We start from the raw sequence: 60,948 nt of genomic DNA, 5'->3' as shown, positions 1-60,948 counted from the left end.
CTGTAGCAGGAAGCCTTCTCCTAAACCGCACTTGGAGCCATTGCAGACAGTATTTTGTACTGATTATGCTGTTGCAAAGCATGAGGATGAAATGAGAATATGACCATGCCCTACACAAGGCATAAATTTCTTAACAGCTTGCTACTGCGAGCTACTGAATCTGAGCACCTGCTTGTCTTTCCTAACTGAAAAGGATGAATTTTAGCCCATACCCAAGTCTGAGAGGCTATTGTGGTCAGCAGACTTGCAGCATAATACAGCAAACCCACAACTACAGTGTCCAGAGCATGCTTGATCCTATATGCGAAGCAGTTCAGTGTGGAAACGAGTACCCATGCTAACTGGCCAGAAGCTTTCTGTAGACACTCATCTAGCTGGAAAGCAAATGCAGCATGGCATGTGTTACCCTAGTGGATGTTCTTGCTCCTGCTCACCAAGTGTTGTGCAGATATTGCCATTTCACTACCCTAATACATCTTCTTCCCACATCACCTATATACACTATCTAGGCCCAGCTTGGGCTTCTTTGCCCTAAATTCAGCCTCACAAGGAAGAGAAGAAAGAACGAAAAAAAAAGAAGCACACGGATCAGATAGAAATTAGCACTGTCTGAGAGATAAAACCAAGCACAAGTATTCAAAACCCAAAGTGCCCTGTGAATACTTAAGTGATGGACTATTTTAAAGGGGTCTTCATGGGGAATGTAACAAGCATAGCCACATTTGGATTCATACTGGCTGCACAGTTTAGGCTTTAATGAAGCAAAATATATATATATATATATATTTATGTTAGCCTTAAGCCTTCATATAGAACTCCCCAGGCTAATATGAGGCACCGGAAACAATCTTTCCATTATTTATTTATTTATTGAGAATATCTAACTGCAAACTTCGGTACACATCCAAGTTAGGCCTCAAACAACCAGGCAGTTTGAAGGAAAAAAAAAGGAAGGTGTAAGAAAAAGGGTTCCTTTACATGAGGCATCAGCTACATTCCTATAGAGTATTGCAGCAGGGCTTCTATTTTTTTTTTTTTCTCCTGGGAGATGAAAAATAATTGGTATCTGACACAGGACTAGAAAGAGCCTGTTCAATCTAACAGATTCAGTGCAAGCTCTGTTGTGAGACACTGTATTGTAAAGCAAGATAGACACTAAAATCCAGAAGGAGCAAGAGAAGTGAACTCTTACCTTCAAAGTCTGTCTGAAGGACAGAAGTTAAGAAAAACAAGACAAAGTTAAAACGTTTTTCTTAAATTACCCAAACTAACTAGAGCAAGTACCCATCAGGAAAATCAAGGCTTCACACTTGTCAGTTCAATAACTTGCCCAGTTAAATATTAGAACAGATTCTCTTAATCGTCTATATACTTTTGAATAGCAATGCTACTGTTGCACAAGTCATTTAGCATCCAGACCACATAGATTAAGGAATCTTTTAAAAAATACTTTGCAGATGACTAAGTTTTTTATTTTTTTAGAAAAACAAATCTCAAAGAGGTAAGATACACTGCTGTCAGATTAGCATTCAGTAATGGTCATGTTAATTGGACCTACGCTGTTCACCCATTTCCAGATGTGACACTAATAGATACATTCTATAGTCCTGCAGAGAACATATCTGCAAGTGTCATGCAAATGATGTTCTTTCTGCTATTACTTTAACTACTATATAGTGCAACAAGGATTTCACTTCAAACCTACGTGTTTCATTTCTGACCATGCCTGTTCATCTTCTTGCATGATGATCACTCTAGAGGAATGAAATTTTTAAAAAGTAAAATAGTTCTGAATGTGAATTTCAGCCCCGTTGGCAATAACAGAGGCTCTTCAGTGAGTTAAGATGCAATAAATTACCCCCCTCCTCCAACTCCCTCTCGAGCTGTGTTCATCTCAAAACCTGGCATTTCTAAATGTAAGGTCCCTTTTCATCATTTTACAGAAGTGGTACACAAGTCACATTAAAACCAAATATATAAAAGAAACAACACATCAGGATTCAAGGAAAAAAATTTATTTTAGGGCTAACAAGTTGATAATAAATAAAGGAATATAATAATGTAGTAACAGATGTTCTCATGCACTTAACACATACAATAACGCTGGCTTACACTGCTGTCTGGACAAATTGAGAAGAGGTATTTGGCAATATAAGTTTGAATAGTTTAGAGATTATAGAACAAGAAATTCTGCTGTGTTTCTTTTTTTACAGTTCTTTTATACAAATTCAAATAAATATTAATACATCTATTTTTCCTTGGATTGTGTTCACTTTTAACATGCCTGATAACTAAGCCACAGTAATATACAACTGCCAAGAAATAGTATTTATGAGTTATACTTATTAACATTCCCAGAAATGTATCATATTATGTCACATTGTGCAAGCTCCTTAGGTAAGATCGGATTTTAGGAAAAACTGCAGAAGGTTTAAACTCATTTAAACATATCCAGTGCAAAGGCCAGTCTAGTCCACACATTATGGTACTGTAATGTAAGCCAATATAATTTAAATAATAAAACATGCCTATATGATTCAGAAGCTGAATATGTCTTGTGTTTTAAAGATCAGACATCGAATATGCAGATTCTGCAATATCAGACATTTTTCAAATCTTTATGAGATGGCAAAATAATGTTAAGACTTTATAAGTAGTTTTTATTTTCTTTTTTTTAAGGGTAACTCACATTAACAGTACTACAGTGGCCAAAAAAAGACAAACTATTATAATAGAAATCAATCTGATTAAAAAATTAAATATTCCAATTAACACTGAAAAAGTGTTCATATTCATTATTTACAATTCATCAATGATACCAGTGTATAACTTCACACAGTCAAAGCATACCACTTTCCGAGCAAATACCAATTCGTCTATCCCCATTCAAGCATCCGATAGTAGCATGTTGTTTACACGTTTCATTCAGTTTAAAGAAGGAGATCGATCTGTGGTCCACAGTAATTCTATATATGGCCATTTGGTTTGCAAGCAGCGCTTTACAGGAGTGTCATCAGTCTGTAGCATTGGTTCTTCAAAGCCCATAACAACTGCTGTGCCTTCTACATACATGACCTGTCAAAACAAATCCAAATATGTCAGCTTATGTTTGTTCAAAACTTTTTTTTTTTCCTAAAAAAAGAATCAGATCCATGAAGATCTTTTTATTATTTATTTTTATTTTTAAATGAGATGAGGTATGAAATCTCTACTCAAAAAGCACAGCTGAAGAGCTGCAGTCCAGCCAACCTATTCACTATACTGTCTACAGTATGATCGTAAGCACAAAGCAGTTTCTGATTACAAATATATCCTTTTACAAGAAAAATCAATACTTTTGACAAAGCCAGTTTGAAGTACAAGTATTTTGTCTGCCACTACAGAGACAGGGAGTCAATTTTGCAACCTAATTGTTATTAGGACTAGACTTATGTTTCTTATATCTTACCTTTTCATTATAGTTGGATTGTTTCAGTCCGTTGTAATGGTAAACAGTGAATGACTCTGAAACCCTGGAGTCCTGGTAGAAAGAAAATAGTTCATTTAATGTAATATATACACTGTGCCTTAATAGTGTCTTTTCTTTACAACCAGACAGAAGCATTTAAACAGGAATGCTCAAGGAGTCTGCAGGAGTGTGCCATTTCTATTTTTCTTTCTCTTTCAGGTGATATATTGAAGATTTTGTTCACCTTGCTTTCCTCATCACAAATTATTAAAAGATGTCATTAAATTAACAGTTAAACTCCTCTAACACCCCCCAAACATTTTCAAGAGCTGCTCATGATCTCCTGTGTTCATGCAGACACTTTAAATCACACCTTCAGTACTCAGCATGTAGAAACTGTCCTACTCTTTAAAGTTAAGACACGTTAAGTAGTAGCCACAGTTGTGTGTATCTGTAACTGTTTGGATACTACTAAGTTAACTATTTACTAAGGACCAGATCCAGCCTCCAACCCTCCACGTGAAATCCAAAGAGAAATTTCTATTTCACATGCCTGCCTACCTGCAAACTAATTCTGAGGACACCTGTTCAGCTGATGCCTAACAGATGGACTGCAGTTGTCAACCTTTACCACTCCAGGTGTTTAAGTGCTTTAGTCCTAAAAGGACTGAAACGTTTTGCATGTAACTGAATTAGGAAATGCAAATTAGGTGTAACTTCATCTCTTTCATACCTACTGGACCGGGCTACAAACGAAAGCTTTTCCCATTTTAAAATATACAGCAATAAAGGCTGGAACGAGGACAGATCTGCTCAGGTTACAGCACATTCATCAGTGTACAGAAAGCCCCCATTCGTTTTCCTCCTCCAGAAGGATTCAGAAACTGTGCCATGCCATGGGTATCACGCAGCTAGGCTAGGCAGTAAAGGGAGGCTGGAGAAGAGAACTTACTGAAGGTGCTTCACAGAGACAAATAAAACTACGTTTTGCTGGGAAGGGAAGAGGGCACATTCTTTTCCCTGATAAAAGGAGAAGGGATGAAGGAAGAGATGTGCTGGTTCCCAGTTCCTGTCCCACAGATGTTTTTAATTTTTTTAATGAATTTTAATGAATTTTTTTAATGAGTTTAATGAATTTTGTACAGTAATTGTTTCCCAAATAAAGGGCATATTGGAGAGTTCAAGAACTCCCCTCTCCAAGCGACTACCTAACACCAAAGAGTCATGCTTGCACTCTCAGTCTAAATGATTTTTGAATATTTTTCTACGTCAACAGCTTTGAAAAGGAAAGCTGAGACCCCTTCTTCCTCCTGAGGTGGAGTTTAGTTCTCTCGGAGAGTAAGAATGAGAATCCCTTCTCAGGAAAGGAATTGATCTGATCTCCTGAGCACTGAGTGTTCAAATATTATGTAAAGGGGAGTATCAACAATTCCAACCATCACCGGCATCTGCTATTTTCTCATGGTATTTTAAAACAAGATATTAACATTAACTTCTGAAGAATTTCACTTTAAGAAATAATTCTGAACTAGCATGGGGAAGGGTTCCTGCTATTTAATCCAGAGACATTACAGAGTATGTACTTTGGCTTTCTAAACTCTAAACTAGAGGTGCCACTCTAGATATCTGAGACCGAAAAAATAAGTACTGGAATCTTCCAGATTAAATAGGATTAAATTGTATTCATTTTATAAGATATTTCCACTTCTGGAAGAACAAATGATAGTAAGAAGAAACAGCTGGGAAATACATAATGTATATTTAATTCTGTAAATCCCACGAAAATGAGCACTAACTCCTCTTTTTTCTTCTAGACCTGAATCATCTCTTAATGATGCATTCAGTCACTACCATCTTTGGCAGGGCATTCTTCTGAATGACCATCTCGTTTCAGACTGCGGTACTGTTTGGGTGTAATACTCTGTGCAACTCTAACAAAAAGAGTCTTCCTGAAGGTATTTTAAAAATACTAGTTTCATGTTACCTTGGTTGTAAAAATTAAGCCGCAGTTTCAATTATATGTTAAACCACAAAAGCCTCCAAAGGATTACTCCTCTCAGCCCTTCTCTTGCCTCCACCATTGCATCTTTCCATCCCTGGGAAATCCCACTCTCTTCTGCTGTCACAAACGTTTGAGACTGCTCTCGTCTGGACCAGCTGCCTGCTCTGGTTTAACATACATCTGTACAGAGATGTTCCTCGTGGCAGGAGGAAGGCAGCATGACAGCAGGAGAATGTGACCCAGGCCAAAGAGAGAAGCGGAGAGCAGCACTAGGTTAACACGTGCTTCAGAGCAGTGGTGCAATCTTAATGAATCTATGGAAAATTACTTTCGAGCTCTCAATCTGTTTCATTACCCTGGCAGATACCGACTTCTACGCATACTAAACATAAATCTGTAATGACTTCTGCTTATACTGTTTACATGATTAGAGATGCATGGTTTTACATATGTTGCAATCTTTTCCTATTTGTAGCAATTATAGCAGACATTTGTAATATTGATAGAAACAGACTGACATTTCATTCTGAGAAAAAACAAACTCAGATGAACTTCCTTTTCTGGCTAGGGAAGTGGTTCAATTTCATATGCGACATAATTATACATTTCCAGAACATACGTTTTGAAATTGTCACTACAAGGGAGCTTCCTTCCAGTGTAAAGCTGACAAAAATCACAGATACGTTACACAAAATGGAAGTCTACAGTTTGTTATGCAATGCAAGAAGTTATTTACTGGTCATACGTGTCCATACAATACTTATTATTGAAAATACCTTTATGATATTGATCAAAGTGCTTCATGACCCTCAAAGACAAGTTAAAGAGACAGTGCTCTGCAGCAATGAAGCTATATTGATTACCTGCTCAGGGAAGAATTCTTGCAGAAAGGGACCCAGTAAGATGATGCCCAGCCCTTCTGGGTCTAATTTGGTCTTCATGAGGTTTACACTACGACAAAAACATCGGATATAAAAGTATGAGTAAGACGTCTTTACTCCTGCACTACTAAATTACGCTCTGCTACCACAGTACTGGCTGCCAAGGATATCAATACTATTCTATTTTTAATCCTGAGTGACAAAATGCACCAGAATGGCATGCCAGTTGCCAAAACACAGTTATTTTTAAGTAAAAATAATCTCTTATTTTAAATTAAATAAGTGATAATTCTGAAGGACCACCATATTTGGTAAAGTAATTTGAAACCCATATAATCTAAAACTAGGTTTATAGCCCAAAAGGCACTCTGCTGTCTTGTATGCATTCTTCAGCTATACATAAAACAGTCATCTCTCAAACGCAGCTCTGTAACTGCCAAAGAACCTGCTCTGAAACAGAGACCTGAAAAGCCTCCAGGATGTACTAAGCACATTGAAATAAAAGTAAACTTAACATTTCATGTATACATTGTGCCACTGATAACAAAGAAGCCAAAAAAAATTAATGCATTTATTAACAGTACACTGGAATAATCTGAAAGCCTTTCTGCATGAATATGATGTAATTTTGCGTCACTACAAACAAATGTCAATTATACCTTTATGATTCTACTTGAACATCATAGTCTACAGACATCAGATTGTCTAAACATTTATTTATCCTGTCCTTTTGTCTAAATTGCAAGCTGTACCATGCAGGAGAATGTCCTCACTGGAGACTGCCTCGCCCTGTGTACTGTTTCCAACGCTGTTCAGTAGTGGATGCTTACAACAGAGTACAAGAGGGCAAGAATACAGTGATACTCTTAGTTTACCCTCCCTGTTTCCAGCAGTCTGCTGCTTGAAGACATCTTCAGTGAGAGGCTATATCTAAACACACAGATGTATATTCTTTTTCTTTCCATGCATATGCCTGATTGGCTTTGAACCCATATACACTTGATGCATTTAATCAACTCCACTCAAATTAAATATAAGATACTGTAAATAAGCATCCAATGTTTTGCAACTGCTACCTGCTAATCCAGTTTGATGACACCTTGTTCTTGTACAGTGAGTAACAATGAACATAATTCTGTATTGATTTTTATGAAAATCCTGATTTTAGAAACCTCTCACATGCCACTGATTGTCTTTCGTTACTCATCTTGAGATTCCGAAAAGCTTAAAGCATTAGATAAGATGATCACAACCAAACTTTTTAGTTCTCAAACTAAAAAGTGCAAATACCACTCTTGGAAGCAATGCCTTTAATTTTACTTTAACAACAAAAACAGAACAGAAAGGTCTGTACGTAATTTGAAATGTGTTATTTATACCTTTGTTCCACATTAAATGGACAGGGCAACTAGAAACAAAATAGAATAGGTCCTCAAGACAGTAACGTTAGACAAAATTTGTATTTAAGAAGAGATATTTCAAGACAAAATATTCCATGGTTTGATCTCCAGTGAGGTCTTTCCCATATAGCAGGCTGTCTGACTGTCATCCTACATCAGTTTATGTTTAATGTGCTAAGCACAATAACATAGGCCAGGGTTATGCCACAGATGCCCTGAAGGCCAAACAGCCGAATGAAAAAACTCCTCGATGCAGAAAGGGTATTTCTGCAGACTTATTGATGCAACAGAACAAAAGGCCAAAACAAAGTTTCTCAGACCTTTTAAATTAAGCCTTTTTTTCCCTTAAAAAAAAAAAAAACACAAACAAACAAACAAAACTTTTGCAAATTTCACCATTTACTAACATGACACAAATATTAGTATCTTTGTCTTGTCTTTCCCGGGTGTCTCTTGATTCCAGTTTTCACCCTTCCTCCCCAGCTCAGTAAACTTCGCTATAGCTTGTAACATTTGGAAGACAGAAAATGACATCAATACATTTCATGTCTGTGGTAAGTACACTTGCAGCCTCAACAGCCATTGTACAGGAATGACTGATTTAGACTGCAATAGGCTAGAACATGCTCATGAAAGAGCAGAACCATCTTTGAAGATGTTAAAAAAAAATCAAGCACATAGCTCTCCTTTCTTGGTTAAACATTTAGTGTTAAGACATAATTAGAAGGTAAGCTTTGACACTGAAGATTATCTGCTGTCACTGAATATTAGTCCCATCAGTCCATATAACATCTAAAGTAAGTAAGTGAAACCTTTTTCACTTAGTAGTTTTGACTCTAATCCTAGAAATGTGTCATTTCTGGAAATAAATATCAGTTATAAACAGAAGGCACCACATGCTGCTGGAACAAAAATGCAGGTGAAGCAGTTTCAGCTTTAAACTCTGTATATAAATCAATGTTAAACTGCCTACATGTACCTTAGTGATTTATCTTTTTAGTCAGTTTCACCCTAGTCAACATATAGGAATATATTCACAATGACCATCTCCTCAACACATAGTACTGACGGTAGTGTGTTTTTTTTTGGCTTCTAGTTATCACTATCAAAGCTAGAGAGATTTTAATTCTAATTCATCCCCCCTTCCAATTCACTGAAAGCTAACTTAGGCACTTCAAAATAACATCCTGTGCTCAGAGTACAGGCTAGAAAAAAAAATCCAGAAAAAAACAGTAATTAATATGTGGCTAACTGATACTTCTGTATTCTGAAATTTCATTATACTTACTATTCAGGATCTGAAACAAGGTCCAGAGCCTTCATTACATCTTCTAGGAGAGTGTCAGGTATAAAGCCATTATCTAAAGCAGTAACAAAGCTCATTAGGAAAAGAAACAAAATGCTTTCCAGGAACACAGAATTTACTCAAAAATACAAATAGTGCACATCTTTATCTCTAAAACTTCAAAACACATGGTGGGGTTCTAGAAGGCACAGTTCTCAAGCACTTCTCTATCACTTTAAAAGAATGCAATACAAAAACTGTAGGTTTATCATTTATATGCTTAACAACTTAATACTTGCTAACAATTCAATCTCTATAGTAATCTCCACTTGATACATAGGGTAATAACTGTTATTTTTTTTTCGGTTTTGAACAGTTAAAATAATGACTGAATGTTACACAATTTGTTTTCCAAAACCTAAGAAAGTTTTCAGTTTCTGCCATATACGTTTAAAAACAATTTCATGACGAATGCAATCATAACAAATATTTTATGAAAGATTAATATAAGAGAAATCAAATTATATGTAAGCCTTCTGTTAATTAGAAACATGAGGTTAATTAGAAAATTATGAGGTTAAAAAGCATATGCTCTAAGAACTCTAACTCCTGTTACACTATGTTGTACTCAATTCCCTTTGCTACAAAAAGTTTTCAAAAATTTGTTTCACTTATAGATTGAATGCTGTATTAAAAATTTCTTAAGTACTAAGTACTTAATTTGTCTATTAATCAGTCTGGGAATAAACAGTGTATTACCCTGACATAGAAAGCGCAATGGATTTGAAAGTGCAGTATTTAGAACAAATTTTATAAAATAATAATCCTGTTTATTTTTAAGAGATACTCCACAGAATGCAGCATTCATTACTTCTTGAAATATGTCTCTACCGAATGAATGCACTTCAATCCAAAAATCACACTTCAGCAAGACATACAGCCCTTACCCTCAGGGTCATATGTTTGGAAGACCCTCCTAGCTTGTTCTGAAGGCGCTTCAGGAGCAACAAGGGCCATATCCTTTGGAGAAAAAAAAAAAAAAAAGAAAGAAAGAAAACTTTCAGGATATTCTTAATTCAGATACAGATTACTAAGGAAAAATTTACCTATACTACACAGCTTTGGACCTTAAATGAATGCAAATTAAATACAAGAGAAGAATAACTGTAAGTACTTTGAAAACAGTGACTTAAAGCTATCAAGAACTATGTTGCAGACTATTAAACTTCCAGACAAAGCTTACGTAATTTTTAATGCAGATGTCATGGCACAGAAAAACTACTTGGAGTCTGTGCATTATATAGAGATTTAAATTTATAGTATTATTCTTCATATCCGAAAACACAAACAAGTAGCAGAGGAGTTTAGTGAGTGTACTATGCATGCATGCATTACAAACAGATAAGAATTATTTAGATAGAAAGCTGCAAGACAATGTTTTGAAGTCTATTTCACAGGCTGCCAGAACACAAACTTGTTAGTTGCATGAAAAAAATATGGTTCCAATAGTAGCTGTTGTAATGCTTTTATTTATGGGCTTTTCATCTCAAACACAGTTTTGTTTTCCAAAACTCATATACAGGAGACATTTTCTCTACTATTGTAAAACGGCAAAAAGCATATTCCTCTGGTTTTGTGCCAAAAACATTATGAAAAAAAGTAAAACTGGTAAGCTATTCATGAGAAACAAAAGGCGATAAAAAGGGTAAGAAATGCACCGTACTCAGCACACCCTTTAGCTTAAAAAGGTACCAAAACCTGAGATTAAAATGGAACATAAAACACCAAATAACTGCTCACTAGGAGTACTTGAAGCCCTCATCTCCTCTTAAAAGTTACAACCATGTATGTTATTTTTCACACAGAAAGGGAAATGAAAAACTAAAACTTACAAAGGAAACACTGCATTTGACTATGCCCCCCTATAGTTTTGCTTTCTGTCAAAGTAGAAATGTAATGGTACCTGCTCTGCTATGGACAGGAAAACAAACAAAAAGTTGGCTTTCCTCTAAACAACAGTAAACATCAAAAATGTTTCTTCATATTGTATGAAGTAATTTTTATTTTTTACAAATCAGTGTTTTAAAAAGCATACAACCTTTTAAATTCCAGTTTCAGCTCAACTTCACTTTCTGCAGATGACATTTTTTTAGAAGAGAAAATCACCATATCCACTCATTATACCTCTATGTGCAACAGTTAATCAGAGAAATGTAGAATTCAAAAATGCACAGGGGCTTACTGCTCTTTGAACAGATTAAGAAAACCACTTCAGGGAAAGAACAGAGGCAAACCATAGATTTTACCAGAACTCCACTCTTATCCATTTTCTCTTAATAGCTGACTCCAAATCAGCCAAGAACTTTAAGTATACACCTAACAGTATCCAGCATGCGCTTAGAAAACTTCCCTGAGTGAAAGCCAGCTGCCTAGAACACACAAAAAGGGGTAACATGCGACACATTTAAAAATATCAAGCAAGTTTTATTTTGCAGACATGAGAGATGCAGCTCTTACTGGCATCAGGTGCATACAATCATGGGTTAGAGTTCCCCTAATTTCTGCACATGGGACAGCCAATATTTGGTCTTAAGAAGGATTGTATTTAGAAGTTAGGAGGAAGTATCTGAGCTGCCAGCCCATCACTACTAGAACACCAGCCCATTATACTTTCTCTCCTAAGGGCTGCTCTACTGCTGCATGACACCACGCAAAAATCTACATTACGGAGCAGTGTGGCGCCTGTATGGAAGGATCAGGGTTCAATCTGCTGTGATCTATTTAGATCTATCCATATTGCAACTTAAGTGGTAATAAAGTTTGGGCCAAACGCCAGCCCTAGATGCACACTGTGCAGAAGCAAAGCCAGCTGCTCGTGTCCACCCCTCTCTGAAAAGCAGCATCCCAGCGCGCAACTTCAGCACGGGCTCCACAGCTAGAGAAAGCTTTCCGCACATCTGTTGGACACTTGATTGCATGCAGCAGGATTTAAAGGATCAATGCAGTGGGAATTTTCCCCTCAAAGAAAGCTCTGAAACATTCTAAGTCCCTAATACACATTAATCCAATGAATCACGTCTGCTGGAAGCCTCCTAGTTCTTAAGACGTGAAAAGCCCTTACCAGGACCAAGCCAATTCCTGGCCCTCTTGCAGCACAAGTACCACATCTCACTGTGACTGGACTTCTGAACCCATCTTCATTTATACCAGAAGTAGGTTGGCCTGCAGAGAAACTAGGACTGTACATCTCCCTGAGCTATACGCAACTTCTCCATCACCTTCTGAGTACTCCATCTCCATCATCCATCTCCAAGGCAGAAAGCCTACAGAAGACACTAGTTCAGAAGAAGTCCCTTCATGCTTTTAGTCTCTCCTGGTGAGAGCAACTTCTACAGTACTTGCTTAACGGACTGGAAAAATAAAAGCTAAATTGTTATATTGATCCAGTAGCATCAAAATGAAATTTTAAGGGTCTAAACACGACTGATTTGGAACAAAAACAGCAATGCAAAATATTAGTGATTGTGTGAATGAATGACAACTACAGCACTTACAGAAAATCAATACTTTAACAGTGTATCTTCATAGTTGCCTACGTTTAAACTTTTTTTTAAGCAGGTAAGAGACTTAGGAAGCAAAAAGATTAGAAAAAAATCTTATGTTTGTAAAACCCTACAAAAGATTAAAATTTATTCTTTAAAAAAGGAAAAAGTAAATAAAATATATCCATAGGGAGTGTGGAACCCCAAACTGTTCTAACCTCTGAGACTTTAAAAAATTTTTTTAATTGTTTTTATTAAAAAAAATAATAAACAATTAAAATTTTAAGATTTTATCCATGTATATACAAATCTAATGCATCCTTTAACTTAGAAAATACATGTATATCCACTATCCATGGTCCATACGTTTTTATCTAGCCAACGCCCCTCTCGCTCCCCCCAAAACAAACCCGTACCTCCCTCGAGCAGCAAAATTGAAAACGTGACAAACACTTAATGAAAACATATTTCAGCTGCCCAAGCTGATACTCCATCAGCTGTGCCAAAACACGCCCCCAGCCTTACGAATTGTATTTTGATGTATCCCATGCATTAGAAGTTCCATATAAGGCAATTCCATCAACAGTTAATTATAATAATTATTTGCAATATTAAGTACAACATGTCCCAAAAATCACATTTTGCTTGTTGGCTCCTATGATTCACAAACAAGGCATGTTATATTACTTTGAAAAGTTGTTCTCATCAGCGGTACCAGTTATTTTAAGATCCCGTGTTTACCCTCAGAGGCAAAAAATACTCTTCTTAAGTTTTAATGAAAACATTCCAGAAGTTTTCATTTTACAAATCAAAACCAGAACATAATGAATAAGCCACACTGACATCCTGGCTATGAATTTTTACAAAGACCCCTTGCTGAAAGACCTGCTGCCCCTGAAAATGAAATGTTTGCGTATGGCCCACTTCACAGTTCCACACATGCCACAGTTGAGTGATACATGGAAGAATTACATACTATAGCACTAATTCTTTTCTTGAAAAATTGCTTGAAAACAATACAGAAATGCTTGTAATTTATTAACTATTTAATCAGATCTGCAAGAACCAGGATTATTTTGTATCTTGTATTTTGGAATCTTGTATTACAGACAAAACAGTGTCTTTTTCAATGCTGTAATCATTGGCTTTCAAGACAGCAACTTTTCCAAAATAGTTTCCTAAGAAAACAAGGCTGATGGGATCTGAAAACAATTCCCGTATCTCTGGTTGACTTCTGGATGCATTGCTCAACTTCAATTTTATTTGACAGAAGGGCTGGAGTCTCAAGACTGGTTGTTGAAACTGGAGGCCAGGCAGCGAGGAATTGCACAAGTTTGTGCTCTCAGCAGGACAGAAGGCAGACACTGCTGTTAATGACTGCGTTTGGCAGAAGGTGGACAACTGCCAACTACTGCAGGCACAAGCTCAGACTTCTGACTTGTGAATCCACGCCTGGCTCTCCTCACATGCACTCGTGCAGGAGATTAAGTGGTGGGTTACCATAACGTGTCTGGGTGCATGGAGACATAGAAAGAGAGGTGCAAGAGAGAGAAGGAAAGGGAAAGAAGAAAAAAAACATTTAAGAAATGGTCTAGGAGACACACCTGCTGAAAGACGGGCTTTGTCTGGTTTGCTCTTCCACAGCGTGCCTTGGCTTGGAAGCCCATTCACCCTCTAGCAAAATCTGACAAAACGTTCATTGCATACTACTTTCTTTCCATCAAAGATAAAATGAAATGCATTTTCCAGAAAGTTAGGCCATGGTATCTTGGGAGTTCTTTTGGACAACAAATTGTCTATCAGTCAGCAGCACATCCTTGCGTCAATGACGGCTGCATTAGCAGGAAGGTTGTAAGTCGCTGGAGGAAAGTGATTCTTCCTCGATACCTCTGAGATTTCACCTGAGATATAAGGGACAGGGCTGGGTTCCTGACCACACGATGTTGACATACTGGAGCTGTCCAAGGAAGGGCAACCAAAACTACTGGCGCAGGTAAAGAATGTAATATAGGAGAAGGGGCTGAGGGAACTGGATTTCTCAAGCCTTAGAAAAGGTTAGCAATAATCATTGCTATCTTCAATTACCTACTAGGACAATAGGGAAGACAGGGCCAGACTTCGCTGTGATGCATAGAGAGGGCAAGCGCCAATGGGTACAAGTCACAACACAGGAGATTTAGATTAGATATTATAATTCAGATTTTTTTTTCCTCATGATGAAGGAAGCTGAACATTGGAACAGGCTGCCCAGGAAGGCCGTAGAGATATTCAAAACACAACTGGGCAAGGCCCTCAGCAACCTGCTCTGGGCAAGACCTGCTCTGAGCAGGGAGCTTGCTTAATCCTAAAATGTCTAGCAGGTCTTTCCAATCCAGTTTATAATTCTAACAAGTTCTAGATTTACTGTTCTCATCTTACAATTTCAGCTGGTCTTAATGAGACACTGAACATGTACTTAGAGATGTGTAACAATCTTATTGTATTGTATAAATTACCTTTTCAGAGCGGTCACTGTTCCCTCTTAATTTTAATCCAATGGCTTCAAGTTGAAGGTTTCCATAACTGATTCAAATATAAAAATACAATTCCCTGACAAATGACAACTGTTATTTGAACTTAGGTACTAAGCTTGAAAGTTCTTATCCAAAGACAGCTATCCACATGCCAGTGTTGCGAAAACAGAGTGTGAATGCATCTGGTAGTTTAATTGCTGGTTTTGGTCCACATGCAATGGTTGGGACTCCAAACTGAGATCCCAATAACAAAACTATCCCAACCACATCAAAAAACACTAGGGTCCTGTCCTGTTTTTATTCTGGGTAGGACTCCAGAGACAAGTTAAACTGGATAAAATCCAATATCTGTCTGTTCAACCCAGCATGCCCTTGGAAACACAAAAAAGTAGTAGATTTTAACAGTATGGGAAGCAGAAAGAAAGTCAGACCTATTCTAATACTGTGAGACTATAAAGGCACCTGATGCATGGTATAGAGGAAGAATCTCACTCAATCTCACTGTGGAGATGGTTCAGAAAGAAATCTGATTTTAATTGTCTTTAAACTTCTCTCAGATTATCTTTTGAAAAAGAAAAGAAATTTCATGTGATCCTACTAATGTACTCTGTATTACCATTTGGATGCATAGGTCTTTCACAGATGACCAGAATACATTTCAAATGAGGCAGTGCTCCAAAGTAAGAATGAGAAGCTTCAGTTCCTCAACATGTTCAACAACTTCCCAAGAAGGCTACAAGTGAACTGCTGCCACATTAAAAAAAAAAGGGAGGGTAGGAGGTGGAAAGGGGGCAGGAAATTCATGTTCCTTGTTTTGAAGCATGTATTGTAAGAGATTACCATAAAACAATGAAGATTGGTTATGTAGTGTTCACTTTTATTTATTTCAATTGCCAACTTTTTTCACTATCACAGAACAAAGTCTTTGTTTTGAGAGCAAAAGTGTGTTACTGGAATTACAGAACAGGAATGGATAAGTTTTAGTTTCCTGGAATTCTTATTTACTTACTAAATTAAATATTACCCCCACCTTCCCAAGTTTAATCAAAAAGGGCAGCTTTTCCATACTTTTTGTTATTTAACAGTATCATATTCTGTCCTCAACAACATCAAAAATTAATCTTTATTCCTAAGAGGAACTAAAGTGGAAGTGGTCAAGTTTCATGGTTGACAACATGCAAAAACTTCACAACAAAGTTTACTCAAAATGAATTGTAGTTTTTATTATCATGCTAGCTGTCAACTTTTAAAAAAAACTTATGAAATAGTATTTCTGTATATAGTATCATTTCAGGCTGTAGACATGAAGCACTTGTAATACAACCCCTGGTGAGCATTAATATACTAACTCCGTGTGAAAATTGCACTAAGTAGGTGGGAAGTGAAGAGGTATGACAGGACCATGTAATGGCACAGTTCAAAGATACATGTATACCTCAGAAATTCAGTTCTTCCTAAATACTTGGAAGTACTGAGAGCCTCACTTCATGTTAGAAACCTGTTTCAGGTGTTCAGTTCACCATTTAAACTATGTAATTCAAGCTTGGGAAGATGAAAATGCCCCGCTTTGCTTCAACCCAGAACCATGAAATGTTTTTGAAAGTGGGTGAGATTGTGACATTGATTATTTTGTAACTCAAGTATGACAAGAATTTTTCTAAAGGACGATTATTAACTTGGCAAATTATTGCAAGTAAGATCTTATGGCTTTACATGTGAACAGTATGAGCTTTAGAAGTACTTAAGGAAACCGTGTATTAAGAATGTCAAGTGACCACTGGTATTTTGTGCTGCTAAGCAGTATTTTAGGGAATCTCCATGTACACATACAGAAAATGCAGGGACTGTTATTTCTTCACTGTTATTTTCTTTTTAAAAACAGTATTGCCTTTTATGTTCATATTGCAATTTGGCGTTTCAGGTAGCTAAATCTGTAATAGCAGAGTACAACAATTACCTCACACGAAAGGCAGTATGTTTATTTCTTTAATACAAAACTTGTGTTATTTTCCTCCTTAAAGCTGTGTTACACAATAAAGCCCATTTCATTTAACACCAATTACATCAGTTTTCTTAATTATGCATAGGAAATTACAGAACTTTATTTCTGAATACACCCATACTGTCTCAATATTCCTGTAGCAAAGTATCTTTAACTTATTTCATGTCTTAGACTGGCACCTTTGGCACCTCTCTATAACATAAAACTGCTCTTTTCAGAAAGTCTATATAAATATACACAGACATACGAAGATTCCCTGAACTATGAAGCAGTAGACCCAAATGGGTATAATTCAAACTCAAATGAGGAAATATCAATGTTTCATACCCTTCTCATGTAAAACAAATCAACAATGGGGGAAAAAAAGCATTTAAAAACTGAAAGGAGGTTATTTTAAAATTTAGAAACAAACATGTTACTCAGTTATAAAAATACGACTTCTGATGCTATGATGCTACATATGGGAGAAATAAAGATAGAAAATTAAAGTAGTATGTTAAATAACTGCTTCAACTCAGCTAGAAAAAGTTAAAAGCTTCTTCCACCATAACTGGTTTGCCCCACATCTTTCTTCATATTTTTTCCTTCCTTCCTTCCTCATTTAGACTTTTAATTTATTCATTCACATATTTCTAACCTGAAAGTAGAGCTGCTTTATCAAAGGAGGTTGTTATCAGTATGAAAGGAGATGACCAAGGAATGTAAATCTCATTTCTGAATGCTTCTCAGAAAGTGTTTAGAAATGGACTTCGAGGGTATTCGTGATTGTACTTGTGAAGGATGAAATTAGATGCTGTATATGGGTTCACTCTGATGTTCCCAGGGATTCAACAGCTGTCACATGCATTAAGGTTCTGTGAATCAGGCAATACCTAAAATCCAAGTTGATTTCAATCAGGTTCCTGCTGGTTATAAAATTACTTAAGGTCTCCTGGAAACATGCAGATTTTTTATGCCAGTTCAGTCTGTCATGTTACATGTTTATTAGGCAGCCGGGGAGTTTTGTGAAACATGAAGTTTGGCCTGAAATTTCACAACAAGACTACAACTGCTACTATTTTAAAGAATATTTTTTACTATTGACGCATATGTTGTCATGTTGGCATCTTGTTTAGTGTTTTCAGCTCCCTGCATCTAGCCTAGTGTGGTCTGGGAACATGGGAATAAAGCAGGCTGAGCAGAGATGAGAATTAAAAAGAAAACGTCATCTTCCCAAATCTTCCCAAGGATATAGGACATCTTGCTCAGAAAGAACCAAACATCTGTCTTCAGACTTTTTTGGGGGAAGGAGAAAATGGACACAAATTTATTTCCTTGTTGTTTAGCCCAAAACCACTTCACAAGCTTTCAATAACTATACTTAAAACTCCCTATTTCATAAGCTATGTAATACATCTATGACTTCATGATAAAGAAGAAAAATTCTATGGGGAAGAAAGAATATGAAGAATCAATCTAGAACATGTACTTATAGATTAACAGCCATTCACACTCACTGATTTTTGCTAACCGTGGATGGCACAACAGCCATACCACCAGTTCTTACACTAATTCTGCCACTATTTGGTAATGTAGTGAGCACCAAATTTTCATTTCCATGTTTCACTAAAAATGGTAAAATAATATTCCTAACATCATTATCTGCTAAACAATTCCTTCAGTTAGTAAGCTGTAACTAGAAAATAATAAAAAGGAAGTCTGTGGAACAACAAATGGATGGGACAGGCTTGGCATTTTCAGAGTTTATTATTTCTATATATAGATCTTGTATAAGAATATATAGAAAATGGAGAGAAGTTAGTTGTTATGCTTGACGTATCCTGTCTTTATCCTGATCTTTGCAATACTACATTACTATGGGTATTAAATTCCGTATTTTGGAAGGCAGTAGGTTAGATTTTAGGACTCTGGGAAAAAAATCATTCTGTGTTGAAACTGCTAAATAAAATCTCTTACGATTCTCTTTCTGGAATGATTCCATTAAAGAAAATCACCGACTCTGATTCTGCCACTTGCTGACATAAAGTGCCTTATTTACTGACCTGCGTTAGTTTAGAAACTTTGACAATCATGTATATACTTGTTGAAAAGGCATGGAAATTAAACCCAGCTTCTATCCCTTCCATTTGCTGAGACAGCATCGAATGACTAAAACAGTACCTTTTACCTCTGTTTTATCTCCTTCTAACGTACGTCATGCCAAAACCTGACATGAACACTGCAACAGACCACTGCACTAAGTTCATATACTTTCTGGAAAGGAGTATTCTACAGTATCAAACTAAATCCCTTCTTTCCATTCCTCACTTGCTGTCAGCTTAGCTATTAAGAAAGCTACTATTTTCTTACATATTACTCAATGATTTGTAAACCAGAAAGATATGAAAGGACACTGTATTTATTAAGTCACAGCTTTTGGGCTAAGACTTTAAAAAGCCTTTAAGGGAATAAGTTTATGCCTCTCCCCTCCATCTACTCACAAATACTGGATAAACTACAAATTGGTTAGGGTGTAATGATACCTGCTCCATTATTAACAGAGTTCAAATAAAAATAGTAGTATTATTCAGGGGGAATTTGAAAAAAATAAATATATGCAGGATGCTGAAGTATAAAATCATTTCAAAAATTAAAAAGCCAAACCTTAAATTTCCAAATGAGAAGAGGACTTTTGAAGTAGTTGTGTTTTTCAGGCCAAGATCTATTGCGAGCTAAACATAGAAGTACGCACAACAACTCAGCAGCTGTCAGATACATGAAGGATTCTAAGCTGTTTCATATAATATTCAGTGACAACTATCAGAAAGAAAGGGTCAGCCAACCAAAAGACGTAAGTATAAATGCCTAGTTTCTAAACATTACCTGCAGACTGGAACAGCTGCAAACATATCACTTGCCAAATGCAGAATTAAGACCACAGCTGGTAAATGCTAATGCATTGAGTGAGGTGGATGTGCTTTGTGACCAGCAGGAAAAAAACAAAAACAAACCAACAACAAAAAACCAACAAAACCAGTAATACAATCTATGAGAGAACATTATATTAAAAGAGGTGTGGATATAAAACTTCAGATCAGGACTTGCTGGATGGCTATATCCTATTGTACTACTGAGCAATAGCATGAACAATGCTTTGCTATTTAATATAGCTGAAAATGGAACTACAGTGATAATTAAAGTGGTATCACTAATGTGATAATGCCAGAATTGAGTAGAAGTTATAGCTGGAGAGGCCAAGGTACCTGACTAATGGAAAAAGCAGATGATGGAGAAAAAGCCATCAGCATTTTGTTTTTCACTTGAACTGGAATTAGGAATAACTTTTTATACATATTTCTGTAAATATCAATGTGATTGATATTTAAGAACTGTAATACTATTAAAAATCGTATCACTTTATTCATCATTTTTTAATAATAAGCTGGGATTCCTATTCCTCCAAATTTGAAAAACAGAATATCTACCCGTCATGTGAAGACTCAGGCCCCATGTCTTCTCTATTGTATCAAATATAGCTGGAACCAACATTGGTTTCATACCTAAAAGGGATACAGAATGATACAGTGATGTTCTCAGCCTTTGTTTCTGTTATGCATTGACGTTCAGAATTTACTCGATACAGTGACTTATACTTTATAAAACTGTATTTAACAATGTCTTTGACGCATTTACTACTTGCGAGACACTCTGCATATACTAACAAAAAAACCTGTAATGTGTTTCTTCAAAAACCAGCCTTTCGTTTGATAAGACTGACATACAAACTAGGTTGCTCATACCCTCTTTCCTTAAACAGGACACTATAAAGCCTTCTGGATGCTAGGAAGTATGTTTATGGGGGTAAGACCCAATTCATTACCTTCCACTCCCCAATTTCAGTTTACATAGTCATGACAAAGTCATTCATTTAATTCTAATATGAGGAAAAGGAAAAAAAAATATTTCTCAGGACTGTCTACAAATGGGCAGTAAATGAACCACAATTTTTACTATGTGTTGTACATTTTTCACAACAGTAGCTTATACATTCATTATAGTGTTCCAATAAAAAAATATACCTTTTAGAAACAACGTATCATTTAAGTTAGTCAAAATAATTTTCAGAGATGACTACGCCCTCCCATAGCCTACTGCTAATCTTTAAAGTCAGACAAGTTTATTTTTTAAGCAACTGAAATACACACTCAGAAAACTGAAAGTAAACAGAATGTATGTTTTGAAGAGAACTAGGAAAAGTGAATAAACAGATGAATTGTAGAATACTAGAACCACTTTTCTTCCTAACTGTATTTAGAAGTAAACTTGAAATGGTTAAGAAATGGCATTTTTAGTGTGATATTCACGGTTATTACTTAAGTGTATTTTCTTTGTAATTTTTCCAATTTGGAAGTGCACTGACAATATGCTAAACTGAGAACTTAACAGTTCAAGGGAAGGATTTTTTTTTTTTGCATTTTTAGATCTACAAAAGGCTCCTTACACTGCATTGGTTTCCTTTCTTATTTCATCTCTTCTTGTTTTCAAAGGGCACCTCATGCAACAAGTATTAGCATTTTACTTTGAATTTTTAGACTTAGATTTTAGTGGATCAAAGGTTCCTGCTGGAACTACTAGAACTATTTTCTGCCCCATTTCACAAGTTTTCATCTAGGCTCTGAAACAGCATCCGAGGAGACAGTACAAAGTCATTCCCTCCCCTACTTCAGCACAAAGCAGTACCAACATGTAATATTTCAGGAGGAATAATTCAGTGACACAAAAATTGGAACAACATAAACACATGAAAAGTGATATCATCTAAGCAGTCCTGTTCTCATCTACATCATGTATAAAAACTCACATTCCCCCTCTGAAAGAAAACAGATGGATGAGAAATCTTTTCCCAAAAGGAAGTAATTTGCTTATTTGCTTAGGGGTATATACAATTACATTTCATGGTCTGTATCAGCCAACCATGAACAATGTCCTTAAATGATCACAGCGAAAGCTATACATCATGGGATGAATGTTAAAAATATCTGAAACTTTAGGGAACTTATAAATAAAGATAAGTGTCTGAAATTAGTCAGAGAATCAGGATAAACACAGTGAAAACATTCTTTTTGTTGGTAAATCCCCAAATAGCTGGTTTGGTGAATATTGTGAGCCTTACGTCCTCTCAGTTTAATGACCTCTGTTACAATTTTTCAGTGTCTCAACTCTGAGAACAAATAACGTAAAAATCTTCTGAGTGAGTTACTGCCTCTGTGATCTAAACAGTAACTGCTAGTCATATTAGGAGATGCACAGCACTTTTGACAAGAGCAGCATCAAAACTGCCTTGACGTTAAGATCCTCAAAAAATGTTGTGTACAAATCTAGGCATCCTTGTACGGGAACAAGGACAAAAGCTGTAACTGATATAACATGGTTCAGCACAGCATGGAGAGAAGTTAGAAGCAGTGCCTCCAATGCCTTTCCAGAGTTCCTCTGCATACGATGTGGCAGCAATAAAAGGCCCTACCTGAAGATGTCATTCCACTGATTAAAACGAAAAAATTAACTTCAAATTTTCTTGGGTAAATGCTTGAAAGTTACACACACAAATGAAAAAAAAAGTACAGGTTTTGCCACAGAAAGCCTCCCAGACAAACAAAAAAACGGCCCAGAAGTGCCTGCTCTGAGACACAAACATGTATCTGCAGGAACAATTTAATCAGAAAGTAAAATTGAGGCAGACCTACAAAGAAGGGAATAAGGTTTCACAGTCATGCTCTGTGATCCTGCAAAGCCAGAATAGGGTAGATACCTTACAGAAGCATTGTATTTTGAGGTACCCCTTTCTAGCGATGAAACCAGTATTGAGAAGAGAACTGGCCTTTTGGCTACAAAACTATTTGGACAAAGCAACCCCTGTGAACTACTGCGTTATTCAGAACAATTTAAATTCATTTGTTTAACAACAGCACTTAACATAGTGAAGCTCAAAGTAACCAGCGGAATAAATTAAATTCTCTGCAGGCTCACAGATACCACAGGGAACACCCTGCCCTAACATTCACTTCAAAGAGGGGTCTTTTCTTGAAGAAAGAGCTCTCAACAGCTGATGGAAATACATCTGAAGTTTCACTGCTGATTTAATCAGGTCAGAGCATTTGTGAAGAACAGAGCAGCATCTGTCTCCCTGCTCTTCATCAGCAGCACAGAAAACCAACCCCCCGCTCGAGCCCAGAAGTTACCGCCATTGACTTACACATCTACATCCTCCTGCCAGACAGTCCCAACCAGAACCAGTTCCACTTACTCTTGGAAACTTAAGACTCTGCAACCACATACTCCATAACCATTTCCTGAGGTGGAATACTTCAAAATCTGATTCTGATTTCTCCTCTAGTGAAGAAATACTTCAAAATCTGATTACCTGCGTTCACCAGCCATGGGAGCACAATCCAAAACAAAGGGAGTAGATATTTTTCACTACCTTCCCTACCCAGAAGAACTCCTCTATTAATGTAGAAGTGTAATTTATTTGGATACACATCATTTACTTTTGTATAGACCATCATTGTTAGTGTACACTAGTAATGGTTGAATTTTTACACAAGTATCTTGTTTTCTTTCATGGCCATTCTTACTCTCTGTTGATGTTCTTAAGTTAGATGTCATATCCAGTAACATTCCTCCTTAGGGCAGTGCAGGCAAACACCACTGACCCAAATTCAGGATTTCCTATAGCAATGCCAGTGTTTGCTCAGGTGTCTCTCTGCTGAAATTTAGTTTAAAAGCTTGTTTAGGAAGAGAAGCAAGTGACTTTTCTTCTGAGATAATATTATTGAGGATACTGCAGAAAGGCCCTGAGAATATGTAAACATGTTACAGCAATCAAAATTAGAAAAATAGAAAACTGTAATTCAAAACCATAAGAACAGTCCCAACCCAGCAAAACAGGCACATTTTCCTTGAAAAGCGTTATGTGTAGCTTGTTCAGATGTCTCAGCCAGGAGTTTCCTCTGCTTATGTGATCCTTGAAGTCTAGAAATGCTACAATGCTGTAACTAAAAATGGAAGTGGACAGCCGATTCTGCTGAGGTCTGTGTGCTCCAAGAACAGACAATGAAATAAGCATATACTAACCCAAAGCCCCTGGGGACTCATTCCATGTTGTCTTTTCACTTTTAAAGGCTCTGAATTCAAACTTCCAGAACACGCAAGTTAGCATGTCAGCAGACACTATTTAGAAAGCAGCTATTAATCTGTTGTTCTTCCTATTACTTTAACTGAAACTTTTTCTTTTCATATTTTATATAAAAACCACACAAACTAGCTGATTTTTTTCCATGGTGCCTGATGACACCCTGACATTCCTACAGGTTCTGAACAGTCTCAGCTTGTCGTAACTTCCTTATGAGGATAACAACAACCAAAACCTGACCATACAGCATTTTATCCTTACCCATCACATCCTTATCTCTACGTTGTCAGAACCACCCCACTTTTCAATTTCTTCTCTCCACACTTTAAAAAAAAGTTGCTTTTTAGAGAACATTTACAATACTGGCTATTTGCATGATCACTGTCTGACAGGGACACTTAGAATGTCAGATGAAGCTTTCCTTGTTTATTTTTGTTGGCCTGAGGCCATTTGAGAGTTTTCTTACTCAGTGAGAGGAAGGGAAGGCAGGGAGAGGCAGAAATGACGGCTGATTGGATTTAGCTGCCTGCAAAGAACCTCCATAGTCAGTTTTTCAGGGAAAATCCACCTTGTGACAAATGCAGCAACTATGATAGGTAACTAGGAGGCATAGCCACCATTCCTCCCCCCATCAAGATTAAATTCAGATTGCTGAGCATCAAAGCATCAAGCAACTTTCTAACCTTATATGTACACAGTCATAATTTAAAGAAGAGAAGATATTCTGGTACTAATTACAGTTCCCTGCTAACACTTGCCCCCGTCCCAGCTTTTTTCACCCAAGTTTTTTCAGATCTACTTTGATAGACATATATATCAGAGAGTTTTGAAGAACTATTCAGGTAATGCATGTGTTCATATGTCCTTGCCAACTTTACGACATACTCATCTACAGATCAATCTGTAGCATTTTTCCTCTAAAATATGAAACTAAAAAAAAACTAAACTAAAAAACCATGAAACTAAAATATGGAAAATGTGAGGTGAAGGTTCATTTCATTAAGAAATTACTTATGTCATTTCTTTGTACCTCCAATTCCTTTAGCAAAATGAGGCTGAGTAAAATATCCCTATGTCCCAAATGAGTTTTGGCAATCCTGATGTGGTGATGAAAGCCATGTAGATAAAATCTCCATGATTCAACTTCCATTAATAATGGTGGAAACTACTGACCTACTGGTAGACTTTTGCTAAAACTTGGAATTGACTCAGCTGTCACACTTTAAGGCTATTTCAGGCAATGACAAGAGAATTTAAGCCTAGTTATGAACTAGTTCATTTTTATTTTCACTTATATCTTGAAGTATCATTTTCAGCACAAAAACGCTGTGCTGCACTTTGCTCATTCATTAAAATCCACTGAAAATGGAGAAGGTAAGTTTCAGGCTGGTAGATTTATTTTAGAAACTAAGACTAAACGTTTCTCTGAAAGTCACAGCTACAGCAAAATGGTTCACATTTAGTGATGCAAATATATTCTGGCAGACAGCAATGGTTGTCTATAACATTCTCAGTATTTAATGTAAAATTTTCTAAGATGGAAAACCATGGTGGATGATTTCATTCCACAGTGAAGATACCAATGTTTATTGCTGTACTTCGAATGAAATGAAAAATCTGAATGAAGCAACAGAGTATTAAACAACAGCTGCCCATTTTGAGTAGGGTGGAATGCAGCATTTAAGTAAAACTTGTTGTCTGTTGAACCTTCATGCTCCATAAAGGTCCCTGAGGGAACAGTGAAGAATCTGCCCATAGGGACAATATTCTAGGAAGAGCCTTTTCCTAGGCTTCTTGGGCTAATTACACTACTAACTTCAACATTGACTACTCCTCTGCTTAACAATTGCTTAGATGTTCTATCTAAGCATAAGGGTTTGGCTCCTGATAATTATACGCAGCTTCAGAGAATTAGAGCCATATTTGTTTCTATCCAAACCTAATCTAAATTGCTTTTGTCTTCCCTCTCCATTTTCCTCTTTCAGTTCTGAAGATTTCTCTCTAATCAAACTCAACACTGAGCTGGAAGTTACATCCTCAGTATCAAGCATCATCCAGAGAACTACACACACTACTTTAACAACTTACTGGCTAACCATTTGGCAACGTATTCAGGTTTCTTCCCCCAGTTTTCAGCAAGCAGCTTCAACTGATAATTGCAACATGATTCAGTACTTCTGCATAGCTGACATTTCTGCTCCACCTGAAACGCCCACCAACCCTGACTTTAGGGTGAAGAGAGACATACAAAGTACTCTTGGAACTTTTACAAACCTTCAGCTCGTACCTCTTTTCATAAGAAAAAAAATCTAGGAAATTCTTTGCCAAGTCCCCATTGCTTTCTTTTCCTGCTCTTTGATTCCTGAGATACTAATCACAAGATGAAGTTTGTCACAGCAAGGAAAGAAGAGCCAAGCTATACTGGAAGCACTAGACATTGATGCCTAGTTACTTTAAACCCAGCAAACAGACCAATATGTAGTAAAAGAAAGAGCATAGAAATAGATTTCTACCTAGAAGTAATACCTATAAACAGAAAACATTTGGAGATACAGTAACATTCTGGACAGATATATCTGACTTGGATTAACAGGATGATTGTGTCTATTTATTTTACTTACCCCTATTATGACTCATAACACTATCTACAGAATAAGGTACTGACATAGGATAATTCCAAAAAAAAAAAAAGTGAAAAAATTTCAAAACTGAAATCCAAAAAATTTACTTGAAAAGATTGTTTGGGGAGATAGTAGGCAGAAAACAAGCAAAGTAGAATACGGATTTTTTTTTCCCTATATTGTGGGAAAGAAAAAGCAATTCCTGTTTAGAACAACAGGAATTCAAAGTAGTTCTGGTATAGTGTTTGCAAAAAATTCAATGCAGAATATGAGCTAATTGTGTTTTTCTTTTTTTTTTTTTTTAAAGTAAGGTTAAAGAAATGCTGCATATACACTTCCAATCATTGTGGGTTTCTTTTGTTCACTTTTATTATATAAACCTGCTACTTTGTTTCTTCTTTATTTTTATTTATGGCAAACTCAACAACTGAAGAAATTATGGTCTTTGTTTTGTCATAGGATCTACTACTTACTTTCAAGATTAATACCTAAAAATAGTTATTCATTTGTAAGATACTAAGTACAGGAAAGTTCATTTGTAATAAAGACTAACAAATGATAAAGTTTCAGTAAGTGTTTTTAATCAGAAAGCGTTCTGTAGAAATTATAAGTGTATGAGAAAAAAATATTTTCTACTAAACAAATAGAAACTGTTCGGAAACTTTGGTCTAACGCTTTAAACTGAGGACTTGTGATTATCATACATACCTGTTAGAATAAATAAAAGGAATTATTGCAAGTGTCCTGTAACTATTTTTAACCTAGGACAAAGATATCTATGGTTATAGATTAAAATCTGTGAAAGTACTGTCACAGAAAGATTAAACTACTAATAGGCACCTACATGTAACTATTTTTTTTTTATCCCTCTCTTGCACAATAAAAATTCAAGACAGTATGTATCACGATTATGGTGTTCTAAAGCACCCCTTTCCCCCCATACCCTCAATAAATTATACCAGAATCAAAAGATTTCACTAAAATTTAACAGGTATCCTTAAACCACTTCAACAAGTTTGTCTTCAAAGGTAAGCTTAATTAGAAGTTTTGGTGACTACACTTTATATTAAAGCCACATGAAACTCATGCCGTGGCAAAATCTGAACTTTGGATTTATTTGGTGTTTATCTGCCTGAGGTTACATAACAAAAATCACATCTAACATACCTTGGCAAAAAAGACTGTGAGATGTGTCTCACTGCCGAGTATCCAGATGGGGAATTTTGGAGACTTCAAATAGGAGCCAACCTAAAAAGTTGCAATAAAATCAGAACCACAGAGCAAACCCAGGAAATTCATCTAGTCAGCAATCAATCTAAGGACGAATCAGTTAGTGGAGACCCAAATGCTCTGAAAACTACTATAAAATGTCCAACAAAATATCAGACTGTGTAAAATACTTGGATTACAGTTTAGATCTCTGGTTCCTAACTGACTTGTAAAACAATGTAACTTACAGTAATTAACTGAAAGACAACATCATTGAGAAAGTGGTTATCGATATCTAGTATTTCAGCCTTGGAGACGTGCTTCAAGATGCACAGGCTTAACTACTGCTATGCCTAACAATACTAGAATCAGATGCTAAATGTGGTAGAAGTCCACCTGACTTATGACGTGGTTTTGGATGTACCAATTCAGAACTGACTATTAACAAATGAAAGGGTGGAGTCTGTCAATACATAACATTTTGAGAACTCCACAATCCTCTTTAACCATGAGCTAAGTTAAAAGAATTCAATATAGCTTGAAAAAGAAGCAGAGAGAGATCAAAAAGCTTTTTCAAATTAAGATCATCAATGCTGTTTAAGAAGTATGATTTTCTGGAACAATTTCTCAAATAAAATCCTTAAATAAAGGAAGTCTGTGTCATGACATGAAGAAACAACATAGATTAAGTTGCACTTCATCAACTTGCAAATGCGCACAGATAAGTACACAAAGTAATTTCTAGGTCTTCAATATATTACATTAAGAATGCATTTAACTTAACAGTTTTACAATTTATACTTATGGCATTTTAAGTGCAAGACAGCAACGGCATAAGAAGAAAAACAGAACTGCAGCGTTGATGATTAGCAAGCCTCCTTGAGACTAGGTATTGTGAGAAGACAAGAATTTCATAACCATTTATATTACTTGCATTAAGCATTATTTTGGTAATAACATGAGCTTCTAACTTGCTATCTTAATTCGGTGCAATAAAGTTGTAATTTAAATAGCATCATACATTTACTCAACAAAATGCGTTTAACAATTCTTTTTTAATATAGTATTATTCTCAGTTTTAATTTGAAGTTGAAAATACTTTGAAAGTTCTGTAATATCTCCCATTGTTCACAGTGAAGCTTTTATTAAGTCAAAGAAGCCCAGAACACCACAATGAAAGAAAAATTTTAAGTTATACAGAAAATAGCTTACCTTACAGTACCTCAGAGATTCCATCAATGTCAAAAAGCCTATTGTTGCTTGTTTGTGTATACCAAGAAGTTCTGTTCAAAACAAAACCAAATTTATTCGAGCAAAATCCTTACAACCTCTTTTAAGTTGCTTTTTCTTGCTTTCAAAATTGGTCAAGGAACGACAATTTTAAAGAGTAAGGCAGTTTCAAAGATAACTGTTGTTATAAAGATAAGCAAAGATAAATCATTACGGTATAGTAAAAAAGCCTGGAAAGGTTTAATAATTTCTCTCTCTATAAGGAACTACTAGTCAAACAGATGTTTTTAAATGAGGTTTGCTGTTGATACCTCTTTTCAAAAGTTGTTGCATTTATTAGAAGTACTTGTATCTTACATCAAGATTATTCTCAGAAAAAGTTAAAAACAGCTTTCCTGAATGGGAAAGAAAACATCTATGTGTGTGTGTATTATTTTAATTTTAAGAGTTCCACAGCTTTATTTATGTTAAACATTTCACATTCTGAACAATAAAACATGAGAATTTTGTAAATAGCAGTTCTGTTAGTAGGAAATAAAGTGTTCCCTCAATTTGATTTTCTATACCAGCTTCCATTTAATGAATCATTCAGCTCTCAAGCGCACACAGCTGTCAGCAACATCTAGACTATTTACATACTACTGACTGAAAGAGCACTCAGCCTTTTTGAGGATCTCTATATTAGAGAGTAAGAAAGTGCTTCAAAATTTCAAGCATAGAAACTAGTCATAACCATATGGAACTGAAGGAGCTCTGGGTTTATATATACATCATCTCAGTGCATGGAGCACTTCTTTCACCAACTTTGAGTTTTAATCACTGAATTTTGAAACTGTGTAGAACAGTTATTATAGACATGTTTCAACTTTTCCTCCACCATTAAGAAGAACGAAACCAAACTTACAATGTTAGTTCATTCACTACCTTTGCGGCCTGCAGGTGCAACTCATTCCTTAGAGTTGGCAGCTCTGTGTGTAAAAGGACCTTGTTGCAACCTAGGATTCTTTGATCTGAAAACACGCTTTCAAGGATTATCTTCGAATTTGCTTGGAATTAAAACACATGGGGGTACATAGGCATTTCTTTGCAGAACCCCCTTACCTCACCAACTTCACAGCTGCTATAAATTGCAATATGCTTAGACAATTCATCCTTCATTTGAGTCAAGGGCAAGCGAAATCTCAATCCAAAACATACTCAAGCATCCTTCAAACTAGGGAATAGCTACTGCTTGGAAATAATATATTTATATGTGCAACAAAGACATGCATGACAGATGTAAGTAACACTACATTAAGGACATAATCTTACTGTATCACATTTTGGAAAAAAACACTAACAAAATTAATGTAGAAGTCTGATAAATAAAGGCTTCAGATTTAAGAACTGATGCAAAGAACAAAAATACAGAATTAGTATTTACTAGTCAGAAAACAATGATTCAGGTTATAATGAACAGACTGCCCAGAGAGGTGGAAGAGTCTTCCTTCTTGGATATATTCAAAAGCCACCTGGACATGGTCCTAGACACCCTGCTCTAGGCATCCCTGCTTGAGCAGAGGGGTTGTGTATGATTTGCAGAGATGCCTTCCGACCTCAACCATTCTCTGATTCAGAAAATAATCCGATTAAGTATTTTGTTCCATTAACAAAAAGTAGCTTTGCAAGTGTAAGCAGATTTCTAAAAAGGGAGAAAATCAGAGCCTTTAAGAGTTCAGGCACAAACTAATGATGATTTTAGAATTTAATGATACCATTACCAACAGTATAAGAATACTACCACCTAGTGACTATCTGAAACATCACAAATTCTTGGCATTAGAAAAAGCAACTCCAGCATTTCATTTTTGAAACACTTCTTACATGAAATGTAAGAAAGACAGGAAGTTTACTCTAACTAAGATCAATGAAGTTTTGGTTTTAAAACACTGAACTGAAAATAAGCAGGGTAGCTCTGGCTAAAATACTAATCCCCCAAAACAGAATGTAAAAATAAAAGCATATTTCTCAAAGATTTCTACCAGTAGATCCCCTTCAAACAATAGCTTCAACTATACCCAGTCCCCCTTCATATTTTGTCCCCTGCTCTGCTGCAATCTCTGACTCTCAATTTCCTTATTGATTTCCTTACTACCAGCCTAGCAAGGCCACACACACAAGGTAGTTGTTATGCTACTAGTATGTGTGCTGACTAGTAAAGCAATATGCAACTCGAGTTCAGCATGCAATCTATCCCACAGGAGGCATTAATTTTGTTCTTTCTCTCTGGAAGTCCTCACTTTTCATGAATTTTTGGGAACTTCTCCTTAAAATGCCTGATGCAAAATTTGATTTGTCAGAAATTACTTGATGAAAAGAGAACAGACAAACGAACAGCAACTGAGATTAGAATAAGATTAGTTTAAATGGGAATATGTACATAGGAAACAAGAAGAAAGCTAGGAAGTCAGAAGACTGACATTTCACTGGTAGTTGTACCAGTTAAAAAAAATGCCTGTTAACTTCTGCCTGACTTGGAAAATTTGCATTACCATATAAGTTGTCACTTGTCCGAGTGTCACTTGTAAGCTACTTGGTAATTCCTGAAGTTTGTAATTCAGTACAGTCTTTTTCACTAAAAAGATTACTGACAGCAACTTTTAAATAGTTTTAAATTATTTAAAAATTTAAAAGTTACATATTTAAATAACTGAACAAGAGTTAAAGTATCTTTATGCAACCTCTGAATAAAAACACAGGACAGGTGTAATTTTGAAAATTTCATAAGTGTATTGGCTTATGATAATATTATCACCTATTCATTTTCCTGTTTCTACGCTGAGGCTGAATGTTCTCACTGTTACTTCGCTGCAGTCCCTACAAATATGAAATGTGCTGTATTCCTGCTTGGATAGTCTCCTTGTTTACTGTACTTGTTGTTTACTGTTGTAGAGCTTAGGGATATGGTTTAGTGGAGGGCTGTTAGCGTTAGGTTGGAGGTTGGACTCGATGACCTTGAGGTCTCTTCCAACCTAGGAAATTCTGTGATTCTGTGATACTTTGATTTTTAGCAGACCTCTAGTGGAAATAAAACATCACTGCACAAAACCTTTGATGTTAATCGGTGACTACAGGATTGTCAGCTATAGGCTGAGATTATAAGATACCTAATGACCCGGATCATGGAAAGGGAAACAGTCTCAGGAAGTCAGGAAGATAGGCCAATACACTGGAGGCAGGGACATTATTCAGAGTAGACACACCAGGCTAGATAAGTGAACAGTCAGGAAACTTATGATATTCACCACGGGCAGATACAAAGTCATGCATCCACAATGGAATAAGCCCATCCAGCAAAACTGGCTGGCACTGACAGGCTAGGAAGCAGCTTTGCAGAAAAGGACCTGAGGTCTGTGTGAACAACGAGCTGCACATGGGTCAGCGTGCCACTACAGCAAAGGTCAGCTGCATCTTGGGCTGCATTAGAAGGAGGACAGCCATCACATGGAGAGAAGTGATGGTTCTCTCTCTCTGGAACTTACTGAGACCACCACTGGAGTTTTGGGCTCCCTGGAATGGGAGAGACACTGACAAAGAGGAGCAAGTCCAGTGGAGGGGCACTGAGATGATTAGGAGGCTGGAACACACGATGTACAAGGAGAGGCTGGGAGATGTGCTTGTTTCATCCCAAGAAGAGAAGGATAATGTGACAGGGGAATCTTACTGCTGCCTATGACTATCTGATGGGAGGATGTAGAGGAGTCAGAGGCAGGCTATTAAAGGAATACAGTGGAAGAACAAGAGGCTGTGACCAGAAGCTGAAATGTGGAAACTCCATCCTAGTACTGGGAAAATATTTTTTTCCAAGAAAGTGGTAAAATGATGGAACAGGTTACCCAGGTAGGTTGTGGAATCTGCATCCCTGGAGATACTCAAAGCTTGAGTGGCCATAGCTGTGATCTAATTGGAACTACACTGAGCAGGGAGTTGGATGAGATGACTTCTAGAGATCACTTTCAACAATGAATTATTTTGTGATTCTACCATACCTTATATGAGTACTCACTGACTTTTTTTTTTTACTGATGTTCATTTTGTACTTTTCCTTTCAATTCAATTGTACTGCACTTTTGATTTTTGTTGTTGTTAATTTATTTTTACAAAGAGGATGGTCTGAAAGCATGAATACTTCAAATTCTGAAGGTATTCACATCCTCTCCTCTGCTTCTACAAAGTCTGTTTCACATTTGTCTTCCTGTATTTTTTTTTAATTTTTACACAAGGATTTTCCATCATGTAAGTCATTGCTGAAAATACTGACTTGAACTGAAATTTAAGATAGATTCATGCGAGATCTGAATTAAAATGTTCTGGTTTGACTATGTACAAGTAGTGGAAACTCCTTTGAGACTTTCTAGGCTTCCACTTAATTATGACTCCATAGAGGCCGTACTTCTGCATCAGTCTTATCAGAATGTCATTTAAATATTGTATCTAACTATCCTCGCTTTTATTTACTAGATTTCTTACCAAGCCATTCAGACTGGATTTCTGCAGTCTATTATTGATGAGCTTATGGTGGCTGTTCTTTGGTTTTCATCCTTCTCTTGCATGCATATTGATTACTAATTTATTTCAACACCCTTTGGAAGTTTAAATTGTCCTTTCTCCAGGGTTTTTCCTTTAGCATTTCTTGTCATTTTTGTTAAGTACCCTGTTTCCTCTTTTCTAATGTTTTGACACCTTCTGTCTTTGATACACATGGTAATCATTAATGGTTCTGAGACTCAGTTTGTCTAGCTACTTTAGAACCATATAATGAATTGCATTAGGATTTGCGAACTTGAACATGCCTGACCCTTTTTTTCTTGTAGTTCTTTCCCTCCTTTGTTTTTCAGATTATCTTTCTGGGAGACCTTTAGTGCCTTCTTTAGTACTGCAAGTTAGAAATCTTTTATTTTCTGAGAATACTGAACTCTTTTCACACAGTAATACTATGAATTTAGGTTCTCAATCAGTTCTGACCTAAGTCAGAAGTCCAGAACCAAAGCTTCCATAGAAGCAACTGTCTCCCACTTTGGAGAATGGAGAAGCAGAAAATAACCTTCTGCACATTTTAAGAATATGATAATGTATGTCTTGTTATTCATCAGGTCAGTAATTAGACTTAACTGCTGCTAGGAGCCCTCAATTTTCTCCAAACCCTTGGAATAATTATAGTCAAAACTAGCTTCATTTGCTATCTTAAGTACTCTTAAGTTAATCAGTACCTATTACAAAGTGATTTGTGTAGTCTATCAAAAAAGGGGGGAAAATGACCATACTGTACTCTTTAAGACTTCTTAAGCAAGACAATTTTTGATTTATCATCATATTTCCTTTATCAATGTTTTGTCATCTTTTCTCTCCTCCTTCAATCACTTCTCCTGTATTTTTTTTTTTCCTCTTTGGCTGTAGTCTTAAGCTTCCTTTCTACCAGTGCTATGAATTTCCTATGTTGAAGGGTTTGCAGGTGTCAAAATAACCAGAAAATAATAAGCAAACATTAAGTTTAACTTGGCTGGACATATATTTTTCTGGTTTGGTTATTGGTCACTTGCCTTAGATTCTTCTCATCAAACAACTATAAGTCGGAAGGTTTGACGGCAGTAGTATATAGAGGTGATTGTCAGTGTTTCTGAATTTCTGTAGGGTCTGTATCTCATACTATGAGAAAATACGAACAAGTACAAAATAGAATTGACTTACTCATTCCTGAACATTCTCTGTCTCCATCCCACACGTTAGAAACAGCATGTCCCGTCAACAGGAGATTAATCAAACTTTGGCTATGCAACAGAAAGAAACAGCCTGTTAAGAGTGACATAATTTATTTCTGAAAAAGCAGTTAAAAGAGCTTAAAATACCTAAAAGAGCCAAATAAAAATATTATTTTATCATTCTCTAACTATATTATTTTAATTAGGGTGTATTCGTAGTTCAGTGATGCTAACACGATCTCTAACAACACTAATGTAAAAATGGAGCCCCATATAAGCAGTGAAAAAGATATGCTATGGCAAGTGTTGCTTTTACCTATTACCAAGTTATAATTGAATCCTTCTCATAATGTCAATATTTTAGAATGCTCAATTACAGAAACATAAAAAAACTAGCACGCTCATTTATTTGAAATGGTAGCAATCACATTTTCTAGCCTACCTTCCATGACCGTAAACAGGGTCTATTAAGGGCTCAGTTGCATCTTCAATTTCGTTTTTTATGTTTTCAATACCCTGCAAAAATAATAAATATTTTTGTTCTCCTGAGGAATGAATAGACATTTACTGCAGAATGCAACAGTAAAACATTAGGAGGCTGGCCCTCTTCTATGAGCCGAGACCTGAACACACTTGTTTCTCATGACAGAAAATAGAAACAGAAATGGAAAGCAACAGAATGCAGTAGTGAAACAGACTATTAGAGAGGCTGACGTTCTTATGTAGTGAATTGAAACCTAAACACATTTTTCTTGATAGCTGATGGTAGAGATATACAAGGAAGGATGTTTCCAAAAATCTATAATTATCCCAGATGAGAAGAAAAAAAGACACAGAAGGGACTGAGTTTTTCAAGTTTTCATGCTGCAAATGTACTGCAACGTGAGTGAAGACAGCATTCTATCCATTTATCTAGATTTGAATTAGTTTGCCAATTGACTTTAGTGTTCACCTTTTTACAGGAAAAGGGTTATATGATCAAACTTCCTGTTAACAAAGACACACACAAAAAAATCAAACAACCTACAAACCTTTGTCAGTATCACAGAATATAGAAAGAGCAATACTCCAAATCTGTTTGTCCACACTGAATATTGATCCCAAATTGCATCCTTCAGTTCAGGGAAGCTTTTGAATGCTCGTTTGCTAAAGACAAAAAATAACAGAAAAGAAGAACGTATTTAGATGAAGTAGAACAGTGCCACAAAGCACAAACAAGAAATATTAAGACCTAACACGAAACTGTCTGAGTAAAAGCAGCATAAAACAAGTGTTACATACAGAATGATGCCACAGCTGTTCTGCAGTTACTAGAACCACCACAGAGTCATTATTATTTACCCATTAGAAGAAGAAAAATAATTCTGGAGCAATGTGTAAAAATGCATGTATTTTTATATGCAAACACTAAGCTTAAAGTTACATATACTTATGAAACAGCCGAGTGGCTTGAGCCAGTAATTCTATCACAAGCTGTTATTGAAATCACAAATAGGCTGTATGTCCAGAATAATGTTTGCATTACATACAGTTATGACAGATGTTCACTTCATATACAATGGAGAAAAAACTTCACCTAACCAGGTAAAAAAATATTTCAACCTTTAGAAATAATTGTTACCTTTACCTTGAGAACTTGATTTTATTAAACTCTAGCTTTGGAAAAAGCCAAATATTCAAAACCACTACTGGTACATCCACATTGGGGAAAATACCCTGTTGCATAACAGCATTATTGCCTGGATGATTAGGTAACACCAGGCGATCTTACGTTTAAAAATAAAATAAAAACTGAGGAAAAGTTCTATCAGGTTCTAGTGAAATAATGCTCTTGGTCTTTCTTGGGAAATTTAGAATCCAATACTACTTCTCAGAACACACTTTTTTTATTGAGTAATTCAAACTAAATCACATTCTCTGCTTATCTGTACATCTGCAAAGTATATCCATATGAGAGTTCACTCTAGATAACACTTGAAATTTTTAAACCAACTTCATTATTGACAGAGTATACAAGGCAAAGACAGTTTCCGAAATCCATCACTCAACTTAATGACATGCAAGAGTGCTCAATTCCAATGAGATATACTGAGAAAAATTGAAGTGGGTATCATGAATCCAGGAATTGGGACTGAGGGAAAGCTAGCATTCTGATGAGATGAAGCTACATAAATGTTAATATCCCCTTTTCTTCTTTCCTCATATGAAAAGAGGTTTAAAGCACAAACTGTAATTACTACTGAAGACAATAATCAGTAGTTATTTCAGTTCTAATTAGTAACGTTTTCCATCTCAAGTGTTTTTAAAGTTCTCTTGCTTTTATTTTACTCTTTGGGTATTTATCTTTATAACAATTAAAACTCCTTGCTGTGAAACTAAAAGGCAGTTGCCTTTAAAGACAAACTCACTAAGACTTTAAGCTCTGCATTTACACCCCAAAAAGAAAACAGTAAAGTATGAGACAAAAAAAAAAGTCCTCTATATGAAACATTTGTATAAGTATTTCTTGAGTAATCTTGAGTCAAAAAAATAGTAGACAACAATTGTTTTCAGTGCGTATATCAAGTATTTCAAATACAATCACCTGTGTATGAAAAAATTTGAGGATGAACATCTATAATTAAATATGAACCTTAACTAGTTGTGTTCATTCAGCCAATTTCATGTATTACATTGCTCCAGTTTTATTTTAAAGAAAAATTATGTTCAAAATAGTATTCCATTTTAAACTGTAAAATGCATAACAAACAACACAAAAAACCAACCCCCCAAGCCCCAAACATGAAAACCAAATTTAACCTGATGTGTAACACACAAGAAGCTTCTGAACAAAGCCTTTTCAGGGCTGTAAATATTAGTGTTATTTCAAAATATTGTATTTTAAATGTTCCAATATATTACTTACTGAATTAATGCATGAAATCGCTCAAAGCCAAGCTCTTCCACAGCCAAGGCAGCTATACACAAGAGACACTTTTCAGCACTACACATGGCAAAAAATGACACAAGATACACACAGCAAGCTAGTATACTTTCAAGCATTAATTATATTTTTAATTTTTAATCTGCCCCTGAATTTTTTTTAACTGATTAGTATAAAGCTAATTTACCATAACATTAAGTTTAGACCATACAAATTAGTGAGAACACTTCCATTTGGAGTAATCAATGTACTGAAAGCACAAAGCCACTTGATCGTGTAGCCTTGAAAATATCTGTCAAATGCCAAGCTGTTGATTTTGTACAAATCACGACTGTCTCAAAGTCAAGCATATGCATGCTATAGATTTAATTTTGCAGGTCATAGTATTATTTCCTAGAAGAGCAAGCATGATTATTTGGATCATTTTATCAATGTAGGAAAGCTGTATTTTTTCCTTTAAGTATACATCCGTATTACTGAAATTTTTATTTTTCCCTTTTAATGCTTATTCAAAATATAATATATGAAGAGAATTAGTCTATAAAGTGTTACACATTCTATTTCTAAATATTTTTTTCACCATTTTATATTATTGATGGTTAAATAGCCTTTCAAATATTACCTTCAAGACAGAAAAAAAATACAGCATTTAGTGTCTTCCCAAGTTCAACATGGGCTTTATACCTTTGTTCCCCTCATAACACTTCCAAACTAGGGAGGTCAAATGAGTTTTTTTAAAAAAAGTGTGCCAATTGTGTAATTATCAATGTCTGATAGACATTCAAATATTATGATAATTGTAGAAGTCTTTAGCGCCCTCAACATCTATAAGGATGTTATCTTCCTGCTAACGGAATAATATTCTGAACAGACTTGCTTCTGATTAAGGCCACTTAGTAGTAAGTTTTTAAATAATGTCTCATCGCCTAGCTATTGAATTTGACTGCATATACTTCATTAAAGACCTGAAGCCATTCCGGTTAATACTACTGATTAGTTCTTCCTATAGTAATTCCCTTGTGATAGCATTTTATGCCAGGTTGTATTTTGAAAGGTGCATTTGGTTTGCCTACATACCAATTTTTTGTAATTGGTAATTTTTTTCTACCTCAGAAATACGGCAGCAGATAGTTTTTAATCCTTTAAAAAAATTACAACTATGAGGAATTGCAAAAATTGGGTTTCTAAGAGCAAAACTAGACTTAAAATATTTTAAGACATTTCTGAAAAATATGAAATACTGATCTACATTGTAGAAAATTTCCAAACCAATTTCTTCCCCCCCCCCTACTTCCCCTATTAATGCAAAAGTGTTTTTATAAGAAAAGCTATGAATGCTACAGGAATTAACCCTTCTTCAAGAACACGCATCTATGCAACCAGAAAATTAGAGGGAATCAATCATATAAAGCAATCTTTGAACCTGGGAACTTGCACTACTACAGCCAATGCATGGCCAACAACAATCACTAGTATACATCACAAAAGCAGATGAAAAATGCTACTGTATTCAGTAAGTGGGCTTGAATCCATCTTTTGTTCACAAGATTATAGGCAGTTTCATTCCGTTACTACAGAGCAGATGGAAATGGTAAAATCTACTGTTTGAAACAAAGGAAAAGTAGAAATCCTAAAGAGAAGTGTAGATGTAACCCAAAGTTAGATAAAGACAATATTTAGTGGAGAGGAGAAGAACAAAGAGCAATAGAGCACGAGCTGTATGAAAGCTACAACTATATAGAATTTCTTTAGAATGATATTCTATCATGTTGTTACTAACCGTATTTCCAGGTTTACCATAAACATATCCCCATATGCAATTCCCAAATAGTACTAGCCTGCCCTGCGGAATTGCATCTGTAATGCTGCAGCACCAACCTACACCATCTCTTAAGTCCTGCAAACTATGACGAAACCTGCTTCTTTTTATTGATTATAGCAACCAAGCAAGACAAATGTATTCCTTTGCACCATCAATGGCACCACTCCGCATTATTAACAATACCTTCTTAGCCATATCTTTGACAACACCTCGTTATCCACATCTTTGTTCCTAGCCTAAGCATGCAAGTAACTTCTATAGTAAGAAAAAAATAGGAGCATGTAGAAGAAAAAGAAAACACAAGTGTATCTGAAATCAGGAACAATCAAGGATATTGGTATTCATGACAAAAGCAGACTGTTCACTGCTCATAGTAAATGTAACCTGCTCTTCCTAAGCACATTCCATGATATTAAGGACAGAGTCAGGCAGAACCTGTAGATGTCTACAGAAATACGAAAAATATACATATGTAATAGAATGGATTAGTTCAACAAGTGTCAGTATTGAGAGCAATTGTGTTTAAGAAGACCTCCTGAACAAGCTTGCTCTAGTTAAAAGCTCTTTAGAACAAGGCAATATATTAAAAGGGCAAAAGAAACCTATTGATAGCTAGGCTCTGCTTCACTTTTTCACAACTGGAAAATCCATGGAATTTATAAATCTCAAAGTTACAACTACCTTATTAACTTTCAAAGGAAAAATTAAAAAAAAATATGTAAAAGTGCAGACACAAGTTTCTATGCAATACCTTGTCTTTATAAAAAAAAAAAAAAAAAGCTCACTTTGGAACTCTTCTGTGGTGACCTTTGTTTGTTTGTTCCCACTAATTAAGTTACATTTTAATTATTACTGCTTGAGCCATCTAAAGCACATGGAGCATTTGATAGCAGATGAAGATGACTGGTCCCATAAAGAGTTCCAGTACTACTAATTGCTCTAGCTAGCTTTACACATACAAATCTACTTGTATAATTCTTACTTTGTAATTACACTACAAACATGAGTAACAGATACCTTCTGCCAAAAGATGCACCTTTAAAAGCATGTTCTCATGTGAAGAGCTTTTCAGACTTCTCAAAGCGCACATTGAGAACAAAAACTATAAGAAAAAGAATCTTAGATGTTTCCTACTAAATGATGAATAAATACATCCCCAATGATTTCCACAAAAATCCCACAAAAAATTGCCTCGTCACTGGCATCACAGTAATCACATATGACTGGATGCAGCATCTCAGCACAACAGGTGATGCTCACTTGGTCTTTCATAACAGTAGCTAATAAAGTCAAGACATTTGCAAAAAGCGGCTAAATGAAAAATTCTAACCTACAAAAAATTCCATTAATCTACTAGAAGGTGACTTGCTTAAGTTGTTCTGTTACTATATTGAAGTAAACAAAGGGAAAAAGGCTACTTCTCCCCAACAAGGGGATGCAGAATATTTTAAAACAGTTTCTATAGAAGAGTTTGTTATAAACGCTCTTCTGAAATAAAGCTGCAAGTGACAAGTTAAAATATTCCTCCAGTTTTATGAAGCACACACGTACATTTTTCCAAATTAAAGAAACACCAGGTCCCAATAAATTCCAAAAGCAAATGCGAAAAGATTGTTCAAATTGCTCAAATTCAAGAAGCACATGTGTACGAGCTCCAGTGACAGCACATTTCTTTCAACAAAAAGGACTGATGCCTCTAATTAAAACAGATGAAAATCTACCTACTGCTAATGGAATCACAAAGGCAAAACCCCTTATCCGTATACTAATAAAAAGCAGCGGTCGCTCAAAAACAATGTAAGACTTCACTAAGCGATAGGTATTTTAGAGCTGAAATTCTTCTTACAAGGTTGTTCCTCTTGACGACTGGATTCTGCAGGACTTTCAGAAATACTAGCAGTTTCTTCAGTTGTTTTTCCTCTTATCCATGTTGCCAGAGAGTATGACTCAGAATTATCAGAGCAAGCCATTTCCAAAATATCACATAACGTATGACAGAGAAGGTTCTTCTGTTCTTCTTCTGTAAAATCAGAAACCTACATGAGTTCAATTGCTGCTAATCAGTACCTTATATATGCTACTAGTATCTTTTAAACATACTAATGTAATGTGAATAATTAAGTGAGCTTATTAATTTTACCTTATTAACGTTAATTGTTGCATGACTGTAATGGACCAAAGACTTATAAAACCATCTTCAGAGATTTGTGTTTCAATATGATTTCTAACCCATTCCCTGTACTAATAATAGATTTCAATTAATCAAATATTTATAAACCATGCAAGTACTGTCAACTGGAATGGACCTTACAAATAAGAATTCAGAGTTTATAGAGAGTTGGGGTTGTTCAGCATGGAGAAGTTAAGGCTCCAGAGAGACACTATTACAGCCTTTCAACATATAAAGGGGGCTTGTAAGAGAGACAAAGACTTTTTACTAGGGCTTGTAGAGACAGGATGAGCAGCAATAGTTTTTAAACGTGGAGAGGGTAGATTTAGACTACATGTAAGGATTATTATTTATTTTTTTTTTTATGATGAAGGTGCCAAGATACTGGAACACATTGCCCAAAGAAGCTGTGGGTGAACATTTCCAATCATGGAGCAAAGTCAGGTTGGATGTGGCTTTGGACAAACTGATATAGCAAAAGGTGTTCCTGGCTATGACAGTGGTGGGTAGCCTAGATGACCTTTAATCAACCTTCCAATTGACCTTCCAATCCAAACCATTCTATCATAAAATGTAGTATACATACTTTTTGCCACGTAACTGGCATAAAGGTTATGCCAGTTAAAATATATTAATAGAACATGTAAATGTTTTAAGTGCTCTCCTGTTTATTTACTATCATTTAATTACAATTTGTATTATGACTTGATTTACAAATAATTAAAGAAAGAGAAAAAGAGGTCTCAGTACCTGGACAGTCTCTCCAAGTAGACTTTTCACTGGCAAAAAGCCTCTTCAATAGGAATGCCTTTGATATCAAAGCATCAAATAATTATTAAAATTCATTGCAATTAAGTTTTACATTTCATCACAAGCTCTATACCAAAGCATTTCTGCATGCTATTAGAAAAGCTTCAAGCATGTCATCACTCAGTAAGAGACCTAAGTCTGCACTGTTTTACTGATTTCTCCCATTCAAAGTAATTACAAATGCGGCCTAAAGTTCACCCTTATTGAGTTTGAACCTAAACTATACTTTGAATTCACAGAGTACATATTTAAACACCTCCAGACTCATGGGAATGCAGCAATGGAGGCACAAATACTTTGCAGTATATAACTGAGGAGTACAAGACAGTTCTAGTCAGAGATCAAAAATCCGTTGAGTTTTTACAGAATGCACTGATTCAACCATTAAAAGTCATAAGTTGAAGATCACATTGAAAAAAACACTATATATATCTACATCCCTGCTTTGCTTTTTATTAACACCAACACTGCTCAAATTACTACAACGCCTATAAACGTTGACACAGGTACCACTCTTCTTACGGTCGAGAAATTTAAGAGATGAGAACATATAAAGATTTCATTGATATCTAATCTTTTACTTTTCCCCTTCATCCTGCACTCCCCCTTTTAAAGTTGCCTCTGCTTAGTTCACTCTGCTGCACTTCCTCAAATTAACTCCATTCAGCATACACAGCTCAGAATGAGATTAGCTCTGCCCTATCTTGTGCTGAATATTGGTTTGCTCTATACTATCATTATGAAATTAGCTGATTTGCAATTAATTTTGGTATTTCAAATCCACATACATTAAGAAAAGAACAAAATTTGGGCTTATTAATGTTAAATCATTCCTGTAGTAAATGCATCTTACCTGTACTGGTGCAATCACTGCACAAGGGCCACCTTCAAATTGCTCTAACGCAGTTGATTCAGATTCACTAAAGACAAATCCTGTTAAATGGAAGATGATGGTATTTAGTGAAATATATAAGCAATCTTTTATATATATTCCTTCCCTAAAAGAAGGGACGTTTGATTTATTAACTTTTAAATATCAAACAAATTTTCACGATTTTTTCCCCCCATCATGCAGCAGAACGTGGTTAAACTATCTGAAAAGATAAAAAAGATGGTAACAGGTGAATAGAAAAATGAATATATCTCAACAATCAGATCATGACCATGAAGAGCCAACTGCTAGAGTTTTTAAACAGTAAAACCGTCACCAGAGTGTGTGCGGCTAAACACTTAAAACATTTTTTAATTTATTATTTCTTACTGATCAACTAAAATTTGTTTTTAAGTTATATTTTTGTCTTGCATATGTAAAAAAGTGACCTTTGGAGCTTCACTGAACATGTATAATGCATTTCTATTCTCTCTGAAGAACATGTTATGCTTCCCACTGATCTCATTTTTGGCCTGTCAGTGCTTCCTCTTGAGGTTGAAATAGGCTGAGTACCTCAAATATTCACTCGTAACCACGGAAGCGAGCCTCTTACTGGTATTGTTTTGCAGTAGATACGCTGTATTTATCAAGATGCAAGATTACCTATTTTCCCCCTCCATCTTTGAAGTCAAAATTATTTTACAGTCACAGAACAAATTCTGGAGCCATTATTAAAGAATTACTTATCACTTTGTTCTTAAACTTCAACGCTTGTTAATTCACAGCCTGCATTTCTCACAGATAAAAGCACATCCACAGACAATTACCTTGATGAAGCTGATGCATAACACCTTACGGTGAGCTGTATTTTGCATTATTTAAGTGCTAGTAGCATTGTGCTGAAGTTCATTATAACGTAGAAACCATGCAACTGTAGTCAGCAACTAACCAGCAAACGCAAGCAAGTGGGTGCAGGAAGGAAAGGGATACACACGCATATTTTCTCAGCAGAACGAATATTCAGCGCATTTTTCCCCACAGTTTCTCCTTTCCCTGATTCTGTATCATTACACCCTGCTGCATCAGAAGTGTCCCCAAGTCCTAGATGTGAATTTGAACTCGGGGAACGTGTGCCACCAGTGCGGACTTCAGTACTGCCGCAGGACAGGTACCTCGTCCCAAGCAGCACCTTCAAGGGAGGGCTACTGCATGTCTGTGAGGCCAGATTCAGCACAGAAATGGCAGCTGATCAACAGCAGCGTGAAAAAAATCAGACAGATCAGTGTAGCCATTGATCTTAAGATGTGGGCTTTCCCCTGTATCCAACAGGGAGACTGCAGCTTTTTTTTTTTGGAACCAAACGTGCACATGTGCATTACAATGATGTCCTTTATATCCAAACCTCAGCTGCTTGTCATGCCTGGTAGGTTGGATCCAGCATCACCAAATTTAGCAGTGATGCTGCATTAATCCGGACTTCAAAGTTTGCCCCAGTGTGATTTCATTCCCCCGTTAACATGCCCTAACAAGAAATATCACCAGCCATTTCAACAGTCACACTTATCCGTATTAAAACTCCAGTTTTCTTCTACTTCAAAGCATTATTACATGCCATCCAAGCACGCTGCAACATTTTTTTTTTTAGTTGTTTTAATGATTTAGCCACTGCAGTGAAAAAAACATACTTGGACATAGTACCATTAAAGCACACTTAGGAAATCTTGAGTTTGTTTCGCTTTCTTCAAGGTTCTTACAGAAAGCACGACCTGTTGCTGTTTCCCCTGCCCTTTTTTGAAAACCATCTCCTAAAAGTAAAGAAAATCAAGTGTGATCCACTGGAGAGAAATATGGGATAGATGATGCAAAACTGCTAGTATCCAGAATTTGACAGAATACAACCCTAGAAAAGAAAGAAAAACAAATGCAACATGCAAACAACATTTTCTCTTTTAGCTATATGCTACTTGTTGCTTAATAAGCTTCAAACTTCCAAAGGCTGTGTAGCAAAAAAAGGGACTTTGGGAGTTTTCGTCTTGCTTTCCTTCTACGAAATCTGAAGTCAACTTAGGTAAAACTTCAGAAACCAGCAGTCTGAAGTCCAACTGGGTTCAAATCTACTTCAGCCTGCAATTGCATCTCTTTACTTTTTTTTTTTTTTTTTGCATAATAATCACAACTTGTGCAGTCCCACATGCTTTTCATAATGATTCACAGGAACGGCCTAACTACCTCATAAGCTATCAGCTAAGACCTGAATCTCTGATCCAGCCCAATTTCAACTTACTGTCACTCTCAACAGGTTATTTCTCTCATCCAGCTCCTTTCACTCAAGATAAAACCTTAAAAGCAACAGAGATGTAACACAGCTGAAACAATCTTCATTCATAAATACCATTATCATAATTTGCCTGGGAGAAACAGTTTTTTTTTTTTTCCATTGCTGTTTGTACTCCTACTAACTGTTCCACTGACCTCCCCCCTGCCCTGCTGGATGCTTTTGGCTGTGGGGAACAGCAACATAAGTCGATCAAGATTGCTGCCGGTAATCAACGCCACCAATATTTTCAGTTACACCAACTATGCTATTTGCAGATTTGTCTTCATATCCTTTATTCACTACTAACCACACAAAAGAAAGCTTGTCGCCTTCGTTCCCACAATTTGGCATTCAGCAAGGCGCACGTTTCTTCCAGATAATCCTCAACTCTTCTACGTTCATTTTGCCAAAACAAACATATGACTTAATTACGTACACTTGTCTTTTATCTAACACATCACATTACGGTCCAAAGCACTACAAAAACCATTGATTTTTCTATTCTGATCATCCCACCACTTTGTGCATACTTTACTGTCTATTTCTAATATCTATCTATCTTACATCCATGTCACTGCAGACACGGGTTAACTGTCATTTCACGAAGGATGTGGTGTATGCCTTCAGTGCTTTCCCCCTGTGCTTGAACCAATTCTAGCTGAATGAAGGGGAGAAGAGGAGAAGCTAAAGAGCACGTGGCCTTAACCACATTAGAAAAACAATTTGTTCCATCGCTGACCCAGTCTAACTACAAAGATGCTGTGCTATTCATTTTTTTTGTGCTATTCTCTGCGGAGCTGGCCTCTTCCCTCACCAGAGTATTGTATTCCTCTCTCTTTTGGGGGATATAAAAACTGCCTGACGTGACTACTACAATAACCTGTTATTACCGAAGTACAAGGTTTGCAACATGTCTTAATGTTTCATACTTTCTCTAAAGATGAATGTAGAATGGTAACACACATTTTGCATATGGCTTTGGGTTTTCAGAGTACATTTTTACAGTCAATCTAAACTTCTGAAGCTTTCTCTGAGAAAAAACCACAATGTTTTCTTACATATAAGAAAAAATGAGGAATTACTATAGCAATACCACAAAAACACTCTACTTAATGGGTTGTGGGTAAGGAGCCAGGATGCCCTGGAAGGGTTTGAGGAAAGTACCCAAATTACCTGGCAAGCTGCTGTTACAATGGGCAAGGACCTGCCAGAAAACAAGGCAAGGTCCCAACCTGTCTGCCTTTCTCCACCTCTGTCAAAAATAGAGTCCTGCGAACCTTCTGAATTTCAACAAATCCGTATGAGTTTTCTGTGTGAACATGACTCAAGAGCTTTTATTTTTAAGGCTGTCACCCTCTGAGATAAAAGAACGGCCCTGCTCGAACCACATCCTTCCTTACAGTATGGGCAATACCTTTTCTGATTTCCCTCTCTGGACGCAGGTAGCAGTAAACCCTAAAACTCCACTGTTCAGAAAACTGCGTTACAGGGCATTTGAAGTTCTTACTACTGTAGGTCTATTCCAACTTCGTTAAGCACTGTGCCTTTTAGCCAGAGAATACAATCTTCTCATTAACTTCACAATTTAATTTACGTGTCCACACCCCATTCTTGGGCAGTCAGCAATACCTTCTTTTCCCTTCCAGTTAAACAGCGCTGAAAGGGCTGTAATTTACACCTACTGAGACTGACAGTCCCTCAAAAAAACGTATTGCCACCCCAAAGCCTAACCTGTCAATCTGCAAGCTTCATTGTGCATCTTACTTCTTCATTCTGGTATAAAACGAAATTCACTAAAACAGTAGAAATTGGCAACAACGTCCATAATACTGGACAGATGCTTAGGGACTTAGGGAAGTCCTAGTCTGAGAAATTTCAAGAAATTCTGGGTTCCGTTTCACTTGGACTTGAAATGAAGTAATTTTCCTGTGAAACAAGAACCCATAGCTCAGGCAGCACTAACCTTTTGCCAGGGCAGAGCCTCTCTGATCCTTCCCCATCTCAACTACGCAAGCGCTCTGGCTGTTGCCCAGTCCATTACTTCACAAAGGCATTCGCGTTTGTCAGAATTAATCCATTATTTTTAAGACAACTCTGTGTTACGGAAGGGCACGAAATAAAGAAATTAGATCTCACAGAACAGAAAGGGATTTGACGGTCTTTCAGCTGCTGTTCAAAACAGCAAGATGTGGTCACTTGGTCTGTAAAGACAGGATCACTGCCCTGAAACAAAGCTGCCACTCCAAGGGGAGAAAAAAGGTCTACAAACATAAAATCAAGAAAAGAAATTTCTCTCAACTCAAGCGTTAGGTGGCTGTTCTCAAGCAGAACGTCCCTGTTGTTTTTCCCAAAAGCCACTGTTCTCTCGAACTTATTGCTTGTGCTAATAAAAAAACACTTCCTACTGGCTGAACCAGCAACATTTGCTGTTTAAGCTAAAGTTTGAAGTCAGCACTTTATAGTACTTTTCGATTTGAAAACCTCAATACGTTTTCGCACGATGTACTAATTCCTGGCAGCAGGTTTGACTTCTAACTTTTTACTTTTACAGAAGCCCTAGAAGCAGTCCCCCGATCATAAATCAAAAACCACCCACCAGGGTTTACTTTGCTATGTCTGACAGGCATTGGTAAAGCAGAAGCTTCAGCAACAGTTCCACCAAACAACTTGGAGAGGCAGCGCTTCGGGCAGACAAGCAGTAACAAGCAGGGAGAGCTGGTACAAAAGGTGTAACCGCTTCCTCCACCTGTTTGCACAATCAAGAGTTGCCTATACCCTAGCCGCAAATGCTATGAAAAACGCATTTTTATTTATGATTTACTGTTTGCACGAATAGGGAACTCACAGAAATGCAGATGTTTTATAATCATTAGTTATGAAACCAAAAAAACCAAACATAGATAACAGTCGCTACTCTTCTCTAATCACCCAAATGAAATACAAATTAATAACTTAAAGGAACACTCTTCAAATTGCTACTTCTATTTAAGGCTTAAAGAATGGCAAATCCTTTTTCCTTTCCTTTCCCTCAAACATATATGTGATTATCTGATTAAAAAAATATATATTTTTCCCTGGTAACCTCAACTTGATCGTGGTCTAATGATATTACAGCTCCAATGACTTAAAAGCAGTGCAGTAGGATGTAGCTCCTCAACCAAGGATGCAATAAAAGCCAACCTGGTGATGTTTAAGTGTACTAGACCAGACAAAAGAGTTCCAGGTGTGTAAAAAAAAAAAAAAAAAAAAACTAGAAAGAAAAGGGTAGAACGAAAAGGAAAGTTGCTAATCTACTCATCCAGCTCTCAACATTGAAGCCAAAAGGGGATCTGGATAAAACAAACCCATTTCCATCATATATTATACAGAAGTAGTATTAATACCCTCATAATATGCTTTTGAAGTTACGCAGTTGTTTTGAAAAGACTGTTCCATGTCTTTTTCCCCAAAGGCCAGTGAGAAAACAGCTTAGGTCATTCTGAAACACTGCTGCACTTAAACCTGCCAGACATTCCCAGTTACGTATCTGCTGATCTGCAGAGCAGCTTTGTGAACGGAGTCTGTCTCCGATCAAAGCAAGAAATTGTTCCTATCACAAGTATGGTTCCTAAGCGTTCAGCCCTCCTCCTACCTGCTTCTCAAGTCCCCATAGCTATACCAGCGAATATCGAAGTGCAGACCGAGCCTTTGCTTCATATTGCTCTGCGCCCACTTTGAGGATTCTGCTAAGTGGGACTCAAAGGGCTCAAACTGCAAATTCTGCTGCAAACACACAAAGGTTTTCCTTGGGAAAAGCCAACAGCAAACACCACCAGAAAGAAAAACCAAACACAGCAACAGCTTTGTGGTTATGCCTTTGTGAGGCCTGGAACCAAGACAATGTGTTTCAAGTTGCCAACGCAGCAAGCTGCAAGAATTATTTTTAAGTTTTGAACTGTCACTAACTTCAGACAACGTATCTGCATTACCCAGGTCAGTTCTGCTAACTCACCATGGATCAGTTGATCTTAGTTTTGACCAAACACACACAATGGTTAACCGAGTTTTGTGCATGACTAAGTTTCCCAGAACACTGCTATCTTTACTAAGAAACCGACTGGTTTGAGTCTTACATTCCTCTACAGCCTCCCTACTACTTATTTTCCTTCCTAAATGTAAGTTACAGCTCTCAACTTCTAAAGAGTATGAGAAAGATCAGACCACATTCGGAAAGTATCCAAAATAAACGCCAGCGTTGTCCCTACGCTCTCAAACACAAAAACCCAAAGCCAACCAACCAAAAAAACAAAACACCCACAAGCAGCAACAAGAAAAAACACATACAACGAAATCTCAAACTAGTTATTTTAGGCAAATATCATTTATATGTTTTTGGTAACTTTTGCACAACTGATGCAAAACAAGAGTCCCTCTCAACTGTGAAGGCTGTGGAAATAAAAATATATATATACCCATAAAAATCAAGCGTTATCTTGGTAAGACTCCTTGGAGAGTCCACATGACTCCTTGGCAGCAGGAAAACAGTGCAGTACCTTTTCAAGAGGGAAACTGAAAGTTTGTAAAGGTATTGTTTTGCTGACAACGCAGTAGACTGAGACTGACTTTTTTCTCAGCACAGGAACTCCAAACATCACCCTAACCTGCTGTCCTGTGCTTTTCCTACATGAAACTGATTATATTAAACAGGATATAGGGAAGGGAGCAGAAACACTACACAGTACACTCATGGGGCTTTGCCTAAGCACAGACGGAAAGCGAGGAAATATCAGCTTCTTCAAGGAGCCACCAACGGCCAGGAGAGGCCTTTCCATCAGTCCCTCACAGGAGCACAGGTTTGGGGCATTACAGCACACAGCTCAATACATTTTGAAACTGCTGAAACTCCATATATCAACACGCTGTCTTAAAAACATCAATTTGGATAAACTAGCATTACCAGTTAAAGAGAGAATTATTTGTTGGTGCCAGACACTGATGGTCTGGATACCCCTTGTACCAGCTAGCCTCTGGATCACACCTTTTCACTGCAGCTCTGAAATGGCACCAGAAAACCTGCACTGAGAAGAAATTACGCCTAGGTTGTGCAAATTAAATACAGAGAAACCACACCGCAAAGCCCCCAGGAGCCACAGCTATTGCTGCTTTATCTCCGGCCACCTCCTGGGGACAGGCTGCACCTGCTCCAGCTGCCAGAGAGCCCGTCGGGGCATAAATAAATAATAAATAAATAAGTAAATAAAAAAATAAACAAACAAACAAACAGCCGGGGGGGCGCTGTCCCAAGCTCCCCCCACACACGTTTGGGGAGCCTATTTGGGGCTCCCATGTTCTTGGGGAGGGGAAAAAAGGCAACTTAAGCCTTCTTGTAGCCAAAAGCTACGTGAAATAAAGCAGCAAGACGCCCTTGGGAACAGACGTAAGGAAGGTTTGGGAAAAAAAATAAATAAATAAAGGATGGGAGAAACGGGCTTCCTTCCCTCCTCCTTTCAGCTCCCTGGGAGATTTGAGGCAAAAAGCGACGGCGCTGCCAAAAAAAATAATTATTATTAATGATAATTATTATTATAGTAAACACCCCAAACCCCAAACTTCTTTCCCAAGCGAAACTGCTGCATCATTTACCACCGGGCACACACACGGGCGGCCACCCCCCGGGCAGGGCTGTGAGGACAGACGGACAGACACACGGACAGACAGACGGACAGAGGGAGGGAGGGAGGGAGGGAGGGAGCTACCTTGCGCCCAGCGGCAGAAGATGGTGTCGGCCAGCCCGCGGGGCCCGGCTTTCTTGCCCCACACCAGCTGGACAAGCTCCTGGGCCGCCTCGGACATGACGGGGACGGGGCAGGGGGAAGGGGGAAAGGGAGAAGGGGGCGGAGGCGGCGGCGGCCCCGGGGCCGGGCGGGCGAGGCGGCGGCTGCCGGCGGCGGCGGCCCCTGCGCAGGGGAGGGGCCGGGCCGGGCCGCGCCGGGAGGGCGGGGCGGGCGCCGGGGGCCGCGCAGGCGCCACGGCTGCTTTTCCGCCTGCCCAGCAGCCCCCGGTGCTGGGAGGGGGAGGCCGTTGGGGTGTGAGGGGCGGTGTCGGGGCGGGGTTTTAGTCACAGAATCGCTAAGGTTGCCCTCCCAGATCAGATGGTTCAATTATTCCCCTACCACCAGTGTCAAACGCTAAACCACGTCCCTAAGCACCACGTCCAACCTCTCCTTGAACGCCCCCAGGGGTGGTGACTCCACCACCTGCCTGGGCAACCCGTCCCAACGCCTAAGACTTTAAGGCTGAATGGCACAGAATCATGGAAACACAGAACTCGGCAGTCAGGGTGGAGGGTCCTGAGCTTGGGTGTGCCGAGGGAGCTGTGGAGGTCATTAATACTAATGTATTCACAGAGCTTTCTTCATGCATAAGTTGGGTGTAAGCACCAACCTGACACATAGGCACAATGCTGGGCTAGCACGACTATCTTAAATAGTTTTAATGCTTAGAAACTTCTCTCTCATCTAGCAGTACCTAAATTCATAAAATCATCTGAAATGATGAGTGAAAGACAGCCATGTGATTTTCTTAACCCAGTTAAGAGCAGTGTCACATGTACATCCCATGAACTTTAGGAGACTCAACTTTGGGAAAACAAACAAACAAACAAAAACAAACAAACAAACTCAAATTGGGTTTATCCAGCCTAGTAACAATTACTTTCCTGGTAGAGATTTTAGAAATCAAGAATTGGTATTTTAACAAGGGATCACTGCCATTGTTTTCCTGAAATGTAATTGCCATTTGAATGGGAATTCTTCATGGAGGGATTTGTGGTCAGCGTCATGCACAAGCTCGAGAGACTTCAATAAACAAAATTTTTCAGAAAGGCGGTAACCATCACCACCAACAAAACTGGATTAAGGATGTTGCATTAGGAAAAACAAAACAAAACAACAGCAAAAACATTTTAATTTAAAAGTTTTCTAGGTGAAGCTGTAATGCATGTGCCACTTGGAACTCTTCATCTGGAGATGAAATTGGGCTGGAATATTGTGCCCATCTATTTTATCTTTATCATACACTTACAACCTTTACAGAGACTGAGCATATATCAAGGCTGTTACATGTGCAATCATACTGAATTAACTGTGAAAACAGGCAATATAAGGGTGTTTGTAAACTTTCTCCTCTGTAATACCACAAATGGATCAGAAGATGGTGTGGTTGTACTTCCGATGTGTAAGCATTTTCATGTACTTGCACAATTAAGCATTCACTTGAGTTACTGACATCATTTTCCTTCAATACTGATGAATAGAATTGATTTTGGATTTTACATAAATAATGCTTATCATGTCCACATTTTGAGTTTTAGCATGAAGAAAGAGTAACTCCAAACAAGTGAATAAAATGAAATTGGAATTGAAAGCATCGTAACAAAATCTGATTCTGTATGTATTATAATAAGGGTGTTCTTTAGATTTATAAGTTTTGAGTCAATGATGTGGAATAAAATAGAAATTTTCTTGCAGATGTAATACTTTGAGCTTAATGCTAGGTATAACAGGCTTGATATTGTAATCATCCCATGAGCAGGATGTTAATAGAAACATTTAAAAATGGAGCAATGATAAAAGCATGAGTCCACTACCTCAACATTGGTGGTCAGGCCTTAGGAGGAAGAAAGAACTGCAAGATTTGTTTCTCTCTTCACATTGATGGGCTTGTTCTGAGGAAGAAAACTTAAGTTTGTCATGGATGCTGAGAATGAAATCCAAAAAAAAAAAAAAAGAAAAAAGAAAAATGTGTTCAGTGAAGCCAGTGGAAAGAGTTGAGATAAGAGGGCACCCTAAAACAATGATGCCAAGCCTGCAACTGGACAATGGCCACCACTATATGGAATTCAGTGGCACTACCCAGCCAAAAGGCCTGAAAATCTCCTTCCCCCACTTCCTTCTCTGGTGTGTTGGATAATCATTTGCATGTTACCAAAGTGCTGCTAAAAATGTGGTTTGAATGTGGACAAGAGAAAACTTGTCTTCAGAGTTTTTCACTATACTGATGAAAGCAAAGACAGTAATGAGAAACCAGATGTAGAGCAATTTGACCCATTATGATGATGTAGTTGGCATGCAGCACATGGAATTCGATGTAGACAACTACATATTAATGAATCTGGGAGCAAGGGAACAGTCTTGGGCTTACGCACCAACTGGAACAATCTGCCCCATGCTGGCTAGAAAAGCATTAGGAAATTATTTTGGATATATCGCTGAAATTGTTAGCCTCAGTGATACAAATGGTAAAAGTCAAAAAGTGCAGTCAGTTGTAGCAAACAACACTGGTACAAGCAAATGGGGCCATGGATGTCATCCTTTATGACTTTTGATCTCTCACTGATCATCTTTAAAATTATGGGCATCCATAAACTAGTGTTATATTGCATATTTGTTATATATGCATATTACATATACTAATATGTAATATATATATGTAATACTATTATACTACATATAATACTATATATGTATTACATATATATATTACATATTCTAATGAATTGGACTGGAAGATAGGTATGTGAATTTGTGTAGGTAGTTATCCTGAAATCTTCCTGAGAGGAAGAAACAAAGGGGATTTGGAGAAAAGCATTGGTCCAGAAATCTGATATTTTGGAATTAGAATTAGGTCTAACATCAAGTTGACCTGTATTATATGAAGGCAAACTATATACTGTATTTCAGAAACAGAATATGCTTGGATTTGGGGGCTGTGAGTGAAGAGTGTGCAAATTAGCACACTAATACATGGAAATTATATTTTCAAAGTCTCTAAAACAGTCATTTAAACCATGTTTCTGTATAGTCTGGGATGTTTGAGCTGTACTATAAAGTTAGGAGTGTGTGGAAGATAACAGCAGACTCCTCTGCAAGTTACCTCCTTTTATTTTATTTTATTTTATTTTATTTTATTTTATTTTATTTTATTTTATTTTATTTTATTTTATTTTATTTTATTTTATTTTATTTTATTTTATTTTATTTTATTTTATTTTTTTAATGGTTTATATTAAATACACAGAAGTAGGTATTTTTAATTTATTTTTTAAACGTTGTGCTGCCACCATGTGGTTTGTTTGGTGACTTAACGTGCGCTTTAAAAAAATCTGCAAGCTTTCCATTTTTCCTTTTAAATAATGTGCACTATTCACTTATTTTTAATTTGTCAGAAGCTGCTAATTCCCTTTGCAGGCTGTTTGTGTGTGTGTGTGGTGGTGTTTTTGTTGTTGTTGTTTTAGGAAAACAAAACAACTAGCATTTCCTCCCTTCTAACCCCTGATATAAACTCATTTGGTTTAACTTGGCTATATTAATTTCAGTATATGACATCTTAAAACAGTTCTCCATGGAAGGAGGAGGTAAAGAACATAAGCATGCATCCTCCATGTGCACAGTCCCTTTTGGATTACTTCAGTGCATTTTTAAGGATTAAGGCTATAGTCGTGCTTTAACTCCGGCAGGCAGCTCAGCACTGCGCAGCCATTCTCTCACTCTCCCCAGGTGGGATGGGGGAGAGAATGGTGAAGATAAAAGTGTGAGAACTCACGGGCTGAGATACTGACAGTTTATGAGGTAAAGCAGAAAGCGTGCCTACAGGCAAAGCAAATCAAGGAATTTGCTCGCTGTTTCCCACCAGCAGGCAGGTGTCAGCTGCTCCCAGGAAAGCAGGGCCTGTCATGTGCAACAGTTCCTTGGGAAGACAAACACCATCACTCCGAACGTTCCCCCCTTCCTCCTCCTCTCCCCAGCTGTTATTGCTGAGCCTGATGCCCCTTGGAGTGGGTGGGACACCCCTTTGGGCAACCTGGGCCAGCTGTCCTGGCTGTGTCCCCTCCCAGCTCCCAGTGCACCCCCAGCCCCTCACTGGCTGGACAGCGTGTGGAGCAGGAGAGGCCTTGGCTCTGGGTGAGCACTGCCAGCAACAACTACACATCCATGTGTTACCAGCATTGTTCTCATCCTAAATCCAAACCACAGCACCATACAAGGTTCTACAAAGAAAATGAACTCTATCCCAGCCAAAACCATAACACCTATCCATGAAGGTTCTTGAATTAATTAAGGATTTATGGGTTTACCAGTAGGAACTGTGGACAGACTGCTGGAAGACTTACTATTTTACTTATTGTATGTTTTTGCCAGGCAAATCTCATTGAAGATCATCTGTACTGAGTTGTTGTTTTTTTTTTTTTTTTGTCTTGACTTCAAAAAACATTGTTTGGCTTGGGTGGTAGGAAAAACAAGTATATTAATAACAAAGTAAATGCCAGGCTGCTTGGTGCATTCAGCTCCAAAGGGAATCACACTGGTATTGTATGACTAAGGTGCGCTGACATCAGCGAGGAGCTATAACTGAGGATTACAGTGAAAGCTTGCTACAGGTCCCTTTTTTGTTTGCTCTCCTTACTTTTAATTGCCTATAAAACAAATGTCTTCTGCCCCCCACTCCCTTCCACCAAAAAAACATAAACAAAAACAAAAACACCCACATATGATCGGGTCTGTATAGAAAAAAAAAAAAAAAAAAAGTTATTAAGAAGCTTAAGCATTGCAGTAGGTTAGAAAAGGCCCCTGAACTAAAACACAGAATTATTTGGTTGTTTATCTGTTGCCTGGATACCTAACTTCTGACTGGTGCATGTCAGCTAAAAAAATTGCGTATTTGGACTTAGTCCATGGCACAACATGAAGTGTTATTTCACTGTGTGTTCTGGAGATGATTTCTGAGAAGGAATTATGATAATCACAGAATCATAGAATAATTTAGGTTGGACAAGACCCCCAAGATCATCAGGTCCAACCATCACATAATGCTACGAAGTCCACCACTGAACCATGTCCATAAATGCCACATCCGCATGTCTCTTAAATACCTCCAGGAATGGTGACTCAACCACTTTCCTGGGGAAGCCTGCTCCAATCAGAGGATCATAGAATCATTTAGGTTGGAAAAGACCTTCAAGATCATCTGGTCCAACCATCACCCTACTACCAATGTCAACCAATGTCACCCACTAAACAATGTCCCTAAGCACCACGTCCAACCTCTCCTTAAACACCCCCAGGGATCATGATGCCACCACCTCCCTGGGCATCCCATCCCAATGCCTGATTGCTCTCTCTGAGAAGAAATGTCTCCTCATTTCCAACCTGAACCTCCCCTGGCGCAACTTGAAGCCATTCCTTCTAGTCCTAAAATGCCTAACTGCCCTTTGTGAAGAAATTCTTCCTGATATCTAATCTAAACTTCCCCGACTCAAAATTCTGTTTGTGTCCACATTTTTGTCTGGGGAATAACTAATGTTCCCAGTTTACAAAATGAAGGTTATTCAATCCAATCAGAGATAAGCTCGAGACTGTGGGTAAGCAATGAGAATGGGTGACCTCAATTCCTCCATTTTTTTCTCAGCTGAGAGGCAAAGATAACCTCAGCAACTGCAATGATAAAGTGGCGTGGGGAGAGGGACAAATGGCCAGGCAGTGAGACACTAAAGGGACAGAACAGCATCATGTTCTTCTTCTGCATCCCAAATTGGAGTAGTTCTGCAGAGTTTGTTACTTGCCAAATCCTTTCAGGTGCCAAGCCACATGAAGCCACGCTGAGTCTTGTGTGGTTCATTTTTCCCCTCCATAGTCCTCCTTGTTTTGAGAAGTTAAAACTTCTTACCTGTACCTTGGCACCAGTTCCTCTGATAAGGTGGACTCCAAGGCTGATGTCTCCTTTTTTCTCTTTTCAAATGATGAATTAGTGCTAGATGTGGAAAAAGTTTTAGAGGACATACTCTTACTGAAATGATAGAATAGAAACAACGGGCAATTTCTCTGTAGATATTTACCCTCAGCATCTGTAAGTCAGACAAAACAAGCTGCTTCTTGTCCTGGATGTTTGTGATTGGCATGCTTTGGGATGGGAAGAAATTCCTGGAGAATCACAACTTTCAGTGATAGCCCATAGAGCAAATGAGAAAAGTTTTTTCTTGTTTATATACCATATATTGGTATATTTATGGTACAGACAATAGTTTAGTTCTAGGAAAGCAGTTTAAGGCTGGTGGAACTATAACACCATAATTTGCAGAAACACTGACAAGAGTAAACGTCCCTATACATTTCACAGGACAAGCTACATCAAAACATAATGATTCTACTCATAATTACAGTTGCATTTCATTCAAGGTTTGTAAGTGTTAGCAGGGAAAAAAAGTCTGACAGAAGATAAACTACTTTAGAAACAGTCATTTATTCGCTTTTTGTGAGTTACCATGGCATTTTCATATTTAAAGAGAAGAGTCTTTCTTTCCTCCCAAAGCATCTGAGATTTTCTGTGCCTTTCAAATAGTTATTTTACAGAGAGAGGTTAAGATCTGTATGGCTCACAGCAAATTGTTTTGGATTACGGACTGCAATTTTTAGGGAAAAAATGGCATTGTAATTATCAAGAAAAAGTTTGTAATTATTAAAACTATTAGAGATATAATTAAATTGGCAATGTCAAATGCCAACGCAGTGATGCTAACACCATATGTCTGGCTTTATTAGTTACAAATGGCTCAGACGGGCTTGGTGTGACATGAATAGGATAAAAACTCGCTGTGCAGTCAGTACTCTGGTTAATTTCAGAGATTACCTAGCAATGACAAAGCTCAGAAGAAAAGATAGTAAGAGCTAGTAATGCAGTTAAATTTTTAAAAGTCATGTGAACTATATTTCAAAATGAAAAATTACTTTGAGACAAAAGACTGAGTTATTAGATTTAATAACTGAAACATATTGAAATGTTAAAATAATTAAATACACGTGATCTAGACAAAAGGGCTGGTTTCCCACAGAAAATTTCACTGAAGTATTTAGCCTAGATTTTCTTTCTAGGTTGGGGAGGCTGGGGAAAATGGTTTTAAGGGGGAAGTTTAGTTTTCAAGCTGGTGATAGGCTGTGTGTGGGAAGAATGCACAGTGAAGACGGTCAGTCAGGTGGCTGGTAAGTGGAAAAAAAGTCACAGAATGGTCTGTATTAATAGACAGCAACCTATTTCTTTAAATGTGGCAATCAAAACATTTACCAACTTAACAGTCTTGCCCTCTAAATTCTTTTTCTTAATTTCTCAGCTTTTTGGTTTCAAATTCCTTTTCTTAAAGCCTCTTTGTATGTTCTCATCTCGTTTTTACCTACAGTACTTATTTTTAATGATCCTTGCCTTTTAATTTTCCTTGTTTCCATTGTTTTGTCTCCTCAAGTACTAATTTAAATGCTATTGCTTTTTTATTATTGAATGAGCTCTTTCTTTCTATATGGAATTTTGTCCTTCAGGTCTCCTATGAAAATCCATAATTTCATCTTTTATATTTCACAGAGATAACTGGAAAGCTCATGAGCTTTTCATATTGATACCTTTTCATATTGATACCTTTTCTGCAACTGTCTGTGCATTCCTTGGGCATGTGCTGGGTTTGTTTCCTCTATGCATGCTCCAAAACACATCACATATCACATACCTCATTTTAAGAATATGTAAGGAAGAAATCAAAAATAAGAGGTTTGCAGGGAGTTAATATATTTGGAACATTGGTTTGTGAACAATCAGAACTCAGTGGAGACACTGGCCAGTACTGTGAAAAGCACCAATTAGATGTGAAACAGTAGGGAAATGGAGCTCATAAGTAAGTTACTGTAACTTAAAAATTGATTTAAGATGGGTCTTTCATCAGAAGATGCGATGCTTCCTTATTTGTTAGCTGAAATCCTACTTCCTCTTTACAGAATGTTATCACGCCAAACTAAATCATAGGATTGTATGCGTCATTATATCTTATGTATAGCTTATTATATAGACTGCACTCATGAGTCACACACTCAAATTCGACATTTTAAAGAATGCAACCAGTGGTTGCTTCAGGTCATTCAAATTAAGTATACTTTAGTATCTCTAAATCAAAAATGTTTTCCCACTAGGGGGTGTTGTAGTTCTTAGAATAGCTAGGATACTTTAAATAAATTCAGTGTGATAAACCCCGGCACAACCCTGTGGTTAGGAAATTAGGGGTCAGGGAGCTATGCTGATTTATAGCAGCTGAACATCTGCTTTGGAACACACAAAGTGAAGGATTTCAAATTTATGGTTTCCCACAACAACCATGACTTCTCCCTGTTTTACATACTGTTGGCATTTTTACGGACAACTTTTATTCCTGAACATATAAAACACTGTTGCTCTTTTGTTGCTGTTGTTATTTTATTTTGATCTTACACTTCTCCCTATGCAAAATTATTTTGACACTTTTGTTTGCTTCCCATTTTCTTACTTACTTTATAATAAAAGAATTTAAACTGGTAAAATCTAATACCCTTTCTTTTGTCATTCTAAATAACAATTGATAAGCATCAAAACTTCAAAAGATGATTATAGTCTGGAACTGTCTACATGAATCAGGAACATATCCTCAAAGCCACATTCTCTATTAGTTAAGAACTGAATAGTGAACAGGAGCAGATCCTCAATATTACATTCCGCTGTTAAACAATCTATTCCAGAGATAAAATACTTTGAACATTTCATGGTCTTTATAGCATGGACCATAACTACAAGTACTAGAAAGGTTTTCTTTGAAATTTTGCCATTAGATGGAAAGAATGGAAAGAAGTAAGTTTCCATGTTTTATAGGAAATATATATATATTTTTAATTATCATTTCTTTTCCTTTTTACTTCCCTTCTGTCCCTTTAAAATACCGTTAAGAATTGCATGCTCTTAGAAAAAGTTCTTTGTGAGGTCTTTTCTTTGATTTGCTATGGAACCTGTCTACATTTCGTTGTCTACCTATCCATCAGGCGTTAATGACCTGTTCAGTTTTCTCATTTGATTGTCTCTTATGCCATTCTTACTGCCTCCTGTGCACTTGCCCTGAAAATCATATATGCTTACTCTCCTGCTAATCTTATGCTTTCATCCAGCACTCCCTT

The 60,948-nt window shown here is 37.0% G+C and overlaps 1 protein-coding gene across 3 annotated transcripts; it reads right to left on the bottom strand.

Annotated features, from left to right (window-relative positions):
- Positions 1–2,005: 2,005 nt before the first annotated feature.
- MINDY3 (MINDY lysine 48 deubiquitinase 3) lies at positions 2,006–51,879 on the bottom strand. 3 transcript variants are annotated; one of them, XM_082753240.1, is made up of 15 exons: positions 51,691–51,879; positions 43,621–43,700; positions 42,708–42,765; positions 41,634–41,807; positions 37,948–37,999; positions 36,074–36,188; positions 35,485–35,558; positions 35,032–35,111; positions 29,287–29,357; positions 28,033–28,113; positions 9,964–10,036; positions 9,020–9,092; positions 6,314–6,401; positions 3,449–3,520; positions 2,006–3,075 (listed from the first exon to the last, which is right to left on the bottom strand). In XM_082753240.1, the coding sequence occupies exons 1-15, from the start codon at positions 51,785–51,787 to the stop codon at positions 2,926–2,928; spliced, it is 1,338 nt and encodes a 445-aa protein (XP_082609366.1). In that variant the 5' UTR covers positions 51,788–51,879; the 3' UTR covers positions 2,006–2,925. The 3 variants fall into 3 exon arrangements, with proteins under 3 accessions (XP_082609366.1, XP_082609367.1, XP_082609368.1); XM_082753241.1 differs by lacking the exon at positions 42,708–42,765 and having other exon boundaries at positions 51,691–51,732; XM_082753242.1 differs by lacking the exons at positions 43,621–43,700; positions 51,691–51,879 and having other exon boundaries at positions 41,634–41,823; positions 42,708–42,762.
- Positions 51,880–60,948: the final 9,069 nt, after the last annotated feature.

This window comes from Aythya marila (assembly GCF_965140915.1).
Source record: "Aythya marila genome assembly, chromosome: 2".
Lineage (NCBI taxonomy): Eukaryota > Metazoa > Chordata > Aves > Anseriformes > Anatidae > Aythya > Aythya marila.
The sequence above is the reverse complement of the archived record's forward strand: the minus strand, read 5'-3'. Positions and strand labels throughout refer to the sequence as shown.

Bases quoted from the DNA above. Each gene is read 5' to 3' on its own strand.
- MINDY3 (XM_082753240.1), bottom strand. From the start codon at position 51,787: ATGTCCGAGGCGGCCCAGGAGCTTGTCCAGCTGGTGTGGGGCAAGAAA. The intron at 38,000-41,633 runs GTAAGAAGAATT...TCTTGTGTATAG, and splicing joins TCGTCAAGAGGAACAACCTT to CTGCCTTGGCTGTGGAAGAG. The intron at 29,358-35,031 runs GTAAGTCAATTC...TGTTTTGAACAG, and splicing joins CAGAGAATGTTCAGGAATGA to AACTTCTTGGTATACACAAA.